This window comes from Nomascus leucogenys, chromosome 13, assembly GCF_006542625.1.
Source record: "Nomascus leucogenys isolate Asia chromosome 13, Asia_NLE_v1, whole genome shotgun sequence".
Classification (NCBI taxonomy): Eukaryota; Metazoa; Chordata; class Mammalia; order Primates; family Hylobatidae; genus Nomascus; species Nomascus leucogenys.
Window position 1 is genome coordinate 98089807 of NC_044393.1, and position 71204 is coordinate 98161010.

General features: G+C 46.4%; 2 protein-coding genes and 1 non-coding gene across 7 annotated transcripts in view; all 3 read right to left on the reverse strand.

The window, feature by feature from the left end:
* Positions 1-7139: 7139 nt before the first annotated feature.
* TRNAC-GCA lies at positions 7140-7211 on the reverse strand. The gene has a single exon. It is a non-coding gene; the product is annotated as a tRNA-Cys (tRNA).
* A 16136-nt stretch (positions 7212-23347) lies between these two features.
* On the reverse strand, positions 23348-54417 carry ZNF777 (zinc finger protein 777). 2 transcript variants are annotated; one of them, XM_003270890.4, is made up of 6 exons: positions 53560-54417; positions 47953-48813; positions 46856-46982; positions 43721-43834; positions 28915-29166; positions 23348-24914 (listed from the first exon to the last, which is right to left on the reverse strand). In XM_003270890.4, exons 2-6 carry the CDS (start codon positions 48796-48798, stop codon positions 23758-23760), a joined length of 2496 nt encoding a protein of 831 aa, XP_003270938.1. In that variant the 5' UTR covers positions 48799-48813; positions 53560-54417; the 3' UTR covers positions 23348-23757. The 2 variants fall into 2 exon arrangements, with proteins under 2 accessions (XP_003270938.1, XP_030682276.1); XM_030826416.1 differs by lacking the exon at positions 53560-54417 and adding an exon at positions 52787-53062.
* Positions 54418-65520: 11103 nt separating this feature from the next.
* ZNF746 (zinc finger protein 746) overlaps positions 65521-71204 on the reverse strand; it is a 25000-nt gene continuing 19316 nt past the window's right edge. For 2 of the 4 annotated variants that reach the window (XM_012512337.2, XM_030826292.1), the window contains exons 5-7: positions 70218-70409; positions 69586-69711; positions 65521-68188 (exon numbers count right to left, since the gene is read on the reverse strand). In XM_012512337.2, coding sequence (XP_012367791.2) covers positions 67095-68188; positions 69586-69711; positions 70218-70409 — 1412 coding nt within the window. In that variant the 3' untranslated portion in view covers positions 65521-67094. Of the gene's footprint in view, positions 68192-69585; positions 69712-70217; positions 70410-71204 lie in introns of all 4 variants that reach the window. The other 2 variants (XM_003270888.4, XM_012512336.2) reach the window with 1 other exon arrangement.

Below are 71204 nucleotides of genomic sequence, written 5' to 3' on the forward strand. Positions count from 1 at the left end.
CATATGCATCTTGGTTTTTTTCTACCTAATTTAATTTTATAGTCTCCAGATGCCTTTAGTGGTGTCATAGGGGTAAGTTTTCCAGTTGAAATTTGTAGTAACATTAATGAGAGGGGGAACATTACCACAAAACCCAATAGGGGAAAGGGAAGGAAACTTGGGAATAGAGGGCATCCAGATTTGAACCGGGTCCCTGCCTCCAAATCTGGTAAATATTTTTTTTAGAAATTTTTTATTTCTATAGGTTATTGGGGAACAGGTGGTGTTTGGCTACCTAAGTAGGTTCTTTAGTGGTGATTTGTGAGATTTTGGTGCACCCATCACCCGAGCAGTATACACTGTACCCAATTAGTGACCTTTTATCCCTCAGCCCCTTCCCACCCTTTCCCCCTGAGTCCCCAAAGTCCACTGTGTCATTCTTACGCCTTTGCATCCTCATAGCTTAGCTCCCACTTATGAATAAGAACATACGATGTTTGGTTTTCCATTCCTGAGTTACTTCACTTAGAATAATAGTCTCCAGTCTCAACTGGGTTGCTGTGAATGCCATTAATTCATTCCTTTTTATGGCTGAGTAGTATTCCATTGTATATGTATACCACAGTTTCCTTATCCACTCATTGATTCATGGGCATTTAGGTTGGTTCTACATGTTTGGAATTGCCAATTTTGCTGCTATAAACATGCATGTGCAAGTATCTTTTTCGTATAATGACTTCTTTTCCTCTGGGCAGATACCCAGTGGTGGGATTGCTGGGTCAAATGATAGTTCTATTTTTTATTATTCAAGGAATCTCCACACTGTTTTCCATAGTGGTTGTATTGGTTTACATTCCCTCCAGCAGTGTAGAAGTGTTCCCTTTTCACTGCATCAATAGCAACATCTATTATTTTTGATTTTTTTGATGATGGCCATTCTTGCAGGAGTAAGGTGGTATTGCATTGTGGTTTTGATTTGCATTTCCCTGATCATTAGTGATGTTGAGCATTTTTTCATATGTTTGGTGCCCATTTGTGTATCATCTTTTGCGAATTATCTATTCATGACCTTAGCCCAATTTTTGATGGGATTGTTTATTTTTTTCTTGCTAATTTGTTTGAGTTCCTTGTAGATTCTGGATATTAGTAATCTTTGTATAGATTACAAAGATTTTCTCCCACTTTATGGGTTGTCTGTTTACTCTGCTGACTGTTTGTTTTGCCATGCAAAAGCTCTTTAGTTTAATTAAGTCCAGGCTATTTATCTTTGTTTTTATTGCATTTGCTTTTGGGAAAGTCAGAACATTTAAACTGAGGTTATCTAAATGTGTGAATTAGTTAGCTTTTGTATGAGTAACGATTTCACATGGCTCAGAATTTAAAATGTACAAGATGGCATATAGAGAAAAATTAAGACTCTATTCCATCCTTGTCACCTGGCCAGCATGTAACCTCTTTACTGGTTTCTTGTACACTTTTAAAAGAGAAACATTTCTCTTAGAGCCCCAGAGTTAATTTTAGTTTATTTCTTAGTTTAGTTTAGTTCTTAGATCTGTATACACATATGTACACAAAACTACATATAAATGCCCTGTACTGACAGTTTTATATGGCTATAAAGACAAAATAATTTTAGAAATCAGGCCACAGGTGGTGGCTCAGGCCTGTAATCCCAGCACTTTGGGAGGCCGAGGCTGGTGGATCACCAGGGGTCAGGAGTTTGAGACCAGCCTGGCCAACATGGTGAAACCTCGTCTCTACTAAAATTACAAAAATTAGCTGGGCATGGTCACGTGTGCCTGTAGTCCCAGCCACTCGGGAGGCTGAGGCAGGAGAATCACTTGAACCCAGGAGGCGGAGGTTGCAGTGAGCCAAGATCACACCACTGCACTCCAGCCAGGGCGACAGAGCAAGACTCTTGTCTCTCAAAAAAAAAAAAAATTTTTTTTTAGAAATCATTACAAATGAAATCATAAATCAAATAACACTCAAATTGTTAGCCATTCAGAGGAAACTAACTTGCTAGAACTAATAGGCTCTGTGTAATGTGTTTGTGAGGCTGTCCCTCACAAGCCTGGGAAGAGCCGCTGGTCCCCAGCACGTCTGGGAAACCGCCTCTGTGAACACAACTCTTACTTCCCTCTCTTGTGGACTTAGTTCAGCTTCTGTTCTTTTGCCATCACAGGTATTAAAGCACCACATGGTGACAAGTGAATCACAAACACACACGTACAGGCACACCCAAGCACACAGTGCCTAGAAACAGCTTTTGGTTATAAAGTGTCCACCCAAACAAGCCCTAGAATGCCCATATTAAAAATGTGAAGATTGTGATTAAAATTTGAATAGAAAAATTCTTAGGAGAGTTCAGAGACTGCTGGAAAACACGGATCTAGCTGCCTCCTCCATGCCACCCACCTGGAAAGAGACTCAGAGGCCTGCCTGTGTCTCAACAGACGATTGGGCTGTTGACAATGGTCAGGACTATGACTCCAAGCTGGGCGCAGTTGCTCAGGCCTGTAATCCCAGCACTTTGGGAGGTGGTGGCAGGAGGACTGCTTGAACCCAGTAGTTGAGACCAGCCCAGTCAACAAAGCAAGACCCTGTATCTACAAAACATACAAATCACCTGGGTATTTTTTTGTTTTGTTTTGTGGCAATTGTGAATGGGATTGCCTTTCTGATTTGGTTCTCAGTTTGGTTATTGTTGGTATATAGGAATGCTAGCAATTTTTGTACATTGATTTTGTAGCCCGCAAGTTTGCTGAAGTTGTTTATCAGCTGACGAAGATTTTGGGCCAAGAATATGGGGTTTTCTAGATATAGAATCATGTCGTCTGCAAACAGAGACAGTTTGACTTCCTCTCTTCCTATTTGGTTGGATGTCCTTTACCTCTTTCTCTTGCCTGATTGCTCTGGCTAGGACTTCTCATACTATGTTGAATACAAGTGGTGAGAGAGGAAATCCTTGTCTTGTGCTGGTTTTCAAGGGGCATTTTCCAGCTTTTACCCATTCAGTATGATATTGGCTGTGGGTTTGTCATAAATGGCTCTTATTATTTTGAGGTACATTCCTTCAGTACCTAGTTTATTGAGAGTTTTTAACAAGAAAGGATGTTGAATTTTTTTCACAAGTCATTCCTGCGTCTATTGAGATAATCATGTGTTTTTTGTCTTTAGTTCTGTTTATGTGATGAATCACATTCATTGATTTTTGTATGTTGAACCATCCTTGTATCCCAGGGATGAAGCCTACTTAATCACAGTGGATTAGCTTTTTGATGTGCTGCTGGATTCTGTTTGCAAGTATTTTGTTGAGGATTTTTGCACTGATGTTCATCAAGAATACTGGTCTGAAGTTTTCTTTTTTTGTTGTGTCTCTGCCAGGTTTTGGTATCAATATGATGCTGGCCTCATAGAATGAGCTGGGGAGAAGCCCCTCCACCTCAATTTTCTGTAATATTTTCTGTAGGAATGATACTAGCTCTTCTTTGTACATCTGGTAGAATTCAGCTACAAATCCATCAGGTCCTGGGCTTTTTTTGGTTGGTAGGCTATTATTACTGATTCAATTTTGGAGCTCCTTATTGTTCTGTTCAGGGAATTAATTTCTTTCTGGCTCAGTCTTAGGAGAGTGTAAATGTCCAGGAATTTTTCTAACTCTTATAGCTAACCAGGAAGGTGAAACATTTCTACAATGAGAATTACAAAACACTGATCAAAGAGATCAGATAATACAGAAACAAATGGAAAAACATCTCATGCTCATCGATAGGAAGAATCAATATCATTAATATGGCTATACTGCCCAAAGCAATTTATAGATTCAATGCTATTCCTATTAAACTACCAATGACATTCTTCAGAAAACTAGAAAAAATACTTTAAAATTTATATGGAACCAAAAAAGGGACTGAATTGCCAAGGCAACCCTAAGCAAAAAGAACAAAGCTATAGGAATCACATTACCCAACTTCAAACTATACTATAAGGCTACAGTGAAAAAAACAGCATGGTACTGTTACTAAAACAGGCACATAGATCAATGGAACAGAATAGAGAGCCCAGAAATAAGGCTGCACATCTATGACCATGTGATCTTTGACAAAGCTGACAAAAACAAGGGGGAAAAGACTCTCTATTAAATAAATGGTGCTGGGATAATTGGCTAGCCATATGCAGAAGATTGAAGCTGGATCCCTTCCTTACACCATATACAAAAATCAACTCAAAATGGATTAAGGACTTAAATGTAAAAAAAAAAAAAAGACTTAAATGTAAAACTGAAAATTATAAAAACCCTGAAAGACAACCTAGGAAATACCATCTTGGACATAGGAATGGGCAAAGATTTCATGAGAAAGACACCAAAAGCCATCACAACAAAAGCAAAAATTGGCAAGTGGGATCTAATTAAACTTAACAGCTTCTGCACAGCAAACCATCAACAGAGTAAACAGACAACCCACAGAACGGGATAAAATATTTGCAAACTATGCATCCAACAAAGATCTATAAGGAACTTAAACAAATTTACAAGACAAAAACAAACAACCCCATTAAAAAGTGGGCAAAGGATGGTTGGGTGCAGTGGCTCACGCCCATAATCCCAGCACTTTGGGAGGCGGGCAGATCACGAGGTCATGAGATCCAGATCATCCTGGCTAACATGGTGAAACCCCGTCTCTACTAAAAATACAAAAAAAAATTAGCCGGGCGTGGTGGCGTGTGCCTGTAGTCCCAGCTGCTGGGGAGGCTAAGGCAGCAGAATGGCATGAACCCAGAAGGCGGAGCTTTCAGTGAGCCGAGATCACGCCACTGCACTCCAGCCTGGGTGACAGAGCAAGACGCCGTCTCAAAAAAAAAAAAAAAAAAAAAAAAAGTGGGCAAAGGACATGAACAGACATGAACACATGAACAGACAAGTCTCAAAAGAAGACATACATGCGGCCAACAAGCATGGGCAAAAAAGCTGAATATTACTGATCATTAGAGGAATGCAAATCAAAACCACAATGAAATACCATCTCACACCAGTCAGAATGGCTATTACTAAAAAGTCAAAAAATAACACATGCTGGCGAGGTTGCGGAGAAAAGGAACCCTTAAATACTGTTGGTGGGAGTGTAAATTAGTTCAACCATTGTGGAAAGCAGTATGGTGATTCCTCAAAGAGCTAAAAACAGAACTACCATTTGATCCCATTACCGGGAATATAGCTAGAGCAACGTAAAGCATTCTACCATAAAGACACATGCACACAAATGTTTATTGCAGCACTGCTCACAATAGCAAAGACATGGAAACAACCTAAATGCCCATCAATGACAGAGTGGATAAAGAAAATGTGGGACATATGCACCATGGAATATTATGCAGTCATAAAAAAGAATGAGATCATGTCTTTTGCAGGAACATGGATGGAGCTGGAGGCCTTCATCCTTAGCAAGGTAATGCAGGAATGGAAAACCAAATCCGCATGTTCTCACTTATAAGTAGGAGCTAAATGATAAGAACTTATGAAGACAAAGAAGGAAACAACAGACACCGTGGTCTACCTGAGGAGGGAGGGTGGGAGGAGGGAGAGGAGCAGAAAAGATCACTATTGAATACGGAGCTTAATACCTGGGTGGTGTGATAATATGTACAACAAACTCCTGTGAAATGTGTTTATGTATGTAACAAACCTTCACATGTACCCCCAACCCTAAAATAAAAAAAAAATTAAAACGATCCTTGAAATTGAAAAAGAAAAAGAAATCGCCTGTAGTTTTAGGTACTCTGGAGACTGAGGTGGGAGGACTGCTTGAACCCAGGTGGTCGAGGCTGCAGCGAGCCATGATGGTGCTGTTGCACTCCTGCCTGGGCAACAGAGGAAGACCCTGTCTCAAAAAAAAAAAAAAAAAAAAAAAAGACTATGACTCCAAGGTTTTGATTTCTGCTCCAGAATCTCAATCTCACACCTCAGGAGGAGCATGGACTACCCTACTTTGACTTTCTCCTCCTTCCAGTGCACCCTTCCCACCAGCCAATGGAAATGTTTCCTTTCTGAGGAAAACATTATCCTGGGGAATAATGAGTCGGTAAGCTGGTGATTAATGAAGTTGAGAAACTACAAAGCCATCATTAAAAAGGTGAACATAAGTCTGTTATTGAGGACAATCCCCTTTCAGGTCTGTAGTCCTGGCATCTAATTAATGGAACCAAAGCTTTTGGAAGTTCATTTTATAAAAGATGAAACAGTTGCCATTATTGTGAATGCCGGTGTACTCGGTTTAAAAGTGCAATATTGAAGGTAGAACTCTTTGTGCAGCAACAATACAAGGGTGCGATTTGGGGAGCATAGCACTGTGATAAAAGCAATCTTCTTTGACAAGGAAGTCTTTAGTAAATCCCAAGAAGATTCAGCAGGATGTCGTTGGAACCGGATGTGGTGTACACACAACTCACAAGTCCATCCAAACAGGCTGGGATAGTCTACCAATTCAGATAAAGTGTGAGGTTTTTTTTTTTTTTTTAGGTGATATATATGCAAATAAACTAAATTATTTTTTGTAACAGAGCTGATTTAGTATAATAAAATATTTAGTTATGGTAGTATGCACTTTCTGCAAGTGTTTTTGAAAATAGCTATTGAGTAGAATCGCTATTCAATATTTGGTCTACCAAAATACTAAAAGAAATCATACTCAGAATTATACTCCTCTCCAAATCATCCTTACTTGAACAATACATGTGGATGGGAACCTGACTGTGGCTCCAGGGGCGCAGGTGTGAGAGATGCGAGGCACTACTGAAGTCCGGAAACCCGCGGGCTTTTCTACACCTTTCCAGGAGCAGCTGCTGGAGATCCTGCCTCTCCAAGAGCACCTGGCTAACCCCCACTTGGGTCAGAAGAAATGTGTGATGGGAAACCAGCCTTCTCTGGGAGTGTGAGGGTAAAGACGGTCCTGTATTTCAGTTCCAGTGGGGCTGCAGGGTCTTTCGCTATCAGTGTGCTGTGTATACAGGTCTTGCTAGAGCCTGGAAGCCTCTAAAAGTCATGGCGGGCAGGGAGAAAGGGGAACGCGGACTTACACGCCAAGATCTTTGGAAGGCAGGATAGGATGCTCTGTATGCAGGTCTTGTTAGAGCCAAGAAACCTCTAAAAGCCACTGTGCAGGGGGCACCCGGATTTGAACCGGGGACCTCTTGATCTGCAGTCAAATGCTCTACCGCTGAGCTATACCCCCATCACGCAAGAAGAAAGCGTCACTCACATCTTCGTAGTCAGCCGCACGCAAGCCGCGTACAGCACTGCAGGGTCCGCGCTTTGGGCGGCGCTTTCCTCCGGCGGCCAGTTCGGGCCTTTGCGCTCTTACCGTCACACTCCAACGCACTTTCTTCCCCGAGTTTGGGAAGAAACCTGGGGTGACAGCCCCGGCTCACCGCGTTTACTCCTTCGGCCGCCCTCACCTCGAACCTTTTCTTTATCCGTCCCTTTTGGGCTGTTTCCCTTTTTGCTCTCCTCATCTTTATTCTCCACCTCTGTCCTCTTCCCAAGATCCTCTGACGTCACTCATGGCCCTCCCCCACACCCATTCTCCTCCCGGCAAACCACGAAGACCCTCTTAGGCCTTCATCTGATGCAAGCATTGTCTTTTTCAACTAACTGCTTATCTGCGATGAAAATGGAGGGCCTGGAGCAGTGAAGAAAAGGTAGACCATTTATTTCCTAAAACAAAATAGGCGACGGAGGCCAAGAAAACCAAAAAGCGACAGCAGCGGGAGAGACCCTGCCCCACTAAACATCAGCATCTGCCAGGGCACAAGAATGGACTCGGCGCAGGGACAGAACACCTGGAACGCAGACCTGGGAGCACACCATAGTCCACGCACGGGCTGAATGAAAGCGTCACTCACGTTTACAGGGCAGTCGTGTTCACAGCGACTCCGTAAGGCAGGCGCTATGACTGGTGTCCCAATTTTACAGATGAGAAAGCTGAGGCACAGAAACGTTGAATAAGCTGTCCAACGTCAAATGGTTGGTAAATGGAAATGCAGACTCAAGTAGTCTGGCAACAGAGTCCATACACTCAACCACCGTGTTTTACACATCACAAATTCACAGGGGAAAGGAAGAGTCATTTACATATATTCTACTGGGAGACTTAGTTGGCCATTTGGGAAAAATAAAGTGGCAACTAAATTTCATATTATATACCAAAATAAAGTCCAAGTGGATTAAATTATTACATATAAAATATCAAATAAAAGCATAAGACAGTATAAATTGCATCTAACTGATTTCTGAAGGACTTTCTGATACGCAATGGAACAAATCCCAACAGAAAATACCAATAGATTCGGCTACATAAGCATTAAAGTTTCAGGTATGTAAACAAAATCAAAAGGTTAATATCAAGTTGGGAAAATATTTCTATCATGTATGACAGTCAAAATATTACAAATTAATATCCTTAATAAGTAAAGAGCCCACATGTAATAGCAAAGGCCATCAAAAGACAATTCACAAAAGGAAATAGTATAATAGTAGTTGATAGAAAAGTATAAGTATTATCTCAGTAAGTCAAAATAAATCTTAGTAAAACCAAAGACATGCAAGTGAAAACAACACCATTTAACATTTTTCCTGTATTGAAATGCACAAAAATTAAAGTAGCAATCCTCATATTGGCAAGGGCATGGTAAGACCATACTATTTTAGGCCTGTAAACTGGTACAATTTTTTATTTTTATTTTTATTTTTTTGAGATGGAGTCTTGCTCTTTCGCCCAGGCTAGAGCACAGTGTCGCGGTCTTGGCTCACTGCAACCTCCACCACCTGGGTTGCAGTGAGCCGAGATCCTCAGCCTCAGCCTCCCAAAGTCGCTGGGATTACAGGTGCCCGCCACCATGCCCAGTGAATTTTTGTATTTCAGTAGAGAAAGGGTTTCATCATGTTTGCCAGGCTGGTCTCCAACTCCTGACCTCAAGCAATCCACCTGTTTTGGCCTCCCAAAGTCCTGGGATTACAGGCACTACGCCTGGCCTTGGTATAATCTTTCTCGAGAGGAAAGGCAATATAAAATAAGAGATAAGTTAAAACAATTCCCTTTGACCTAGTAGTAATTCTATTTCTATGAACCCAGCCCAGAAAAAGCCTGAAATATGAACAAATGTTGGCTCAAAGATATTTAAGTGCTCTTAAGTGTTATTTAAAATATTTAAGCAAATAGATGGCAGGGCGCAGTGGCTCACGCCTGTAATCCCAGCACTTTGGGAGGCCGAGGCGGGTAGATCACCTGAGGTGGGGAGTTCGAGACCAGCCTGACCAATATGGTGAAACCCCCGTCTCTACTAAAAATACAAACATTAGCCGGCCTGTGGTGGTGCGTGCCTGTGATCCCAGCTACTCAGGAGGCTGAGGTGGGAGAATAGCTTGAACCTGGGAGGCGGAGGTTGCAGTGAGCCAAGATTGCACCACTGCACTCTAGCCTGGGCCACAGAGGAAGACCCTGTCTCAAAAATAATAATAATAATAATAATGATTAAACAAATGGAAACAGAAATGCCTAGTATTAGAGAGATGGGTAAGAAACTATGGCATAACTACATGATAGAAAACTAGCTATTTAAAATGTTTGATATAATTCACAAGAAAATGTGAATTACATCTTAAGTCGGTGGTTCTCAATTCTGACTGTACCTTAGAATCACCTAGGGAGGTTTTAAAAGTACTAATGCAGGTAGGAGGGGGCAGATCAGTTGAATCAGAATATCTACAGTGATACCCAGACACTGATAGTTTGTACTGTCAGGGGATTCCAGTGTTCAGCCATGGTTGGGAATCACAATGTTAAATGAGAGGGGGTATTATCTCAAAGGTAAAAATAAATAGAATCAACCAAACAAAAAGCTAAAAAGAAATATTTTGAAGTGCTAGTATCTCCTAGCTCCATGGTGATGAGATTGTTAGTGACTATTTCTTCTTTATACTTTTTGGTATTTTCAGTAATTGTTTTATTTTCCTAAACCACTAAGAAATTATTTTTTAAGTTTAAGGGCCCCCAGAAGCACCTCAATTCAAATTGGAAGCTCTTAATCTATAGTTAAATGCCCTATTTAGGGCCATAGCCCCTTCTTGTGCCCTCCCTCCCATCCAGCCACTCCCAGGACTCAGTCAAACAAGCATCAGTGCGTGGAACAGGCGCAGGTTCTCTCCGTGGCCTTCTAGGAAGCCACCTACCTGTCAGCTTCCCGGATCACCCACCTGAGGGCATCTCAGTTCGGTGAGGATGCCGTTCACGTGCACTGTTTGCTCCAGGGCACACATGTGAAGATTAAAGCATGAATACGGGGGTTATGGGTGATTTTAGAACGTTTTCCTTTATATTCCTCTATATTCTTCACATTTTCTGCAATAAAATGTATCACTTTGAAAATCAGAAAAACCCATAAATATTAGAAATTTAAGCATATCTCTTCTAGTAATTACAAGGAACATCATTTCCTTTTGACATAATTAGTACATAATCACTTAGATAAGACAAAAAAAGACTCCAAGGAATGCTAATTTGGGAAATAAGTGCATTATAATTTACACATAACGTACTCATTCAAGTGCCTTTTTTTTTTTTTTTTTTTTTTTTTTTTTTTTTTTTTTAAGAACCAAGGTCTTGCCCTGTTGCTCAGGAGTGCGGTGGCAATGATCATGGCTCACTATAACCTCAAACTCCTAGGCTCAAGCGATCCTCCCATCTCAGCCTCTCAAGTAGCTAGGACTACAGGCCTGCTACACCACCACAGCATCTGGATTTGTTGTTGTTGTTGTTGGAGACAAGGTCTCACTCTGTTGACCAGGCTGGTCTTGAACTCCTGGGCTCAAGCAGTCCTTCTGCCCCAGTCTCCCAAAGTGCCAGGATTACAGGTGTGAGCCACCATGCCAGGCCTCATTTATGTTTTAATAGGAATAATTAATTCCATTTTGCACGAGGACACAGCCTCAGAAAATTTCCAGGGAACTCAGTTTCAAGACCTCTCTGTCCAAGTCCAGGGCTGTTTCCACAATACTATATTTCTTCCATCCTTTTTAGTACAGGTGGGATAACTGGAAGAACAGAGAGCTGATCACTGGGATCTGAAAGAGTTACCACCTCATTCCCAGTCCTGCCCTCTCCATGTGAGGATGGGTGAATCTGAGATAGAAATAACGGCTCACGTGCGCTGAGTGTTTATGTTGGAGGCTCATATACACTATCCTACAGAATCCTCATAGCTCTCTGAGGCAGGTACAATTGTTATATCCCAGGAAATGGTTAAGATTGCCCCCATTTTACAGCTGAAGAAACAGATTCAGGGGGACTAAGAGACTCATTCAGTCATTTAACAAATACACTACGTTCCAGGGTCTAGTCTAGGCACTGAGGACTCAGCAGTGAATGAGGCAAAGAAACACAGCCCTGGCCCCATGGAGCTATATTCCCAGAGGTGCAGGGTGACAGACAAGCAAACTAACGCATGAATGAAATAATCACAGATACTGAAAACACTACAGGAAAATAAAGCAGGGTATTCTGATGGAAGACAACAGGGATGGTCAGGAAATGATGACTGGAGCTGAAATCCGAATGATAGGAAGCCAGTGAGTAAAAATCTGGATGGATGTCGGGGCTCACACCTGCAATCCCGGCACTGTGGGAGGCTGAGGTGGGTGGATTGCTTGAGCACAGGAGTTCAAGACCAGCCTGGGCAACATAATGAAACCTCATTTGTACAAAACATTAAAAAAAAAATTAGCCACGCATGGTGGCATGCACCTATGGTCTCAGCTACTTGGGAAGCTGAGGCCAGAGGATCAGTTGAGACTGGAGAGTCGAGGCTGCAGTGAGCTGTGATCGTGCCACTGCACTGCAGTCTAGGTGACAGAATGAGACCCTGTCTCAAAAAATAAGTAGATAAAAATAACTAAAATTCTGGATGCAGAGGATCCCAGGCCTTGGGTAGAGTGACCCACTTGGAAGTGGCTTGGCAGGATGAAGCAAGAACGAGGCCAGTGTAGGGCAGCAGAGGGGGCAGAGCAGGACAGTGATTTGAGGTAGAGGTGAAGGAGGTGAGGTGGGGTCAGGCCATAGACGGCCCTGTGAGCCGGGTCAGGAGGTGGCATTTCTTTACTGTGTCATCCCAGGGAGAGTGGAGCCTGGATTTGGATCTCCCTCCCATGTGCAGGGGCCACAGCTCTGAGCCCTTCCTCGGAGACTCTGTGCTGGGCTTGGCACGGGTCTTCGTCATCTCGGGCCTGTCCCGTGGAGACAGGCTTCCCAGGTCAGTCTGTAAGCCTCCTCGGCCATGCAATTAAGGTTATTATTCATCCAGCCGACCTGGTTTCTGCCCCTGAGGAGCAGATTTAGGTGGAGGAGGCACACATGAACATCCACTGTCACTCGGTGTCACTTCAATGATAACTGTCTTAAGTTCTGTGAACCTAGAAAGGGGAAGAGGGAGAGTGGGCACCACAGTTACCCTAAGCTGGGGTATTCCAGAGGCCTTCTCTGAGGGAGTGACATTTCCACAACACCGTGCAGGAGGAACGTTAGTTGGGAGATGAGCGGCCCAGGAAGTTGGGCGGCATGGACGAAGCCTGAGGCAGTGGAGTGCCAAGAGCAGAGAGAAGGCCAGGGTGCTGGAGTCTGGGGGGACAGCCTGTGTGGACTGAGTAGGGTCTTCCCAAAGTTCATGTCCTTCCAAGAACCTCAGGAGGTGACCTTCTTTGGAAATAGGGTCAATTTTCAATGTAATAGTTAATTAAGAACAGGTCATCCTGGAGCAGGGTGGGCCCTCGGTCCAATATGACTGTTATCAGAAGAGAGGAGACACAGGGAGCAGGCCAAGTGCACGCTGGCACGCTGCATCCAATGCTGAAGCCAGGAGAGAGGCCTGGGACGGCGTCCCTCAGAGCCTCCAGTAAGAACCAAGCTGGACCACACACATTGATCTTGGACCTCTGGCCTCCAGAACTGCAAGAATCCATTTCTGTTGTTTAAAGCCAACCAGTTTGTGGCACTTTGTTACAGCAACCCAAGACAGGGCCGAAAAGGCAGGCAGGGCCTAGTAGGCCCTGAAAGATTTTGGACGTTACCCTAAGAGCCATGGGGAACCGCCCAAGCAAGAGAGGACTATGATCAAATTTGCCTTTTCAAAAGATCCCCTGGCTGCCCAGTGCTCCCACAGCATTCAAATCCGTTGAGTGAGGCCCCACAGTAGGACAGAGGCCCTGCCGCCTGCACATCACTCACACGGAGGCACACATCACTCAAATACACCAGGTGCTTGCCAGCCTTCCCGCCGGCCCACGGAGCAGGGCTTCCTTGCCTGCTCCCCACACAGAACTAGGGGAGACAGCCGACCTGCGGGAGGATCGTCTGGCCCTATGCCTCAAACGCCTTAGAAAACGCTCGTGCCCTGGACCAGGCAGTTCCACTCCAGGAGGTTACTCTTTGTATGGCATTTGTTTTCTTTATTAGGGGGCCACCGCAGCCTGGGCTAAAGAATTTAGTCTTCGGAAAAAACTAGGCAGACATTTGAAAATGTATCAAGGAAAAAAAGTGCAGGCCGGGCGCTGTGGCTCACGCCTGTAATCCCAGCACTTTGGGAGGCCGAGGCGGGCGGATCACGAGGTCAGGAGATCGATACCAGCCTGGCTAACACGGTGAAACTCCGTCTCTACTAAAAATACAAAAAATTAGCCAGGCGTGGTGGCGGGCGCCTGTAGTCCCAGCTACTCAAGAGGCTGAGGCAGGAGAACGGCGTGAACCCGGGAGGCGGAGTTTGCAGTGAGCCGAGATCCTGGCACCGCACTCCAGCGTGGGTGACAGAGCGAGACTCCGTTTCAAAAAAAAAAAAAAAAAAAAAAACCAAAACAACAACAAAAGTGCAGCCTATCATGAGAGAGCGCCTCCAGGTCCACCTCCGCATGGGACAAACAGCGAGCGGCCAGGAGCTGGGCCTCAGCCTTGGTTTCCTCATCTGCACAACGAGAAAAGTGGGTAGAATGCAGGCTGCCCGGGAAGGAGCTTGAGCAACCCTAAAGCTCGGGGTCAATTCACGGAGTCCCCTCTCCTTCTGGGACCCAAGGCCCTCCGGGTCTTCTGTGCTGTTTTGTGCCGTGGGTTGAGCCTTCGAGGTGGGGTAGGTCCCTTACTTCCTGTGCTCTCAGATTCCTGCGGCCGCACCTTTGTTCGCACCAACTGTGTTTGCATCAGCTGTGTTTGCATCAACTGTGTTTGCACGGGGATTTGCTGGGGCCTTGGGCCGGCAGGCCAGAGTGTGCAAGAAAAGCAACCTGAGTGCGGCTCCTGCTAACCAGGGCTGGCTCCGGGCTGCGGCTGGGCGGCTCCCGCACTGCGACTAAGGGCCAGCCGGCTGGCAGGCGGTACTGGGGCTCGGATGTCGGGACTAGCGGGTCCCTGGCGCTAGGCGGCCGCCACCACCGAGAAGGCCGCGCGCATTCCTAGAGTGGCCGCCAGCGGCCAGGTGAGGGCGCCGCGGCCTCCGGGGCCTTCCCGGCTCTGGCCGGCAGGGGGCAGCGCGCGGCCCCGCGCGGCCCGACGTGGCGCTGGCCCGGGAGGCAGCCAGTGAGCCGCCGGCGCGCCCTGCCGGGCACCCAGCAGCGCGCTCCCGTTCTCATCAGACGGGAGAAAAAACGCCCAGGCAGAGGAACGTCTAAAAGTCAAGTCATCAAAATTAATCGAGAAAATGTGTATATTTAAAATATGGAGACGCATACATCTTTAAAATAAAAATATAATCATTTGTGTTAAGTCCTTGCTCCATTGGCTCGCAGCTGCACTCACAGCACCGCTGAGACCGACACGGTTGTGCCCCATCCCACAGGCGCCAAATGGGGGGAGCAGGGTTTTAGGAGCTCGCGTAGGGCCTCTCGGGCGGCGGCAATGGAGCCGCGAGGCCGGCGGGGAGACCGAGGACGGGACCCGCTGAGCTCTGGGTGAGCTGGGGGGACTCGAGGGGACCTGGACTGGGCCAGAGGCCTGGCTTGCGGGAGGGCCCCTTCCCGGGTCCCCAAGGCCCCGGTGTGCCGCTGCGGTAGGGAAGCAGGAAGGCACGGCCGCGTCAGGCGACCTGAACGCGAGAAAGCCCAGGGTCGCCGCCCGCGGGCGCGGCTGGTGTTCATACCCAGCCAGGAAGGGCGGGCGGGCCTCGGGTGCCACGCGGCGTGCCCTGGGTGCCACATGGCGTGCCTGGCGCTGTCCCCGCAGTCCTGCTTGCTGCCCGTCCCTGGACTCCTTATCAGGCAGCTAGGTGACCTTGCTGCAAAGGGCAGGGCCGTGGAGCAGGATTTCTGCCGCACACCAGCCACCTGCAACGGTGGTAAGAGGATTTGGCAGTGATCCGGGTACTCTACCTAATATTGGGGCTGAAATATCAGAAGGAATGATAAAATCCATTTTAAAGTGATAGCGTTTAAAGGTGTTGGATCCGTTTTAACGAAGGAAATCATCTCTATCCCAGCTGGGCAGAGATTTGGGATTGTACCCGTGTTTCTTCCCGCACATTGTCACCTGTGGCTTGTTCATCCGTTCATTTCACGTGCACTGAGGACCTCTGAGGACCTTGCGCCAGACTCTGGAGCAAGCGCGAAATGAACAAAAGCCGGCCCTGCCCTTGGGAAAAATCAAACACACAATGGCCGCTGAGTGCACGCTCCGAGCACGCGACAAGCCCTGGAAAGCCCGGTAGAGGGGACACTTCAACCTCCCGCAGTGATGCGTGTGTGGCCAGGGGTCTTGCAAGGCTGCACCTTGCACCTGAATCTCCCGTTGCCTTCACTGTGGAAGCGTTTGCTGTAAAAATAACATGGGGGTTGGGGCGGGGGAGACGTCTTTGTAGCTTTCTCACAGGGCTTGAGACATCTGTCCTGCTATCTTCCCCGGCCTTCCAGGGATTCTCAGTGGATGTTAGCTCTCTGGATTTCACTGGCAAGGTTATAGAGACTTACCATTTTCTGATAAGAACATCTGCCAAGTAACTTATAGAGAATAGGAAAGCATGCATATCCCACAAGGAAAAAAAAAATAAACCTAAGAAACTGTTCTATCAAAGAATTAAGTAAGCATAGAGTGTGTCACTGGATAAATTAAACACACAGAGTTTGGATTGAGGCTAGGAAAAGTTGAAGCAAGAGAAAAGGAGCCCTGGTGACTTGCCCAGGGCAGAGGTTTTTGAAGTGAGCTTCCTCCTTGGAGACCCCTCAGTACAGGGGGAGTTTGGGAAGACGGGGGCAAGGTAGGTTTGGCTCCCTCTCCAGCCTCTTAAGGCACGAGTTATTTTACATATTTAGCTTCTGAAAATTGTTTTATTTAAACAAGGGATTCCAGAGGCTACAAACAAAAGCTTGAAAACACTGACAGATGAAGTGCAAAAAATTTGGCTGATCATTATAAATTTTATAAAGATTTCATGTCCTGAATCTGAAAGAGATTCTAAAATATATTACAGATTTAGTTCTACAGAGAGAAGGGATGAACTCGTCCAAGTAATTTCACAGGTGGAGACGGTTAAAAGTCCTCATACTGGGTGGTAAATAAAATTGATTTCTTCCATAGTTACGGAAAAGACTTGATATCTTCTCTTGGAGAAATAAGGGACTCATTCAATTTTAAGTTTTTATTGTTTAGAACATAGAAATTCCTTCTACAATCAAAAAAATGCTATTTTCATTTGGGGGCAAAGAATTTTAAATAAGATTCTGGAATTCTGTTATATGATTATTACATACTAACGAGAGCTCATCTTTTTGGTAAAATGAACACCCAAGCATGTTTGTATGCAATTAACGTTTGTTTCAAGACTCTGAAGAGCTGGCAACAATTTGGGCAAGGAAAATGTGTCTATTTCTCTCAATTTGTCTACTGTACGAATTAAACACACCAGAGATTGGCTTAAATTGGTCTGAATATTGACTTGCTTTTTTAGCAGCACTCTGAAACATTTGAGGTTTTTTTTCTCCCAAACTTATTTCAGAATGCATCACTAGATAAATTGGCTTGGTAAGGCATTGATTAATTCAAGATACAGTAAGGAACCACTGGGTTAAATTGGGAAAGAAATAATACAAATTTTAGTTGGACAGTCATTATTATTGTTCAGGGGGTAACTATGGGAACCAACTTAGTGTCTTTACTTTTGGACAAAATTAATGTGATTTATAGTGATGACTATCATCCAAATAGAAAAATATATACAGAAGTTTTTTTAAGAGACAGATTCTCACTATGTTGCTCAGAGTGGACTCAAACTTCTGGGCTCAAGCGATCCTCCTTCTTAGACCTCCCAAAGTGCTGGGATTACAGGTGTGAACCACCACACCCAGCAGAAATTTTTTGCATAGGCCAGACGCAGTGGTTCACACCTATAATCCCAGCACTTTGGGAGGCCTATGGAGGAGGACTGCTTGAGTCCAGGAGTTTGGGACCAGCCTAGACAACGTAGTGAGACCCCGTCTCTACTAAAAATAAGAAAATTAGGCTTGGTGGCTCACACCTGTGGTCCCAGCTACTCAGGAGGCTGAGGCGGGAGGATCACCTGAATGTGGGAGGTCCAGGCTGTAGTGAGCCATGATGTCGCCATCGTACTCCAGCCTGAGACAGAGCAAGACCCTGTCTCAAAAATAAATAAATAAATTTATCTTAAATTTTAGAATTTGCATAATTTACCTGCAGCAAATTTGATCATGGGACCATGTAGTTCTTGGCTGGTACCTTCTGTGGAAAAATGGCAAATTTCACCTTTCATACTTGTTTACTTTTCTTAATTGAGTTTAGCTTAAATCCAAGCTATTTCAATTCTTTGAGGGCATACTTTGATTATTTGTGTATCCTGTAAATGAAGAGCTGATTGCATTTAATTTTTACGAAGATTTTACGCTTATTAGACTATACTGATTTTAAGAAGAAACAGTCTGTTGTCCTGATAATCATTCTTTAAATAAAATTACTAGCAGGGATAGAAATTTTCATTGATACATTTTGTCATTAAAATTCAATTTTCCATTACCTAAATTAATAGACAGCAGTGATGCTCCTGTCTTATAATACTTGAGTTATTTTGAGATATTATTTTACAAAGAGAAGCAGTGAGTTTCATTCATGCAGTAGTGGCGGGGAGGGAACGGTGAGAACTCAGAGGTAGCATTGAGCCGGCAGGATTAGAGTCAAGGGTGTATTTTATGTTATTAGGGAGCAGGTATGTCTTCCTTATAATAATCTCCTTCATGCAACTACTCCTCTGACTGATAAACAAATGGCTTCTTAGGTCCTAACATCAGAAACAAACAGAGAAAGGTGGCCTCTTGCCATAACAGTGCTCTCCCCAAAGTCCCTAAGGTATAGAGGGCTCAGTCTAAAACCGGGGCTGGATTGCTGTTCTAACCAATGTGCCCAGGAACACCTATTCTATCCTGGTCAGGTGAACCTCAGCGCCTATCCCAATGTCGCCTGGGCTTGGCTGGCCAGGCAGCCAGGGAACTGTGCTTTCAGACAGGTCCAGACTCACATGCTGTGCCCATAGATAGTGAAAGCTGCAAATCAAAGAGAAGTAGTCATGTTTTGCCCTTTTTATTAAGGATCCATGTTGAAATTGTGAGGCAGTATATATCAGCGCTTAATAGCACACAACTGGGGTTCCCACCCACTTAGGTTTAAATTCTGGCCATGTGACCTTGGCTGCTGATTGCTGAACCTCTCTAAACTTCATCTGTTCAAGGGGACACAAATACCAATTTCACAGGTTGTTGCAAGATAATATGAAAGGAAAGCATTTATGATTTGGCACAGTGACTGCAGCATGGTAAAACTCAATGAATTGTAGTGATTTTAGTTATTATCCTTAATAAACTTATGGCTAGTTCTGACTTCTGAACAGAACTTTTCACGTAAGGTTGCAATCAATAGTACTATGTTTAATGTTTTCTTTCCTTTCTTTCTATCTTGGTCTTTTTCCCTTTTTTCCTTCCTTTCACCTTCCTTTCCTTTCTTTTTTTTAGAAAAATCATTTAACCTGGAGCTATCCTTTGTAGAAAACAAATAAAAGGGCTAAAGTCTATATTTTAACTAAAATTCCTCATTTCAAGGAAACCAACTAGAAATGGTGGATGTAAAGTTGATTTTTTTTTTACAAATTGTCATCTAGAAGTTGCCACTATGACTGGGAAGCAACAAGAGGCTTCAGCAGCAGTAATGCTTTCCAGAGCGCTGCAGGAGAGGCCCTGGCCTGACTCAACGTTGCCCTGGCAACAGTAGGGCCTGGAAGGCCTCTGTCCCTGATCCCTTAATCTGAGGAGCTGCCACCACAGTGCTTCAGGAAAGGTCTCCCACAGACACCTAGCTGGTTCAGGCTACATCCACTGAAGAGGAATGAAGAAAAGCTGGGGATGCAGTCCTTTGCCAGAGACAGCCGCCTAAAGGCCTCTCTGATGGTCCCAGCTTTCCAGATCCCCAGAGGCTTAATCAGGCTGCCAGTCTCCACCAGATGCTAAGTGCTGTGAAGGCAGCCATGGATTCCTAATCCTCTTGTGTTTCTCCACAGAGCTCAGCACAATTCTTTGCACACAAGTGGTGCTTAATAAATACTGGGGGGGCTGCGAGACAGTGAGCATCCCCTCGGCACTAGCTCTGCCTGTCCCACCTGTGATCTCGGAGGACCCAACTCCTCTCCTCTTCATTTCTCAGCTATAAAATGCTAGGGCTCAGTGCTAAGGGTTTTTTCCTGCCTTGAACGTTCTTTTTTATCCTCTTACTGTGTTCATCGTTTTGGCAAATGCACAGAGCATGTTCTGTTTAATATATTCTGTTTCCCCCAATTTTATCTTCAGTCAAAAAATCTGGAGGCAAAATGGAATAATTTAAAAGAGGTGCTGGCTTTTCTTTTTTCAGCAACCATACCGGCCCCAGGAAAAGAACTTTTTGGCCAAGCACATGGGCTTTGGAGTCAAAGAACTGAGTTCAAATCCTGGCCCTACTATTTGGTTGCTGTGTGACTTTGGGCCTACTTAACCTCCCTGAGCCTGGAGGTCTTCACCTATAAAATGGATGTAATGAAACATACATCAGAGCTATGAAGGGATGTATGTAAAGTCTTCCAAAGTAGGAAGCTCTCAATAAATCATAGTTATTCCTTCTGCTACACAGCTTTATGGGGCCAACAGCAACAGGCAACTTAGGAGTTCACAAGCCTGACTTTCTAATTAAATTAAGGGCAACCAAGAAAAGCACTGTGAAAGAGGACCAGAAAACCCAGCGAGGTGGGGTACTACCTCCTGCAAACTCTGGAGTGTGGCCAAGGGGTGAACTGAAACCCTGTCCACTCCTAGATAAGGACCATGATATAGTTGTGGTTTAATTTGTACTTTCTTACACCAAAATAATCTACATTTGCCTACTGAAATTTCTTTCTCAAAGATTCATTCTTTTAGGATGTAACACTGGCCCACTACCAACTTGAGCTTCTGTTTGAAATTAGTAAACTCTTATTGAGACCTTAGTATCTGCTAGTGTCTTTCCTATGTATTTATTGTGATTTAAGCCTCAGAACAATGGGAACTTTATTATCCCCATTTAACAGATGAGGAAATTGACGTTCTGTTAATTAACTTGTTCAAGGCCATACAACTATGAAGTTTAAAGCCACGTCTTTTTGACACCAAAGACTATCTACACTTTAGGAACCAATAGCAGAGATTAGGGCAAATGGAAAGTGAGATTCAAGATGGTGGCGAGAAGTCAGGACAAGGGGAGAGACGATCTGGGGCACAGGGTGCTGGGCGCTTAGGAAGCAGAGGCATGAGGAGGGAGTCAGAGCCAAGGACGGGGACGTAGAAGTCAGGGAAGTCATGGCAGCCCAGCTACGTGTAAGATGAACCAATCTTGACATACTATGATGTGTCCTGAAAGACTTTAAATGGTATTCCAATAGACAGAGACGTAAGGATGTACGAACCAGGCTGTTCCAGTTGATGACATAAATTGTCAGTTAAAAGAAAAAGAAATAACAATCTTTGACTATATTTGGTTTAATCCTTTTAAAAAACAAATTTCAGATGGGAGCAATGGCTCATGCCTGTAATCCCAGCACTTTGGGAGGCTGAGGTGGGAAGATGGCTTAAGGCCAGGAGTTTGAGACCAGCCTGGGCAACACAGAAAGACTCCCCCATCTCCAAAAAAATTAAAAAAAAATTAGCTGGGTGTGGTGGTGCACACCTGTAGTCCCCTAGCTACTCGAGAGGCTGAGGCAGGAGGACTGCTTGAGCCTAAGCAGTTGAGGTCAGAGTGAGCCATGATCGTGCCACCACATGCCAGCCTAGGTGACAGTGCAAGACCCTGTCTCAGAAAACAAACAAGCAAAACAAAACAACCACCCAGATTTCCTAGGAAAAGAAAGCCTCTCAAGCACCATTCTCATTTGACCCCATAATGTCCTGCTAACTTCATGTGACAAATGAAGTTCCTCTCTGAGTCTCCCACATGGATTCTGTCCCACACCACCTCCGTCTCCCTTCAAGCTGGACATTTCCAGCACTCTTTGGTCCTCCAATTCCAGAGCTAGTAAAAATTCAGGGCAGCAACAGCCCTCTACCAAATACCTCCCCAAATTCCTCCACTAACAACTCTTTGAGACTTCAAATATCCTCACGTTCAAAAGAACCATTTCCCCTGCCATCCCGTCAACCTCCACCCATGGGTTCTGTTATCTGCAACCCAGCCGTGGAACAGAGCTGGTTTTCCCACACCTGACTGTTAGATTTCTTTGCCTTCTACCAGATTCAGTCCCTGGATGGCTATCTGTATCATCTCTCTCTCCTACTCAGCAATCTTCAATGGTTTTTCCTACAAGATCCAATTCAAAGTCTGCAGCCTTGAAGTCTTAGATCCTCTCTGCACCCCTAGTCTACTCCAAACCAACATTTGGCCCTGTTTTTCCTAGACAGGCCCTTTCCCCCAGCTGAGGTTTAATCCATCACTGCTCCTGATCTTACATGCAGCCTACTCTCCACACTTTTCCTTTTATGACCACCCCCACCAAGAAAGCTTTCCTCATTTTTCTCATCTATGGAAATCCTCTCTATCCCGCAGGCCCAGCTCAGATTCCACCTCCTGGGGGAAGCTGTCCTCCTGCAGGCCCCCTCTGCCTGGCAACCGGTGAAGCTGACTGCACACTACCGGTACTACCTGCCCACGTATCTGCACCAGCCTCGCAGCTGATGCTTGAGGTCTTGGTGGAAACTGCCCATCAGTCCTTCGCACCAGCCCAGACCTCCGCTCCCTCCTCTGGCCACCATCCCTATGTCCTACCATCGACTTAGAAATTCAGTCTAAATGGAGAAGCTTCACATGTGAGATCTTGTGCTATCACTTCCCCTTTCTGTGCTTAGCTTACGAACTCTTTATACAAAGCAGAGGGAGTTGATGATCTCTGTGGTCCCCTGAAAGTCAAGAGTGTATCACCCTCTTCCTCCACATCCCCTTTTTTGACCCCCCTTCAAGTATCTTGTCATAACTTGACAGGCCTGGCTTCAGCAGTGCTCTCCTCTCAGGCCAGTCTGTCCGCTTTCAGCCCAGCTTCCCCAGTGTGCGAGGCTGAGCTGTGCACTCTGCTAGCCTCCATGAATTATCCTTTCGAATGGCCTGAATTCTCTCTGGGCCACTGCCAAACCCATCAGCAAAGTAAATCGCTCTGTGGGCAACGTAATATGCCTGCAGTTTCTCTTTTTGTAAGAGAGAGCTGGAGACAGATGGGAAATGAATGAATACCTAGAGAAACCAGGGTTCGTCAGTGCAATCAGCAAGTCCAGAGTAGCTTTGGTGCAATATTCAAATAAAAAATGTTCTGACTGGTGCCTTTTAGGGCTTCCGCAGACTGGCACCAGGGGCCTCTGCACCTCTTCCCTAGGCTTCCCTCCCGCCACCCTACTCCTCAGCCAGCTGCATTTCAAGCTACGCAGGAACGCCTGGGCACTGAAGGCAGCGCCCAGCTTTTGCTACAGGACCTTCTTTCCAGCTCATTCCAAACCTGACCGTCACTCTCCCTGACCATGCTAGTCAACTGGGACCTATTCCGTCCTGAGCTCCCAGCATCCTCATGGACTCCAGGGCAGACGCGATGGTCTGGGGCTCCCGCGGTCCCTTAGACGTCACTCCTGCCTCTCCTTCTCCATTTCAGAACCGGCGGGATCAGCAACTCCTTCACCAACCAAACGGAGAAGGAACACAAAAAAGGGTCCCAACAGAACCTGTCAACTGACACTAGCATATGTCCCTTGGGCCTTCTCAACCCCTCCCCTTCAAACCAAACAAAAACGGCAAACAGGAAACGCTCGTCTTTTAAAAATTACTCTATTATTATCAAATAGAACCACAGTATCCAAAAGGTAATTATAAAGTTCTATCCCCAACTAGATGGGCCCTACACCGCCCCTCTGAGTGGCCGGCGGCCAAATCACGCCCCCCGTGCTGATTGGTTTCATCCATTTTATTGTCAAGGAAATTAACAGCCCGAAAGGGTTCCCCAGGTCCGCGCCCTCCCCCCTGGGGCCCCCGGGGAAACGCGGCAGCAAGGGACCTGGTCTCACTGCCCCCATGTCCTTGGGAGGAGGGACGAGAGGAGAGGGGAGCTCACGGCAAAGGGGCTGGGGGGCGCCCCGCCCCCGCCCGCTGGGCTCGGGCCTGGCGGTGTCCGAGGGGGGCTCGGCCCGCGCACCTGGCCGGGCGGCAGCGGCGGGGCGCGCGCTCACTCGCCCGTGTGGGTCCGCAGGTGGTACTTGAGCGACTGCTTGTAGCGGAAGCACTTGGCGCAGTGCGTGCAGGGGTAGGGCCGCTCGCCCGTGTGCGCGCGCTGGTGCTCCAGCAGGTGGTGCTTCTGCGTGAAGCGCTTGCCGCACTCGGCGCAGTGGTAGGGCCGCTCGCCTGTGTGGATGCGCCGGTGCTCCAGGAGGTGGTGCTTGCGGATGAAGCTCTTGCCGCACTCGGGGCAGGCGTGCGGCCGCTCGCGCGAGTGCACGCGGCAGTGGTTGGTGAGCTTGGACTTCTCGCTGAAGCTCTTCTCGCACTCGGGGCACTTGAAGGGCCGCTCGCCCGTGTGAGTCCGCTGGTGGCGCAGCAGGTGCGAGGGGCGGCTGAAGCTCTTGCCGCACAGGCTGCAGATGAAGGAGACCTCATGCTTGCCCGCGTGCACGCGCTGATGGATCACCAGGCTGATGTGCAGGCGGAAGCTCTTCTTGCACTCGGGGCACGTGTAGGGCCGCTCGCCCGTGTGCGTGATCTGGTGTTTGGTCAGGCTGGACTTGTGGCTGAAGCTGCTGTCGCACTCGGGGCACTTGTAGGGCTTGGGGCCACCGCCGCCGCTACCCGAGCTGGGTGACTTGGGACGCGGCTTGAGAGCGTGCTTGGGGTTGAACGTGGGCCCGCGTTCGGGTGAGACGCAGCCTCCGCGCACGCGGTGGATGCGCTGGTGCAGCGTGAGCTGTTGCTTGTGCCGGAAGCTGATCTCGCACTCGGCGCACTCGTAGGGCCCCTCCTTGATGTGGTTGCGCTGGTGGATGATGAGGTTGATCTTCAGGCGGAAGCTCTTGCCGCACTCCATGCAGGTGAAGGGCCGCTCGCCGCGCCGGTTCCGCTGCTGCTGGCTCGAAGCTCCACGGTTCTCGCTCAGGTGCCGCTCACCGTGCACGGAGGGCGCCAGCCTTTTCACTGCGGGGTTTCCTAGCTGCAGGGGCGGGGGGCTCTCCTCGCCCTCGGGGGACATCTCCCCAGGCAGCGGGGTCTGGTACATACTGGCCTCATATCTCCCGGACAGCTGCCCAAGGGATTGCAAGTGCTGCGGCAGCTCATCCTCCTCCTCCTCTTCTTCCTCCTCATCTTGTTCCTCTGTCTTGATCACGATCCCCTCTGCTCAAGGGACAGAGAGAGAAAGTCGTTAGCTGCTGCCTGGCGCCCCTAACCTACCTGGATGGAGGTACAGCATTGCTTCACCCTCACCAAAACATTGCATTATTGGCCCAAATTCCTTCTTTTGGGAAAATTCCCCTCATTGCGGCCCCTGGTCCGCTCCCCTCCCCAAACGGGGTAGACGCGTAACCCAGACTGGCCTTGCTGTTTGGTTCAGGAATGAGTCCAGACTTAAAAGGGGCTAAAAAGAGTCCTCTTTGAATTTTATACGGAGGACCGCGGGGGAAATCGCTTCCTGTTGGTTATGATGCGAAACTGCTGGTACAGCCGGACCCAGCAGGAAAGAAGGAAACCAGTACACACAGCCGGTGTGGGAACACCTGGATCCACCCATGCCTGATGCTGGAATGCTCACGATTCCCTATATATGAGCGATACACACCCCTTTTTCCATTAGGCTACTTAAAGGTTGGGTTTCTACCAGCTGTACCAAAGTGTCTCCACTCCTAAGGTTCTCAGTCTTTGCCCCTCTGAGGACATCTCTCCCTGAACTCTACTCAGACCGGCCCACTTCTTTCCTAATCCACTTGGAGATTTCTCCTCTTGGTGCCCTTCCTCGCCTTCCTCCAGACATTTCCCTCTCCTCTCCACGTCTGCCTTGATGATCAAAACCTACAGCACTCCACCCCTCCTTGGAGCCCACAGTACTCGCTGGTGCCCACCCCAGGAATCAGGAACCCAGCCTTTTGCAGCCTCTCATGGGTGGAAGATGCACCGGCACAGTCAGACTCGACCACCCTTGAATCTGGATCAGGTGCAGGCAGTGCATGCCCCACCCAGGGATGCCCCCTCAACTCTCTAGCCTGGTCCTTTATGATAATGTAAGTTTTAGAGAAAAAAAGTGGCTCCCGACTCCTGCTTGAGTTTTCTCAAGTGCCTTGTACTTATTTGGCACTAACTGGCGAGTTCTATTTTTAGTCACCAGCTTTGTGTGACATAAGAAAGTCACTTCTTATGTCACTTCTCTGGACCCATCTGTGACAGAAGTGACACTTAAGTCACTTCTCTGGACCCATCTGTGACAGAAGACACAAAAACTCTGTGTTTGAAGAATAATTAAAAACAAACCAACGAGACCTTTTCAGAGCACTCATACCTGTCCTCTCTTTTCATGAGCACAATATCTTCTTATAGGGCAGTCAAGCAAGAATTCTCCCCATTTTACAGATGGGTTCTCCAAGCCCAGAGATATCAAGTGATGTTTCCAAAGAGAAAACGAAGTCCTAGGCCTTTCCAGAGCTTGCAGGTTGGGACCCACCTGGTCTACCTCCTCAAGTAACATGGACCGAAGCTAGCAATGTTTGTGACCCAGCCAACGTCTTGTAAGGTTGCTAGTGACTCCCTGTCCTTAGAACTTCCTTGGCCCCCTCTACAGCCAGTGAACTACAGTGGTAAAATTAGGACACAGGTGTGCTGAGTCAAGGCTGCCTCAGCAGTGTTAGGACTCTCAGCAAGAAGCAACCCAGAACATCCTTGGAGCATGATGCCTAAAAGATCAAGGAGCAGGCAGCTGCACAATGTGGTAACTAGTTGCCCTGGTGTTTATCCCGAAAATACTGAGTATGTCTGAAAGGCAAAGGGGAAAATAGATCCTAAGAAGCGCTAAACTCTCCTTGAGCATCAAAGGTGCTTATTTCTTTTTTCTTTTATTTTTTGAGAGAGACTGAGTCTGGCTCTATCGCTCAGGCTGGAGTGCAGTGGCACGATCTCGGTTCACTGCAACCTCTGCCTCCTGGGTTCAAGCGATTCTTGTGCCTCAGCCTCCCGAGTAGCTGGGATTACAGGCACCTGCTACCGTGCCCAGCTAATTTTTGTACTTTTAGTAGAGATGGGGTTTCACCACATTGGACAGGCTAGTCTCGAACTCCTGACCTCAAGTGATCCGCCTGCCGTGGCCTCCCAAAGTGCTGGGATTACAGGCATGAGCCACCGCGCCTGGCCAAAGGTGCTTTTTTCTTAATGGAATGATAAACACCAAACATTTGGCCCTAAAACTCAAGACTCAAAACTCCACAAACTACTGTTTAGTAGTTTTCTAAAGTTCTACTGCAATTAATGGGGACTGCTCAAAAGGCAATCGAGTTTATACAATGATGGTCCTAATTTAGCATATACTCAGAATTTACCTTATGTCTTTTCACTATTCTTTCATGAAAGACAGCATGGTATGTCAAAAATACTTCTGAAATACCATGGAGTTACTTAAAAATAAGGTGGTAGATCCATATATGTACATATTTTTGAGACAGTGTCTTGCTCTGTCACCCAGGCTGGAGTGCAGTGATACAATCATGGTTCACTGCAACCTCAGCCTCTCAGCTTCAACCAATCCTCCCACCTGAGCCTCCCGAGGAGCTGAGACTACAGGCATGCGCCACCATTCTCGGCTAATTTTTAAATTTTTTGTAGAGATGGGGTCTTCCTATGTTGCCTGGGCTGGCCATAAACTCCTGGGCTCAAGCAATCCCCCTGCTTTTGCTTCCTAAAGTGCTGGGATTACAGGTGTGAGTCACTGCCCTGGGCCTAGGTCCATATCTTTTGACCAACGAGATGGTCATTAATAAAATACCATGGGGCATTTTATTAAGTGCAAAAAGGCAAATTGTAGAGGAATTATCTACAGATAATTTTTAAACATTTTACATCAATATAATACTTTCAAAAACAGAAATGGATGTGGATCTATTTCTAAATATAAAAATACTATACAAACATGTAATGGTGAATGACTCACACATAAACGAAACATCCAGACAAAAACAAAAGTCCACGTGGGTTCTACCAATTTTTCAAGGAACACACTCAATTCCTATTTTTTTTTCAGAATACAGAACCACAGGCCGGGCGCGGTGGCTCACGCTTGTAATCCCAGCACTTTGGGAGGCCGAGGCAGGCGGATCACGAGATCAGGAGATCGAGACCACGGTGAAACCCCGTCTCTACTAAAAATACAAAAAATTAGCCGGGCGTGGTGGCGGGCGCCTGTAGTCCCAGCTACTCGGAGAGGCTGAGGCAGGAGAATGGCGTGAACCCGGGAGGCAGAGCTTGCAGTGAGCAGAGATCGCGCCACTGCACTCCAGCCTGGGTGACAGCGCGAGACTCTGTCTCCAAAAAAAAAAAAAAAAAAAAAAAAACACAGAACCACAGCAAAAGCTGCCCATTGCATCTGATACGTCTAGTATAATACTGTTTCCAAAATTAGATGAGAATAATTCAAGAAAACGTTCATTTCATTTATGAATACAGTTGTCTAACTTGAGTAAAATATTTATTACCTAAGTCCAATAGTGAATTCAAAAAATACATCATGATGATCAAGTAGGGCTTTTCCTGGGCCTGCCAGGATGGCTCAGCATCAGAAAATCCATCACAAAAGATGTCCTGGGATCAGGCCACCATGAGCCCCAGTGCCTTACTGTTCTTGAACTCAGAATGAGCAAGGGTGAGCAGCATGGTGATAAAGTTTTATAATTAAAACAAAAATGAAGACTAGGTTCGACCACAGAATGCCAGTACTATCATTATTTGAAAACCATGCTCTCCAGGGCTGAAATCTTCAAGGTAGTTGAGGCTTCTAGGGTGATATGAGATGACCAAGGACACGTTGGGAGAGTTCTAGCTTTGCCACTCTCTGTGTGGCCTTGCCCCATCTATTTAACCTCTGCCTGTAAAATGAGGGGTGGGATAGGTGAGCTCTGAGATCCCTTTGCTTGAACCAGTCTTTAGATGTAACCACTTCTTTCCTAGGTCGGAGACGGATTCTTACAAGTCCCGCATCATGGAGCCTATACTAGAGGCCGTGCTTGGTAATTCTTTCCCACCTGTTGCCCCATCAGTGTCCAGCTACCTCTCTGAAGGAACCACAGCTTTCCCAGGGGGCAGGGGCCCTCCGGGAGGCCTCATGGCAACACTTCCCCGGCCGTCCCCGCCCAGCACTCACCCGTGCAGTTCCTCTGCTGCACCAGCATCTGCTTCAGTTCGCTGAACTCACTGGAGCCTTCCGTGGACTCCTCCAGCGTGTTCTCTGGCTCCTGCATGTCCAGGTCTGGCTGTTCCCCACAGGGGTCACCCAGCTCTGAGTCCTGAAAGCCATGCTCTTCCACCTGTCCCATCAGGGGCTCAGGTGTCTCCAAACTTTCTGAGCCCTCGTCGTTGGTCTGTACCTCGATCTTAATCACGATCCCATCATGTGCTGAGAGAGGGTGGGCAGGGGTGAGGAGGAGAAAAGAACCCAGAACGTTCATGCCAACTGCCCAGGTTTCTGCAGCCCTACAATTTACATCTCAATAAGTCTTATCTTAGAGACCCTGAAGAAATGTAATATTGAGTTGGAAATGAGTAGACACAGAATTTTCTGGACACCTTATAGCTTTGAATACCAATACAAACTGTAGTCAAGTTAAAATAGATGCAAAGTTTGTCTTCCATGAGCTCCATAATTAAAAAAAAATTCAGCATTGTCAGGGTTTATTTTTACTCTCATTTTTTCAATAGAGAAAGGTCTCACTCTGTCACCCAGGCTCAAGTGCAGTGGTGTGATCATAGCTCACTGCAGCCTTGCACTCCTGGGCTTACGGGATCCTCCCATCTCAGCCTCCCAAAGTGCTGGGATGACAGGCATGAATGAGTCACTGCGCCCAGCCAGGGTTTATTTTAAAGAGATGCTCATTCCCTTTCTCAGTCAGACCAGCCAACTGGTACTGTTAACACAGTTTCTCTCTCATCTGCTCACTCACAATCGGGCTGATGAAGAAAAGGCCACCTCCTGACCACTCCCATCCTTCGGCCCCATACCCTGAGGTGTCCAAAAAACAGACTCACGTTCCCAAGCACGTATGCATGTACACCACGGGCATTTGGGTTTGTTTTTAGTTAAATAGCATCCTATTACACACTGCCCTGAAATTTGTTTTTAAACTTGCCTATAGGTCTGTAGATTAATTTCAAATGTATCATTACATACATAGGTGTCATTTTACATAAATGGGATTATAACACATTTTTGGTTTTCAGTGCAGTATTTTTTTCCATCTAATCTGCCTTCCCCTTCCCTCACTTCCCATTTCACCGCTATGACTTCCCAGGTAACTCCTATAATTTACCAGGACTTTTCTCTGTGCTTATGTTGTTATTCTAAACAACACATACACAGTTATATGGTTTTTTTTTTTTTGTCACTATTGGCCTCTTCTGTGTTCCTCTACTCAAATATCTTGTAGAAATCCCTTCAAACCAATTTCTTTTTTTTTTTTTTTTTCAGATGGAGTCTCTGTCGCCCAGACTGGAGTGCGATAGCGTGGTCTTGGTTCACTGCAAGCTCCACCTCCTGGCTTCAAGCAATTCTCCTGCCTCAGCCTCCCGAGTAGCTGGGATTACAGGCACCTGCCACCACGCCCGGCTATTTTTTGCATTTTTAGTAGAGACAGAGTTTCACCATGTTGGTCAGGCTGGTCTGGAACTCCTGACCTCATGATCTGCCCGCCTCAGCCTCCCAAAGTGCTGGGATTACAGGCGTGAGTCTCCTCACCTGCCTTTTTTTTTTTTTCTTGAGACAGAGTCTCCCTCTATTGCCCAGGCTGACGTGCAGTGGCATGATATCAGCTCACTGTAACCTCTACCTCCCAGGTTCAAGTGATTCTTGTGCCTCAGCCTCCCAGGTAGCTGGGATTACAGGCATGCGCTACCACACCCAGCTAATTTTTTTTTTTTTTTTTTTTTTTTGAGACGGAGTCTTGCTCTGTCGCTCAGGCTGGAGTGCAGTGGCGCAATCGCGGCTCACTGCAAGCTCCACCTTCGGGGTTCACACCATTCTCCTGCCTCAGCCTCCCGAGTAGCTGGGATTACAGGCACACGCCACCACGCCTGGCTAATTTTTTGTATTTTTTAGGAGAGATGGGGTTTCACCGTGTTAGCCAGGCTGGTCTTGATCTCCTGACCTCATGATCTGCCCGCCTCGGCCTCCCAAAGTGCTGGGATTACAGGGGTGAAATTTTTGTATTTTTAGTAGCGATGGGGTTTCACTATGTTGGCCAGGCTGGTCTCGAACTCCTGGGCTCAAGTGATCTGCCCACCTCAGCCTCCCAAAGTGCTGGAATTACAGGCATAAGCCACCACACCTGGCTTCAAATCAATTTCTACAGTGCTAATATTGTTAAAAATGCTGTATATATTCCATGGTCAGGATAATACCGTAGCTTATTCATTCTTTCCCTAATAGAAGAACATTCACTTTTTGTTCCCAGAGTTTTGCTATGGTGAACAAATGTTTACTGCAGTAATGACAGAATATGTCATGTACAAACATATTCATTCATTCATTGAATGTTTATTAGCAGACACTTACTGAGCACCAACTACATGTCATGTGGTCTAACGGCTTTTGATATATCCAGTGAAAAAAACATAGACCTTACATAAGGTGGTAGACACAAATAAATTACATTGTATGTTAGAAGGTGACAAGTGCTGTGAGAAAAAGAGAAAAGAAACCAGGAGATAAATGAACCAAGCAGCCTCGGTCCTGCCCTCCTGAGGCTCCTCATGCTCCTCTGCCAAATCCATTCATTCCCTTACTAAGAAATCAGACAAACTCATGGGGCTGAAAATGGGTGCTAGATGACCTAAGCTAGATTCCTTCGGATGCGCGGCACTCCTTTAATGTCTCTCTGATTCACCAACTCAACTGGTTTGGAAGTGGATGGAATATAAAGCAGCTCTAATGTTCTCTCATTTACCCACCCCCCGCCACAGCCTTAAATGAAGACCTTTGATTCCCTCAGGACTGTGGGACTCTCCCACTCTCTCCAAAGATGTCTGTGTCCTATTCTCTATTAAAAGGAAAAGAAAAAGTCATCCATACCTCCATCCCCTACTTCCTACACTGGCTCAAAGTCACCATCTTTACCTCCCTTTTCTCTCCAATCTCAGGGAAAGTAATGTCTCTCTTCCCTCCTCCTGTCACTGAACTCCTCTGCTTGTTTCCTTAGCCCTGCCCATTTCTTTCTCCCTGGAGTTTTGCTCCATTAGTTGTGTGCCTTTTCTCCTCTGTCTTCAATCCTTGTCTCTGCGCTAAATCATTATGATCCCTCCACAAACATGACCACGACTCTGGCATCAGGAAAACTTCTTCCCTGACTTCACAAACTACTTAAAATATTTTGCTTGCTTACGCCTTAAAATAATTTTTAAAACTAGGTACTCCTTTGCACCTTTTTAAATAAATATATAAAATGCATCAGTAACTGCAAAAGATGTAATTTCTGGAGTACTGTAAATATTGATACTTTGAAATAAACTCTTCCATCACCCTTTAATGTCGCCAATGGAATCTAAGAACCCCAGCAATTTTAAACCCACCATTATTCACTTAAAAATACATGAACAAATTCTTCTTTGATAGCTAGCATTTTTATATCATTCCTTTTCACCCTGAACTTCTATTTCTATTCCCACTTTGCCCACAGAATTTTATCCTAATAGAACATATTTGTATGCTTAGAAGACTTTTACTGATCACTTCATCTACCACTCTGCCACAAAAATGTGTATGTAAGTTGAAAGTTTAATTTTGCTTTCATTTCTAATAACCACAGGTCTCTAAGTGTGCATTTTTTTTCCTGGCTTAAGTTATCCTTAGTGATTATCACTATAGAATGATAATTATCCAAGATAGAAAATAAAGAAACTTTGGGAAATGTATCTCTTATAAGGATGAATAGAAATTTTTTCCAATTAGTTTACTTATCTAGAAATCAATATTCTTATTGTAGAATATACAGTTCAGAATCAATTTTAGTCTTTTTCATTTTTATAAATGAAACCTCATTTACATTGGGAAACCTCATTTACATAAATATGTAGATGGGCTGGAAGAAGCTTTGTTATGGAACTGTCACTCAATTCTGAACTTCTGAATTATATGCCACGAAGATCACATGGTCAACATTATCATCAAAAACTGTTTCTAATGACCTATCAGCTCACAATATGATTAGGTTCTCTTTCAATTTTGTTAAAGGTGAAATACTGCAAACAACCTAAGCTGCAAGAGAACTTGCCATCCAGGCCCCAGAGTGACGCGCTGCAGGACATGTATCTCAAAATTCTGAATGTTCTCTCTGTTTGGTGACCTGGGGGCTTTATGCCTCTGAGAAATGCTTTATAGTAAGATGGAGATGGGCAGGAAGTGACTGTTTTGTTTTGTTTTTTAAGAGATGAGGCCTTGCTCTGTTGCCTAGGCTGGAGTGCAGTGGTGAGATCATGCCTCACTGCAGCCTCAATCTCCTGGCTCAAACTACCTGCCACCTCAGCCTCTAGAGTAGCTGGGACTACAGGCATCTGCTACCATGCCCAGCTAATTTTTAAAGTTTTTGTAGAGATGAGGTCTCCCTATGTTGCCCAGGTTGGTCTCAAACACCTGGACTCAAGTGATCTTCCCACCTCAGCTTCCCACAGAGCTATGATTACAGGTATCAGCCACCATGCCCAGCAGACTGTTTTTTTTTTTTTTTTTTTTTTTTTTTTTTTTTTTTTTTTTTTAAACTAATGGGAGATGTAGATGAGAAGCCACATTTCAGGGACCACGTGCATTGTGTGCTTTTGGCTGATCAGTTGGACAAGAAGAGATGGACTAAGAACTGGAAATTGTGCCCTCAAAGCCACCTGTATTATGTCCCTCTTGGGGAGTACCCTTGTCCCCTCAAGAGCATGGGTACCTCACCTTGAAGATTAGTGCCTTCAACACCTGCCCCTACTTCAAGACCCAACTCGAGTGTCCACCACTCCATCAAGCCTCTTCAGTGCTCTCAGCTGGACGTAGCTGTGCTCCTCCCTGCGCTCCAGGCATTCACCTGCTCCTCTTTGTGGCACGTACTCTTTCTCCCCCAAAACAGGCAGTATGTACACACTTTCATCTCCCCTCCACTTGCTAGATAGCAGGGAACGCCAGTGTTTCCCACCAAAAACGTCTCCCCACCCCGAACAACTTTTCAAAGAGTATTGACAACCAAGCTGCATTTATTTATAAGCAGGAATTTGTTCTCCCATTTAAAAAATTAATTGAAGACACATACATTGTGGGAATATAGTTTATCAAAAAGGTAACATTTCAATCCAGTGGGGAAAAGTTTAAAAGGAATGGAGACAACTGGCTTCCTGACTAGAAAGGGAAAAAAGCTACTTCACATATTTCACATCAGATTCCTGATGAACAAAAAAATTTATGTATAAATAAGAAATTCATACCTAAGTTTTACAACTTTAAGCTGAGGAACAGGCTATTTGTAACCCTATGGGACTTCAGATATTCCTTCTGGAGGATGTTTGGTTATTTGTGCCAAACATATTAAACATGCCCAACTCTTATCAACTATAAATTTTGCTATAAATTGTTTTGAAAGGATTCTTGTAGCTTGCTGTTGCCATCATTTGGCTATAAGAAACTTATTTAATCTGTGATTGGTTTTTAATCTTTGTAATAATTCGTGTTCATAAGAACTCATGTGAGGTGGGGAAAATCCTATAAATTGTTTTCAAATGTATTAAACATTTGTGAAGACTGAATTTATTAGTTACTGAAACTGATATAATGCTATAGTTTTAGACATTTAGTTAAAATAAGCATTTAATTACTTAGACTTAGCAATTTTCTTTTTGTTTTCTAGGGCAAAAAAAAATTTTATTTTGCGTTTCAAATATTTTTATAGGTTTTTTTGAGATGCTCACAGACCTAAGATCTGTGATCACAGTGTTTACTAAATAAAATAGCTTGAGTAAATATTTCTACATTTGATATGAAACCCAGATTGGGAGGCTGAGGCGGGTGATGTCAGGACAAACTCCTGACGTCAGGAGTTCGAGACCAGCCTGGCCATCATGGTGAAACCTCGTCTCTACTAAAAAATACAAAAATTAGCTGGGCGTGGTGGCAGGGGCCTGTGATCCCAGCTACTCGGGAGGCTGAGGCAGGAGAATCGCTTGAACCCGGGAGGCGGAGGTTGCAGTGAGCCGAGACTGCACCACTGCACTCCAGCTTGGGCGACAAAGTGAGACTCTGTCTCAAAAAAAAAAAAAAAAAAAAAAAAAAGACGGGATAAATTTGAATACATAAAAGTTAAAAACTGCTATCACACACACACACAAAATATAAAAGTAAACCACAGGCCAGGCATGGTGGCTCATGCCAGTAATCCTAGCACTTTGGAAGGCCAAGGTAGGTGGATCACTGGAGGTCAGGAGTTTGAAACCAGCCTGGCCAAAATGGTGAAACTCTGTCTCTACTAAAAATACAAAAAAATTAGCTGTGCATGGTGGTGGGCGCCTGTAACCCCAGCTACTCGGGAGGCTGAGGCAGGAGAATAGCCTGAACTCGGGAGGTGGAGGTTGCAGTGAGCTGAGATAGCGCCACTGCACTCCAGCCTGGGCAACAGAGTGAGACTCTGTCTAAAAAAAAAAAAAAAAACAGTAAACCACAAACTGGGAAAAGTATTCACATACATACTGTCAGACAAGAGCTAATAACCTTAATATTTTAAAAGCTTTTTACAAATCAATAATAAAAAGACGAGTAATCCAAAAGAACAACAACAAAGATTATTCACAGAGTAGTAAGACATACCAGTAATCAATAAAGGTATGAAAATATGCTCAACATCACCCTTATAGAAAGTCAAATAAAAACATCCAAATACTGTGTTTTTTCTACTTATTACTTTGGCAAATGAGAAAAAGATAAATAATACCTATTACTGGTAAGAGTGTGTAGAAACAAACATTCTCATGCTTAGAAGGGTGAAGGCACGTAAAACTGGCACAAGTGATTTGAAGGGATTTGCCAGGATCTATTAAATTTTTAAGTGGGTGTATCCTTTGACCCAGAAAATCCATTTCTAAATAAATTCCAGACAAGTGCATGAAGATCTATTCATAATAATCTTTACTGAAGCACTGAAACTTGTGAACACCCTAAATGCACATCAATGGGAGAGTATTTAAATAAATTATTAAATCAATACACAGAATACTACTGTCAGCTATGAAAAAGAACACGACAAATTTACATATTCTGACATGTAAAAATGTCAATGATATAGTATTGAAAAAAGAAACTTGCCAATACTTCTATATTGTCTGAATTTTTTACAATGATAATGTGTATATGTATTACTTATATAATTAAGGCTATGTGTATGTAATCACATGCACATAAAATTGGAACGAATAAACTGCTGACTCTTGAGAGAAAACTATGGGGGACTTTCACTCTCTCTGCACTTTGTGAAATTAAAAACCAGTATTGCCACATTAACTCTCTCTACCAGCTCAAAGTAAATAAATATTGGTTGACACTGACTTTCCAATCTTCGCATGGCTATACTTTGTTAGGTTTTTTTAATTAAAAAAATATTTTTTAAGTTATACATGCACATAGGCTAGTTGAACATAGTTGAACAGTTCTTCAAAACTTCTTTTTTTTGAGACAGGGCTGCATCTTCCACCCCTTGGGTTCAAGTGATTCTCCTGCCTTAGCCTCCTGAGTAGCTGGGATTACAGGCATGGGCCACCACGCCCAGCTATATATACATATTTTTTGTACTTTTAGTAGAGATGGGGTTTTACCATGTTGGCCAGGCTAGTCTCAAACTCCTGACCTCAAGTGATCCACCTGCCTTGGCCTCCCAAACTGTTGGGATTAGAGGCGTGAGCCACCACACCCAACCCAAAACTTATTTTTTAAAAAGTTCTTTTCCACTCCTGTGCCCCCATTTCCTGCTCCCCGAGGCAATCACTTCAATGATTCCAGCTGACTCTTTGGTCATTTACCTCCATAACTCTAAGTAACACGCTTATATTGCTACTCTTTGAGTTTTCAGTTTTAAGCATCATCCATCGACTTCCAAGGGATGAAGGTCAGAATCATCTCCTCCGAACTGATCCTGCCAATACAGTTTTGTTGTAATTTTCGTTGGATCAATATTGGGTGTTTACCTCGCTAGATTATATCAATGTTATTTATAACTAAACTCTGTAGTACTCAGTGAGTGCTTCCTAAGCCTGTAAACCTTCTTGCTTTCCCTAGATCTGACACTTTTTTCTTTTGCCCAGCTTATGACTAATTATCATGAACTCAGCCCCAAACTCCCCCAACCTTACCTTGCTGTGTAACTCTCCTCTCCAAACATTCAAATATATTGGGTATGTATCCATTTCATCTACTTGGAGACAAATTTCTGAGACCTGTGGAGGTGCCCCGCTCGACTGGCTGCCTCTAGGTGCACTGCTGACCTCTCGGAATGCCCCTGTGCCGGGCGCCTGGAGTGCCTCCACCTCTCTCTCAAGTTGGGGTTTGTAATGCCTCCTCCTTGGTTTACTTCCTCATTTTGGCAAAGCGCCTGCCCCAGTTTGATAAAGGATTTGTGGAGACTTGAATATCTCAAAAATATCTCAAAATGTCTCAGTTTCACTCATATTTAATCGAAACAGTCTGGCTAGATATTGAATTATAAGTTGGAAAATATTTTCCTTTGGAATTTGAAAGGCACTCTCTGCTGTCTTCTAGCTCCCAATGTGGTTACAAATGTCTGAGGCCATTCTAATTCTTGTTTCTTCACATGACTCTGTTTCTCTTCCCTGGAAGCTCGCAGGATTTCCTTTGTTCTCAGTTGCTCTGAAATTCCGTGCTGAAAGTGTAGGTCTATTTTCTTCCAGTGCTCTGGGCAGCTGGCTCTTTCAATCTAGAAAATTATGGCTTTAATTGGCGGGACTTATTCTTGAATTATTTTGTTGATAATTCCCACCTGTTTCTGCTACTCTGTTTTTCTGGATATTCCTATTATCTGGATGTTGGCTTCCATCCTTCAGTTTTCTTATTCTTTCCCTATTCCCTTCCATCCTTTATTTTTATTTTTTTCCCTATTTTCTTTTCTTTTAGCTTTATTTTCTGGGATGTGTGCTTATCTTCCAACACTGCTCCTGAGTCTCTAATTTGTACTATTACATTTTTTATTTCCAGGAGTTCCTTTCTATTCTTTTTTTAAAAAAACAAGCATTACACTTTTGTGTCATGAACGCATTCACTTATTTGATTTTAAGGATTTTACATGTAAGTATTCATATATACATTTTTTCCTCTCTGCATGGTCTCTGTTCCTCTAAATGTATTTTTTCTGATTTCTTTACTTGTCTCTGTACACTACAGACTTTTCCCAAATGTCTTCTCATTCTTGGTTGTCCATGGAGACTTAAAAGGGGACACTCAAAGAGAACAGGGAACTGAGTGCATTTGGGTGGGGCTTGCTAACTATGGGACTCTGTTTGGCCCATAGGGTGGCTTTGGCCAAGTCATTTTACTCAGAAACCTCTTGGGCTGGTCCCAAAAGTCTCCAGATAAGGCTCTTCCAATATCCTGCCCAATGGGCTTAATTCTGGGTGTTGGCAACATTTTGGGAGTCGAGCTAGGGAAGAAGGATGGAGATCTCAATATCTGCACGTCAAGTCTCCTTCTTCCCCTGTTTTCAATATGGTGCCCCACCCTCAACTGAGCCTGGTGCCCATGTCCAGAGAGCTTCCTTTGCACCCTCTCCAGAGAATAAGCCTGTCACATATCAGGGCTAGGCAGAGGCAGATGCCTGCAGTAGGGACTAAGGGAGGCAATGGGAGCTGAGGGGAGCATTAAGCGGTCTCTTTAAAAGATGTTCAGCCAGCTGTCTGTGTTTAGCCTCACTTCGTTCCTATTTCCAGGGATCCCTAGAGTCTCTGGTACTATTAACTCTTGAGCCCCAAGCAGGTGTGAGGGTGCAAATTGGGTTTCTTCTCAGTTTTCCCCAGTACCAATTTCAGATTCAGCTCACCACATCTATCCACCTGCTTCAGGGCTGAAAAACTTCGTTGCTATTTCTCCTTTCTTTTTAAAAGTTTCTTCACTCTTGTTTTAGAAGGATTTGGGAGGCCGGGCGTGGTGGCCTGTAATCCCAGCACTTTGGGAGGCCGAGGCAGGCAGATTACCTGAGGTCGGGAGTTCGAGACCAGCCTGACCAAAATGGATAAACCCCATCTCTACTAAAATCTAAAATTAGCCAGGTGTGGTGGCACATGCCTGAAATCCCAGCTACTGGGGAGGCTGAGGCGGGAGAATCACTTGTATCCTGGAGGCGGAGGTTGCAGTGAGCCAAGATCGCGCCATTGCACTCCGGCCTGGGCAACAAGAGCGAAATTCCATCTCAAAAAAAAAAAAAAAAAAAAAAAAAAAAAAGGATTTGGGAAGGTGGGAATAAATACATGTTCAATCTGCCCTGCTCAACTCAATCTTTCATTGTGTACTGTTTTAAAACATATATTTTTACTGAATAAGAAGTAATATATGCTCACATCAGAACATTTTTAAAAACATAGAGAAATATGGCTTTGGTATGTTTCCATCCAGTTTTTTTTAATCTACTTTTGCTTACATCATTGACCTCACTATAGTTACATTTCCCACTTCCACATCCTTAATCCTCCTATCAATTGGATCATTCCCATCAACATTTCAAACAGGCTTTAGCGATCCCCATCTTAGGCAAACAAGAATCCCCTCAACTGTCCCATATTTCCACTCCCCCACAGCTACACTTCTTGAAATGACTGTCAGCACCTGCCATCTCTACTTCCTCGCCTCCCACACGCTCCTCACCCACTGACTATCAGGCTGCCACCTCCACTAAGGTACCGTTTGTCTTCCTAAGGTCACTGATGATTTTTAGCTTGCAATCCAATGGACACCTTTTAGTCTTCCTGTTCCTAAACCACACAGCAGAATACAACACTGTTGGGCATACTCTCTCTTTCTGGAAACATTCTTCTCTAGAAATACCCAAGAAGGCACTATCCTAATTTTCCTGCTAACTTTCTGGCCACTCTTTCTGTTTCCTTTGATTCCTCTGGCTCCTCCTTCTTTTTCCAAATCCTACAACAGTGGTTTTCAACCCTGGCTACAGATGAAAATCACCTTGGAAGCTAAAAAATACTAACATCTGGGCCCCATCATGAACGACATATTCCAAATCCCCGAATCTGCCCCAAAAGCCAGGGTTCTGCAGGGCATGGCTTGTGTTCTCCTCTCTTCCCCCTCTACAGACTGAGCAACCTAATCTATCTCTGCTGCCGACACCCAAATGTCCAAATGTGCCAAGGCCAGATGTCTCTAGCTCAGACCTCTGTTCTCAACTCCAGACTCCTTTATTCAGCTGCTTTCTCAACACCTGCTCTTTGATGTCTCACAGGGATCTCAAACCTAATGTGTTCAAAACGGAATTCTCAGTGTTTCTCCAAATCTGAACCTTACATTACCCTCCCTCTACTCTTACTTAAGCCAGAGGCCTGGGGGCCATCCTTAGCACCTCCCCAGCCTTCCTATTCAACACCCACCAATCCCTAAGTCCTTCCTAGTCCATTGCCAGAATATATCTTGACAACAGCCACTTCTCTCTCAGGGCGATGCCAAGGTTTCCTACCTGGAAGACAGAAAGAACCTCCAAGTAGTCTCCTAGTTTCCAGACCAACCCCCTCCAGTGAGTTCTCTACGGAGCAACCAGAACCCTACTTCAGGTTTCCACTAGAAATTCCACGTCCTCAAAGAGGCCTTTCTGACTTCCCAAACTCAAGGGCACCTTCCCTGTCGTGTGTCTCGCAGTCCTGGATGCTCTGCGTCTCAGCTTTGTCACAGCTGGTGCCCGTGCTTTCATCTGTGGGGGGTGTTTTGGTTGTTAATGTCAGTCGCTCCACAGGAGTTAAGTCTGAGGGCAAGGGCCTCAGGGTTAATATAGTTCTTGACACAGTACCTGCTACCAAAGAGATGTGATGAACTAAATAAATATACGAGTGAAACTTATGGTTTCAAAACTCTTCATAAATGTGATTTTAGTGTGTAATAGTCTATCATATTGTGATTTGTATTTGTACATCTTAATCTATATTTTGGATTCTTTTTCATGCTAGACTCCCAGGAAGTCAATTATTAGGTCAAATGTAAGAACATTTAAAATATTTAAAATATACTTAAAAATAAGCCAGTGGTTCATGCCTTTAATCCCAACACTTTGGGAGGCTGAGGCAGGTGGATCACTTGAGATTAGGAGTTCATGAGCGGCCTGACCAACATGGTGAAACCTCGTCTCTACTAAAAAAAAGTACAAAAATTAGCTGGGCGTGGTGGCGCACACCTCTAATCCCAGCTACTCAGGAGGCTGAGGCAAGAGAATTGCTTGAACCAGGAGGTGGGAGGTTGCAGTGAGCAGAGATCACGCCACTGCACTCCAACCTGGGCAACAAAGTGAGGCTCCATCTCAAAAACAAAACAAAACTATATATATATATAGAGAGAGGGGGAGAGAGTAAAGAATACATATCTATTTTAAGACTAGAAAGCATCAAATTGCTTTCTCGAGAGACTGAAATGATGAACCCTCTGAGTGGCAATGTCTGAGCACACAGAGTTCAGCCATGCCTTCTGGTTTGCTTTACTCTTTGCTAATTTGCTAGGTGAAGATGGTGCCTGGCTTCTCCGGCCTCCATGGCCACCCTTCCAGGGCCGTGAATGAATGGGGGCCCCTGTTCTGAGCATTTGGAGGGTTGACATCTGAATCATCTTTGGATCCCTTTGCCCTTGGGAAGCCAACCACTAAATGATAGTTTATTGAATTTACTTAGCCAATTCATACAATTGTCATGTTTGGTATATTTGGAATTAGGAGAAGTCTCAATTTTCTGGACTTTTCCCCCTTTGTCTCATACTTTTGCTCTGGCCCATGGCTGGATTTGCTGCCATTCTGCAAAAGGAGAAGGCGCTTGGATGGACAGGTTACCACTGGAGTGCTACGGCTCTGATACCTGCAGTTTTGCAGAACCAGCCTGCAATGGCGAGGCTGGGGCCTTTGGTTTAGCACAGAGGTGCGAGTGTGCAGCACACTCTGTGGGGCAGCGGTACCTATGTCCTCCCCTCTCCTCCCACTGCAGACTCCCAGGGCCTGGAGATGGTGACTGGAACAAATGACACATTTCAGCCACACAAGGAGAACTCTGGGAGGCTGCTTCTTCCAGAAGAAGCTCCTGTGGATGTGCATGTGTCAGAACAAACCCAGCCCAGGGCCGAATGGATTTGGGTTATTTGCTTTTCAATTCTGGCCCCATTCTGTGGGAGGCCATCTGTGATGAGGCAGGGAAAAGCAGACAGAGAAAGGGGATCCATGCTCTTGCATCTAGCCCTTCCAAGAAAATTCTATGAGAGCAGCACCTGAACCACAAGGCCTCGCTGGGACAGCAGACTGTATTTTAGGATTTTTTCCACAAATTATCTCTCCTGACTTCTCATTCTCTGCCTCCCAACACTTCTTTCTCATTTCTTCCACCTAGAATCTCTCTATTTCTACTTGACCTTTGCTTTTGGATGTGGCCACTCAAATCTTTAAGGTACAGACTGATTTTCCTCAACCAAAAGTTCACCCTGCCATGTGCCACACTGTCACCAATCCCTCATCCTCATCAACTTTTAAATTCCTCTTTTCTGTCTGCCAGAATGAACTCAGGATTAGCCCCTCCCCTCGAGTTAAATTTTAGGCAAATCCATAGAAAGTGACACCACTGGATTTCTCTGGGACATGCCAGCACTTGTATTTTTACAGGGTTCTGTCTCTCCCGGAAGTCACCTTCCCACTCAGTACATGGGGCCAACATTACTCCATGTTCCTAGAACATCTGCTTGGAGCCACTTGATAGGTCCCCAAATCAACGACATTAGTTCCTAACAAGACCTGGCTGTTGGCCCCAAACAGAGTTCTCCAGGTGGATCATCCTCTTTCAGCAGACATGATCGCCAGTAACACTCAGCTATGTTCACACGCCACACCTGCCTACAAAGGACAAGGATCAGCTTCTGCTGACAACCATCGAGGTAAGTGATGCAAGTCCAAGGGCAGTTCCAAAGCAGGGGCTTCAGAGAGCAACCACGCACCACGAGAGCACCTGCAGTGTGAGTGTGTGAGCCACTGACCCAGCCGCTGTGAATGGGGCAACCTCCAGGCACACCAACAGTGGCTGGTGTTTACTGAGCCACTGCTATGTGCCAATCACTGTGCCAGGCCCTACGGTTAGATATTAGTGCCAGTTCTATTTTATAGATGAGGAAACTGAGACTCTAAAAAGATCAAGCAACTGAAATCCCACCACCAGCAAGCAGAAAAACTGTACTCAGATACAGGCAGCCTCACACCAGAGTGTGCACGTGAGCCACACGGCCTGTGGTCAGTCTCGCTGGGCGCATATCTGCTGACTCCACCTACATGCTGTCCTGCTGAAGCTGTGCATGTAGGATGTTCCTGGTAAAGTCCATGCCTGCCCCTTATCCCTCCACTGACCACCTGCAGGACTGGATGTGGCCCTTCTCTCGGAAGTTCCAGGAATTTTAAGCACTAATGACTGCTTGACAAGGGACTGCCTTTCTTTGAGTTTCTTGCTTTATTTCCTACAGAGAGTGAGGTGACGCTTGGTCATGTCAAAAAATTCCTGAGACAGTGAACCCAACGGCATTCCCATTAATCAACAAGTTGGGCCACTGGTGATCATGGCACTCCAAAGCAGGTCCTGGCACCTGCGGGCCTCCTTCCTGCTAACATATCCTGGCAGGGCCTACCTTGGATTGTGCTGCCTCATGCTGGGGCTTCCTGGGTACTGAAAGATCTAGAATGCAGAGCTGCAGATCACCCTTAGCCACTCACCAGCACTGGGATCTGTCGGCGTTTCGCCCTCCTCAGAGTCTTCCTGCTCCTGCATGGTGGGCCGCTCCCCGCGCTCCATCTGTGACATGAGGTCTGGTTTGGAAATTGCATAGTCTGGGCAGAAGAAAGGGAAAAAAATATGCTCTGGGATGAGGTTGCACTGGATGTTGTTAAGGTATCATCTGTGGGCGCGTGACTCCAGGAGCAGCTCCTCGATTGGAGACCACAGTGGAAAACCGCCAAGCCTCCCCCCCTTTTCCCAAGAGCCCACTGTGGGGGTGTGTGTGTGTGTGCGTGTGTGTGTGGCGGCGGGGGGTAGAGGGATCATGTTGCTCAGACGTGGTCAAAACCTGCCCAGGTTTTCATGACAAAGGCAGAAGATATTTGAAATTTTGTAAGGTAAAAAACTAATCCTGGCTGGGTGCAGTGGCTCACACCTGCAATGCCAGCACATTGGGAGGCTGAGGCAGATGCATCACCTGAGGTCAGGAGTTCGGGACCAGCCTGGTCAACACGGTGAAACCCCGTCTCTACTAAAAATACACAAAATTAGCCAGGTGTGGTAGCGGACACCTATAATCCCAGCTACTCGGGAGGCTGAGGCAGGAGAATCACTTGAACCTGGGAGGCAGAGGTTGCAGTGAGCCGAGATCGCACACTGCACTCCAGCCTGGGCAACAAGAGTGAAACTCCATCTCAAAAAAAGAAAAAAACAAAAAACTAATCCTGATAAAAATCTAAAAGCCATAAAATATCAATAGATTTTCTTACATAAAATGGGTTTGCAGTTCTTTGGAAATAAAGTTAAAAGATGAAGAAACTTGGAGGAAATATTATACATATATATACATGTTTGACATATGGCAAAGGGTTAATATCCATAGTTATACCTAAAGAACTTCTATAACTAGTAAAATTGCAAAGCTATAAATAGGTAATTCATAGAAGAAATATGAATGGCCAATAAATATATAAAAAGATGCACAAGTTCGCCGGGCACGGTGGCTCACGCCTGTAATCCCAGCACTTTGGGAGGCCGAGGAGGACGGATCACAAGGTCAGGAGATTGAGACCATCTTGGCTAACACGGTGAAACCCTGTCTCTACTAAAAATACAAAAAATTAGCTGGGCGCGATGGTGGGCACCTGTAGTCCCAGCTACTCAGGAGGCTGAGGCAGAATAGTGTGAACCCGGGAGGCGGAGCTTGTCGTGAGCTGAGATCGCGCCACTGCACTCTAGCCTGGGCGACAGAGCGAGACTCCGTCTCAAAAAAAAAAAAAAAAGATGCACAAGTTCACTAATCATCAAAGAATACATATTTAAATAAATGAGGTAGGCTAGGCGTGTGGCTCACGCCTATAATCCCAGCACTTCGGAGGCTGAGGCAGCTGGATCACGAGATCAGGAGATCTAGACCATCCTGGCTGACACGGTGAAACCCCGTCTCTACTAAAAATACAAAAAAAAATTAGCCAGGAGCAGTGGAAGGTGCCTGTAGTCCCAGCTACTCGGGAGGCTGAGGTAGGAGAATGGTGTGAACCCAGGAGGCGCAGCTTGCAGTGAGCCCAGATCGTGCCATTGCACTCCAGCCTGGGCAACAGAGCGAGACTCCGTCTCAAAAAAAAAAAAAAAAGGTAAATAAATAAATAAATACATAAATAAGGTATCATTTTTCACCTATAAAAAAGGCTAATATTTAAAATAGAAGAACATCAGCTCAGGCCAGGGTATGAAGTGGCATTTTCACACACCCTTGCAGAAATATCAACTGGCTCAGCCTTCTGGAAGGCACCAGGCAGTAGCCATAAAACTGTAAATGTGCATCCTGTTTACTTGGCAATCCCACTTCTTAGTATCTGTCCTACTGTAACACACAGAAGTGCACAAATACACAGAGATGTTTATCATAACACTTTGTAACAGTGAGAAAAACAGAATCAACCTACTGTTCAGCAACAGCAGAAAGGTCAAAAGCCCTAACAGTTCACGTGGAACACTGCACTGTCTTTCCAAGGAGGCCTACGTGTGCTGACATGGAACACTTTCTATACCCCTACATTAGGTAAAATAAGCGAACAGGCCCCTCTGTGCAAACCCCAAACTGGATGTGCATCAGTGCATGTATCATGCTTATAACTGCACATGCAAAAAAAGATGAGAGAGAACACAGGCCAAAGTGTTCATGGTGGTTACCTCTGGGGAGTGGTACTGGTGAATGGGTGGTGGTTGCTCTTAATTATATAAATCATTTAAATTGTTGAATTTTCACAATTAAAAAACACAATTAAAAAAAGAAAAAAGAATTTTAAAAGGAAGGGAATGTATCCTATGGAAAGGTATGTATAAAATTATCAGTTCTAGCTGGAATCAAAGTTTCTATGTGACAACACATTTAAATGTTTAAGATAACTTTTTTTGTATATGCCCAAAAAGTTCTCCATATCAGAGAAACAGATATATACACACACACACACACACACACACACACACACACACACACGTAAGTAAAGTACATTTTTCCAGGTTTTCATCCTTAAATATTCTTAATTAAAATCACAAGAATCTACAGACTTCAGGGTAAGACAGATCTCCATGAAATGAGCATTTAACCTCCCTGATCACAGCCTCAGTGTTCAGGCACCTGAATCATCAAACAGGAGTGTGAACGCCTGTCTTAGCCTCCCCAACATCTTGGCTGTGCGGGTCCAAGGAGGTGATTCTTGTACAGCACCTCAAATGTGGCTGGTACACAGTAGACACTCAGCACACTTTTCTTTCATTCTTTTTTCCTTCCTTAATAATAGTTTGCTGGACAAACTAATTTATTTAAAAAGGGGTCCCCATGGGGAAAAATATGATGATGGAGAGACCACTGATGTCTAGGTCTTTCTCTTCCTCCTTGCCCCAGCAGCTTCTCCGAGAGTGGGGTCTCAATTTACAAGCCATTCTGGCCTGGGCCACACTGATGTGTGTGGGTATATGAGGGCATTTGCTTTAATCTGTTGTGATCTCTAAAATTCTGTTCTCCTTGCTTGCAACTATTGGCTCTGCTGGGGTTCAGAACTCTCTAAGTTTATGAATGCACCTTGAGCTGGTGTCCAGGCAGCCCCCAGTGAGCGAAGGCTTCTCCTTACCCATGGAAACCAGGGACTCGTAGTTGCCCCTCATCACGTTCTTGTAGAGCTCCTTCTGCCACTCAGACAGGTTTCCCCACTCCTGCTCCGAGAAGTGGACAGCAACATCATCAAATGTGACAGGGACCTGAAACCACACAACAACTCGGCTCAGACCTGCTGGAAGGCAGTGACAGGCCCACGGCTGGCCAATCCCAAGGCCCAAACTCCTGGCTCTGGGCCTTCACCTAGGACTTTTCTAGAAGTATGGCCACTGTCCTGGCCCCAGAGAGTGAGGGGCCTGTCTTGTCGGATCCTTTTCCTCCCCTTCAGGATATAATTCTTGCAGCTCTAAAGCATGGTCTGTGGATCAGCAGCAATGGTGCTACCAGGAAACTTGTTAGAAATTCGGACTCTCAGACCCCACCTTAGACCTACTAAATAGCTTCTGCATTCAGTAAGATCCCGGGGAGATCCACGTGCACAGTTAAATTTGCGATATGCCGGGCTAGAGAACAGAGTCTGTTTTTCCCTACATATGGCTGTGAAAGGGGGCAGCAGCACTGAAGGGGCAGCAGCACTGAAGAAGAGAAAGCAAGCCAGTCCACACTCAAGCTCTTTCAGAACCTTCTGGAAAATAATATGGAAACCTAACTTCTCTAGCTTTTGAAAGGAAACCTCTTGAAATCCGTTTTCCTGGCACTAACATGGCTTATAAGTGAACTCATAAAAATGTGGAGCAGGACAGATCCTTGTGATGTTTAACCCAAGCTCCTTCCTCTGCTGCAATTGTGAAGCTAACGCACCCTCAGTGACTGATGGTAAAGGCTCTCCACGGCTCTCATCGGCCTTCGCTTTGCCTTCGTAGTCTCTCACACCATGGACGGCTCTGCTGAACACCCTTCCAAACTGACAACCGCCGATCCCAGGGGCATTTCTGTACTAGCCTATACTCTCATCAACAGGAGAAATAATTTGATTTTGGCACGTCCTAGCAATTGGGATCACTATATTTTTTCCTTTCTCAACCACCCCTTTCTTTCATATTACACTACATTCCTAAACCACACTACAATTCAGATCACTTCCTTGGGAAGCCCCAGTTGGGATGTGCTTACCTTGGGAACTTCTCCATTGCTGCCGGGGGGTAGCCGCAGGATCCAGAAATTTCTGTTTTTCAGCAGGTTCTCCATGTTCTCCAGCCGCCTCTGCAGTAGCCCATACTCCTGCAGCAGGGTCCCCAGCACGACCCACTTGCTCTCCAGATGGTTCGCGAACTCCACGGCTGTCTTCTCGCAGTCAGCTATCTTCTTTTCATTTGTCCCCGTCCTGCCTTCCAGGGTCAGTAGCCTCATGGCCTGGGCCTCTAGCTTCCTCTCCACTGCTTGGACGGCAGCCCACACAGCCAAGCGGGTGATCTCTGCCGTGGGGAGCGGCTGTTCCTTCTGGACTGCAGAAGAGATCTGGAAGGGGGCATCCTTTTGGGAGACTGGGCTCTGGAGCAGGGGGTCCATGTCAGTCTCGGGAACTGTTGGGGAAAGGGTCAGGGGGTCTTTCTCAGGAGCTTCAGGGGAGTGAACAGGGGCTTCTTGGTGGTGGGGGGAGTGAGAGAGAAGGGAGACTTCTTGTTCAGCAGCAGCTGGGGGTGGATACTGGGTCCCTTCCTGGGAAGCCAGGGGGCCCTGGAGAGGAGTCTCTTGCTCAGAAGCGGCAGAACACAGGAGTGAGGGTCGCTTCTGGAGCACATGTGGCATCCGGCCAGAAGTCTCTTGCTTGGGAGCACTGGAAGTTTGGGGCAGGGAGCCTTGACGGGGAATGGTGGGAGACAAAGAAGGAATTTCTTTGGGAGGAAGAACGCGGGACTGGAACAGAGTTTCTCGGGGGAGTCCAGCAGGGACCTGACGTAAGGTTTCTTCTTGTGGAACACTGGGAAACGACAGAGGTGATGAGCGTTGGTTCTCCATGTCCAGCTGCTGAACCTGTGTTCATGGAAGAAAGGAGAAGAGGATTGAAGGCCACAGTCTCATAAATCCCAAAGACAAGTATACACATAAAAAGTGCTTCCGTTTGGTAGCAATAACATGTGCCCCTCATATGTGAATCTCTTCTAGAGACCACAACACCAATTTAGACATCAATTATAACACTATTATGAACCGCAGACGAAAGATGATTATGCCACCTTTTGTTTCTTACAGAGCCATCTCCTTTTTCACAACATACACTGCACGGGTACCTTACGAACAGCAGTGTGGGAGAGGGGAAGGGTTCTCGACTCCTGTTAGAACATGTGGCTTTTGGCCCTGTCTACACCTATTGCCACCTGTGTCACTCTGGATCGGTCATTTGACCTCTCTGTTCTTAGTGTCCTGTGTCCTCATCCATAAAACAAGGATAATAATATCTGACACACACACTACCTCCCTGAGTTGTTGGAGCACTGAACATAAAACTTTGAGAAACAAAAGAGCAGAATTTTGTAAAAGCCAAGCACTTACTATCCCACACCTCCCAGCAGGGGTGGGGGGCTCACCAGCAGGGGCCAGAACTGTTAATGTTCTTAACTGGAAGGTGGACTTGGCATCCAGCCACCACCACTTCTACCAGCATTAGGCCTTTGTGGTGCTCTGGGTTCCTGCCCTCGCTCGGTCCAAAAGTGAGGACACGACATTATCTGAAGTTTCCCAGGCTCCTACTCTTTGATAACAGTTGCAATGCAGACTCATCTCAATGAGTCAGTATGGTATATGTTTGACTTGGAAACATCTTCTATGTGCCCAGCCCCTGCTGTAGAGGCTGAACAGGCTTCTGGGTATTCTGGCCTGGCTTCTGCTATAAGCAGAGTGAGACATCGAGGCAGGTGAAGGCAGGCAATTCAACCACTCTTAGGAGTGGGCAGCAGTCCACTGCAGTAGGTGTACTCGGGTGGTCTGGGTTCCACCCTGGGGTTTCCAACATGGGGAATGAGGAAGCAGTTGAAGCCTGGAAGGATGGGGAAGTAGAGCAGAAGTCAGCTGGACTGGTGACTTGTATCCAGATTTGGGGAGACTAGATCACCATAAAGACTTGGAGTCCTTCTGGGATCTCAATGACCCATGCTCTCCTTGTTCCCCACCCTGCCATACTCACATTGAGAGAATTCTTGAATCACTGGGGAGGCGAAGCCACGATCTTCTGTGAGTAACTAGTTATGTATTTACCTACGTAGATCATCAGTATCTTTACTGGAACCTAACACAATTTCTCCTGTAACAATTTCTGTCCACTCCTTCATCATCTTCCTTCAGTCAATCTGCTCAGTCACTATGCTCTATATCCAAGTGGTCTTTAATTAAAATTTCAATTTTCTTCCATTGAAAATTAGCATAGCCCCAGTGTTCAGTCTGACATATAGTATGTGTTCGATAAATGCCTGCTGAAGGGTAAATTGTTGAGTTACAAAAAAATTATTAGAATAATGACATTCCTTTAGTCACCTATCAGAGACTTATCTAAAGCTATTCCATATCTTCTACAGCTTTTTTTCTTTTATTGGTTCATTTATACGTGACTTAACTGTGACAGCATCACACTTTTAAGCCATGGATCGAATATTCAAGATCCTATTCACAAAAGGTTTTTGAGATAGTATCGTCTAATAGTCTCTGCCTCGAACCAGACATGAGCGCTAATCAGCTGAGAATGGCTAACAATTATCCAGCATTTATTATGTGCCATGAGCTGTGTTAAGCATTTTAAAGGATTATCTCATTTAATCCTCACAAAATCTATGAAACAGGTACTACTAGAGTTACTATCCATACTTAGTACAGGAAGACACTGGGGACAGGAGAGGCTAAGCAACTTGCCCCAGGTCACCCAGTGGTCTGGTTCCACAGCCTGCAGGCTACCTTGAGGCCTTAACTGTCAACTGAGGCAGCTGGCCAGGCAGGTGTGTGCTTTGAATCCTTTTTACCTCTAAAATCCCGAGGCCTGGATATTGTTTATACACAAAGACCTGTGGCAGGTTTGATAGGGTTGGGAGAGGTGGGGAGGAAGGCCTTGCCTTTAGAGATATTATAATTTAAGTTGGGGTCAGGGACCTCTTTGAAAACCTAATGAAAGTTTTGGGTTCTTGTCCTCAAAAAAGACACAAGGGCACATACACGGAATTTTGTAAACATCTTCAAGGAACTCACAGACCCCTAAACCTGCAGGCTCATCAACAGCTAAGCCACCTTTCAACTCTTCACTCCCTGTGAAGGAAGCGCTGGGGGCCCTCGAGGCTAGGTGCCTGGCTCTCAGGGAAAGTGACTGCCTAACGCAACACAATAGGCACATTACAGCCCTTGCCTCAGAGGGAGATTAGGGTATCTGCCTAGCACTAGAAAGAAGAAGGGGAAAAAATCCCTGGGGAGCAAGTTAGTCTCTCTGAGTAATGCAGAGGTTTAACTGAAACAATAAAAAACAAACAAACAAACAAACAAAAAACCCCCAGTATAGTAAACAGAGCCAGCAGACCAAGGCATCTTTACCAGCTAGACAAATCAGAGCTCAAAGGAAAATACTATTTCTTTGCTATTATTAGACTGTCTCTCTCCATTTCCGGATTTGGAGGACTGTAGAGGGGCCACAGGAGCGTGTTCCCTCCTTCGCCTCCCAAATAAAAGCCTTTTGCTATAATTTCATCCATCCCGGTAAACCTGCGGCTTATCTTACCCTAAGCAGAAAGAAATGACCAAAGAGAGGGAGGAAGCTGTAAATATATCTAAAACGAATAAGCTCAAATTCTCAAATTGCTGGTAGGGGGTTGGAGGGAGAATTCTTCTGAACCATATTTATAGGATTTAACCGTCCCTCCTTCCGCCACGGATCAGGAGTGGACGGAGTCTCCAGGATTCATGCCACATTAGCAGAAGCATCCATAACCACAGTATCTGACTTATTAAGAAAGTCGTGGCATTTTTTTGAATGACCCACTATGGTTCACCCAGCATTATATACCATTCAAGGGCCCCGAAGGCCTGAGCCCAGAGTAAGGCATGTAAAAATCTTCGTTTGATTTTATTTTCTCAAGAGTTTTTTTTTTTTAATTAAAGAATTGGGAGGCTTTTTAGAAAGCTATATATCCTGCCTCCTTCCTGTGTACACAATAGGAAACTGAGGCTCAAAGGCACTGACTCCCATGCAGTAATCCTCTCACTAGCACGGCCAGGGCGTCTCAAAGAGCAGGTCTGCGGGAGGATCTGAGGGATGATTTTTTAAGAGTGTCTCCCTGAAGAGGAACATCAGCCCCCAACCCCTGAGAAGCTTACTCCCCAGACACCATCTGTCAGGGCACCCAAAGTTTAGCCTGCGACCTTCCAGACGCAGAGGCCGGAGGCAGAGGCTGGAGCTCAGAGGGTCACCTGCTCCCACCGCGGAGATGCCCAGCTGGGCGCTGCCCGGCCTCCCCCGCCGCCCCCGACGGGCCGTGTCTGCTGCCAAGGCGGCCCAGGCCCCTCACCCAGGGGCGGCCGCAGCCAGAGCCACCCCCTCCCCGTCCAGGCCCGCAGCCCGCTGGGCAGGCCTTTCTGGGGCTACCGCACCGTGCCACGGATGCCTTGCTACGTGACCTTGGGGCCGGCAGGGCGGGTCGCCGCCAGGTGTCTGTGCCTCAGTGTCTCCGTTCTGCGAAATGGGAGAGCCGCGTCAGCGCCGCGCCCGGGCCAGGGAAGGCTCCGCGGGGCCGAGCTCTGCGGAAAACGTGCCGGCGGCTACCCCGACGGACGCAGCGCGGGCCCCGCAGGGAGCGAGCGCGCCTCCGGGCGCCCCACCTCGGGGCCGCGTGTGTGCCGGGCCGGGCGTGAGCGCAGCCTCGCACGGACGGCGGCGGGGCCCGTAGCCCTCCCCCACCGCCCGGGTCAAGACGCGCGGGCCCCTCCAGGGCGCCCCCACCCCCCGCGCCAACGTCGCAGCGTTTCTGCCCCTTACCGAGATCCCAGGCCGGGCCGCCGAGCCCGGGACACTCAGGCCGTCCCCGGGGCCCCGAGGCCGCGCGTCCGTGCGCGCGCGGGCCGCCCTCACAGGAGCCGGGGCCGCCTCGGCCATGGCCCTGCGCTGTCCGGCCCGGGCCCCCGGAGTCGCCGCCGCCGCTGCTGTGCGCGGCCCCGCGCAGGCCTGGCCGCCCGGCGCTCTCCGCAGGCGGCGCCGGCCCAGCCCTGTCTTCCCCGCCGGGGCTCGCGCGCGGCCGTCGGGCCCCGGCCTGCTCCGGGCGCGCGGGGCGAGCGGGCGCGGGGCCGCGGAGCCCGAGTGGCGGCGTCGGAGCGGGGCGCGCGGCTGTGCGGGCGGCCCGGCCGGCTGCGTCCCGGCGGCGAGCTGGGCCCCGGCCCTCAACGGCGGCCCCCGGCCCGCGCGCCGCCCCTTTGCGGCCGCGGCTGGGACCCCGGCTCCGGCCCCGGCCCCGGCTGCGAGCTGCGCTGCCGTCCCGGCGCCTCTTCAGCAGGGGAGCTGCACAGCAGCTGCCATGTTGCTACAAACTGCATCCTGGGAGGCATGTCCCTCTCAGGCCGTTTAAAGAGAAACACTCTGAGGCTCGTCGGAGGCTGCCGGAACCCAGACAGCTCCATCTACAGCCGGTAGGAGCGAACAGTGTCGAGCGAGCCGCCCGGCGGCGACGGACACGCCCTGAGCCCGGGCCAGCCCGTCGTGGAGCCCGGGCCGAACCGCCGGGGCCTCCCACCCTCCAGGACCCTCCGGCCTCTCACCTGGGGTCCTCGCCTGCCCAGGCACCCTCGGGCGAGGCCGGGAGGCGCGCGGGCGGAGGCGAAGTCGGAGCGCGCAGCCCAGGCGACGTGCTGGGGTCTGGAGGCGGCTTGATTGGCTCCGACAGCCTTCCTCCCGCCGATCCCCTGTGCCTCTCACACCCAGAACCCGGGGTCGTTCCCTTTCAAAACCTGCGCTCACAAAGGGATCTAAGAAACCCGTCACACCAGAGAAAGCCCGGAGTTCATGTGACCAGCTCAGTGCAGCCCGGGTTCCAGGGACGCGGGCTGTGCTTCCAAGGGGAGCCAGGGGGTTGGGTGCTTTTGTGAAATGCCCGAGTGTTGTTTTCGACATGAAAGGACCGAATTCCTAGAATCAGACCCTGCTGGGGCTGGAAGTGGCCAGACGGGTCATTTAGGAGGAAACTGAGGCCGAGTGGGCAGCGAATTGTTTACCCTAAGTCACAGTATGAATGAATGTTCTTTGTAACCATGAGAAGTCCCAAAAGAAATTCAGGAGCTTAGAGCTGAGGACTCCCCTTCCTGGACAGGTCCACTTAAACATGTATTAATTGAATACCTACGAGGTGGCGAGAACTGGGGATGAACTGAAAAGGAAAAAAAAAGAAGAAACTATAGGCAGGCGTCCTGGTTACTAGCGCCCAATGGAACTAACTTAAGTGGGGGGAGACGAGGGGAGCAGAGGACATTGTGTTTACCTAATGGAACCCCAGGAATGGAGCTGGTCTTGGAAGGCAACAGGACTCAGTATGCTGGCAGCTCAGATAATGGAAAGTTATGGCCAGGCGCGGTGGCTCATGCCTGTAATCCCAGCACTTTGGGAGCCCGAGGTGGGCAAATCACGAGGTCAAGAGATCGAGACCAACCTGGCCAACGTGATGAAACCCCGTCTCTACTAAAAATACCAAAATTAGCTGGACGTGGTGGCGCGGCCCTGTAGTCCCAGCTACTCGGGAGGCTGAGGCAGGAGAATCACTTGAACCCGGGAGGCAGAGGTTGCAGTGAGCCGAGATCACCCCACTGCACTCCAGCCTAGGGGACAGATCAAGACTCCATCTCAAAAAAAAAAAAAAAATGGAAAGTTACAGATAGAGGTAAGGCCAGAGCTATGCATCCTGTCCCCTCCCTTCCCGGAGGCTAGAGTTCTCACACAGGACTTTATGCATTTCCTAACATGCGTGCATTCGTAAACAATGCACACTACTGGTTTTGGTATTTTTACATTTTATGTGAATGATATTCCAGTCCCTATCCTGTTGCAACTTGCTTTTTTCCATGGGTCATTTTGTTTTTGAGATACAGACATGTTTAAACAAGAATATCTGGTTCATTCATTTTACCCACAATATAGTATTTCATTGAATACATAAACTACAGTTTACGTTCCATTCCCTCTAGAGGAATGAGAACAAACCTGCTGCCAGCGATATCTGCATGCATGTCTCATTGTGCACTGCTAAAGTGCGTCTCTAGAGACGCTTAGACATGGGACTCTGGATGGCAAGAGTACCTTCATCTTTCCTGGTCTTCCCGAACTGCTCACTGAAGGGATGGTGCCCAGTTACACACCCACCATCGTGTAATTTTCTCTTTCCCCATCCTGGCTCATACTTACTGATACTGGACTCAGAACGTTTGCCGACATGATGAGTGTGAAATGGTAGCTCATTATTTTAATTTGTATTTGTATTTCCCTGATTAATGAGGTTGGGCATCTTTTCATGTTTACTAGACATTTGGTTTCTTCCTCTGTGAATTTCCTCTTCATATCACTTGCTAATGTTTCTGTTGTGAGATCTTTTTCTTATTGGCTTATAGGTATTTCATTAAAAATCTATTCTGGATCTTAATCATATCACCAAACATTTAATGTAATTACTAATAGGATTGCATTTAAATCTATCATCTATTTTCTGTGTTCCAGGTGTTCAGTGATACTTCTCTCTCTCTCTCTCTCTCTCTGCCTGCTTTGGGGTTGAGGTTTGTTTTTTTTTTAATTCTATTTTTATATTGGTATTCTATTTTTTAGTAATTTCTATTTTTCACCTTTCTCTTTCTAGTTACATATAATTTTAAATGGTTGTCCTCAGTTTTACAATATACATCTTTAATTTTTTAACAGTCTACATAAATTATGCCACTTCACATATGGTGCGATAACCTTACAACAGGTTATCCCTACCATCTTTTATACTGTTGTTGGCATACATTTTATGTTTATGTATATAATCTCCACAATACCTTGTTAGATGGGCAGATGGCAAATATCTTCTCCCAGCCTGTCTTTTAACATGTTTCATGGTAAATGTTGCACAAACATTAAAATTATTTAAATTAAAGTATTATTTATATGCAGTGTAATGCACAGATTTCAAGTTTATGGCTTGTCTAGCTTTGACAAATGCAAAGACTTACGTACTCCATACCTGCCATCAAGATATAAAACATTTCAGTCAGGCATGGTGGCTCATGCCTGTAATCCCAGCACTTTGGGAGGCCGAGGTGGGCGGATCACCTGAGGTCAGGAGTTCGAGACCAGCCTGGCCAACATGGTGAAACTCCATCTCTACTAAAAATACAAAAATTAGCTGGGCATGGTGGCGGGCGCCTGTAGTCCCAGCTACTCTGGAGGCTGAGGCAGGAGAATCGCTTGAACCTGGGGGGTGGAGGTTGCAGTGAGCCGAGATCATGCCACTGCACTCCAGCCTGGGCAAGAGAGCTAAAACTGTCTCAAAAAAATAAATAAATAAATAAAGATATAAAGCATTTCATTACTGGAGAAAGTTCCTTATGTTCTTTTTCAATCTTTGAGTTCTGATGAATCCATGCATCTGTGTTCTGCCATGGTAGATTACTTTTGCCTTTTCATAGAAATGGAATCATACATATACACTCTTCTGTATGTAGGTTCCTTTAGTCAGCATACTGTTTTTGAGATTCAGTCATGCTGTTGCATTTTCAGTAGTTCAGTCCTTTGTGTTTCTCAGTAGTACATATTTCATTCCATAAAATGACATGCTTAATATGAATTTACTCCTATAATTGTGTATACTCTTGGTTTATTTTCCCCAAGATTACCAACTGTATATTTGCACATTAATGCTAAATATTGTGTCATCAGCTGCAGATTTTTGTTATGAATTTATCACAATAGGAATTGTTTCAAAAACAGTATTAAATTGTTAGCAAAAAGTCTTTTGTATTTTCTTCAGTAAATGGTTCTTCTTTTTAAAAACATTTTGTATATTATTTTATTATTTCTTTCTGATTATTGCATTGTGGTTTTAAAGAGTAGCCTGAGTAAAATAGGTTATTTGGAATTTTTTGTGATTTGCTTTGCAATCTATTTTTGTAAATATTCCGTGCATACTTGAAAAGAACAAAATCTCTAATCGTTTGGATAAGACTAGTTGAATATGCTTTTGAAATTTTCTATATCCTTACTAATTTTTGTTTATCAATTACAGAGAGAAGTGTGTAGAAATCTCCCATTGTGATTTTTCCATTTTTTCTTTGTAATTCTGTCGTTTTTTGCATTATGTATTTTGAGACCATGTTGTTAGGAACATTGAACCTCATTTTTTTCATAACATTGTGATCTTATTTATCCTAGTAATGCTTTTTGCATTAAAGCCTGTTTTGTCCAGTAATATTAATGCTCCAGCTTTCTTTTGGTTAATGTTTGCTGGTATGTCTTTTTCTGTCCAGTGAGTTACTCTGAACTATTTTGTGTCCTCAAGTTTTAGGTATATCGCTTGCAAACATCATGTGACAGGATGTTAAGCATCATTTTGCCTGTGTCTGGGAATTGAGGCTAAGGCTCAATACTAAGGACAAAAGATGTGAGGAACCCTGCATTTTAACTTCATGCGGCCAAAAGGAGTTGAGACAGTCACTTACTCACAGAGCTGACCAGGAGGTACCACCTCAGGACTGGCCCACCACTGACACCCCTCCTCCCTATACACAGAAAAAGAAGACTTCAAGAGAGGGAGGTTGTTGGCTATTCCTTCCCTTTCCACCACATGAGAGTCTTGGTCTCCTTTTGTGGGAGCCCAGGACATGGCTCATGAGCCTTTTCAGTCTCCATCTTCCACTGTAGGGAAGAAGAGGAGGCCTTTTGATATGTGTCTCCTGAAGTGTGTGGATGTACTGAATCATGGAAACAGACAGTATTTCATGTCGATTTCTGAAGAAGTAACTCATCAGAGTAGGGCTTAAAGCAACATAGGGGGCAGGTGGGGCTATTCCCACTCCATCCCAGTTCCTCTCAACCCGATGGTGTGATGAGACCTCATCAGCTTCCATGCCTCCCTAGGACAGAGCACAGAGATGAATGGGAGGGGCAGGGACTCTGTGGCTGCTGTGGGCCATAGGCCACAGGATGAGATGTCTGCCCCTGAGAAAGAGTTAGGGTCAGTACTTTCCAGATCCCTCTCTTAGGAGTGATTCTCAGTGTCAGAGGGGTTGAGGGTGAAGCTGAGCACTACCCCACTTACCTGGACACCACCATACCAGCAGATGCCTGCAGTCACAGGTGGAACCAAGCTGAATGAAGGTTCTCCATCAACACATGTAAGCACATTCTCCTCTACCTCCTTTTTGACCTTATAAAGCCAAAAGTGAAGCTTTGTGAAGGCCTAGGCTGGTGTCTGTGTGAAGGAAGCAAGACAGGGTCTGAAGAGCAGACCACATGTTCTCTTCACCCCAAGCTGTTAGTGGTCTAGGTAGATCTAGCCTGAACTGGAGTTGAGGGGACCTGAGTTCTGTGTTGAGCTTCACTTAAAGTTCAAATGTGCCTCACACTAAGACTGAAATGAGACTTTTCTTATAACAGAAAATGATGAAATATAGTATTAGAATTTTGACAAGATGTCATATGGTATCAAATAGCTGGAAAGCAAGGAAGGGTTGATATAGCACAATTACAGGGTAGTCATGAAGAAAAAGGAAAACTATTTTATGGTTATGCTCCTATGAATTAATACTCCTCCTAAAACTTAAAGCATAGAGCTGGATTTTTGTTTTCTTTTATAATCTGACAACTTGTTTTTAAACTAGAAAGCTTATTTTGTTTATATTTGTAGTGAATACGATATATTTAGATTTTTTTCATCATTTTATTTTGTCATCTTTTCATCACTTCTTTATCCCTTTCCCTACCTTCTATTAGATTAATGAAACTGTCTTCAATCAAATTTTCTCCCTCTGCTAGGCAACATTCTATTTATCTAGCAGTTTTAATGAACATTTTAAACGTGTGTTTGACTCACAAAGTCTATATGTAATTGATATCTCTGCCCTTTTCTTGAAGTCACAAGGACCATAGAATGCTTTCATTTTAATCATACTCCATCCACCTTACATGTGATTGTTTTCTAGTATTTTAGTTCCATTTTTTTGTATCCCTAAAATTTGTATTGTTTTATAAAGTCAGTGCATGTTAAGATTTACCCACATTTACTGATCTTTTTTCTCACCATTGTTTCTTCTTAGATCCTTCTCCTACAGGATTTACCTACTGAGTTCAAGTTTCTTCTTCCCAAAAGATAGTCCTTAGTAGTTTTTTTTCAGTGAGGGTCTATGAATGGAATATCTCAGTTTTTATTTTCTGAAAACATCTTTATTTGGTTTTGCTGTTGTATAATAGTTGATCAGGGTATAAAATCTTCATTGACAGTTATTTTCCCTTACCACTCTGTAGATGTTAGTCCATTGTCTTCTGACTTCCATGTTTACTGTAGAGGAGTCTATTGTCAATCTAGTCGTTTTCCTTAGAAGTCAATCTGGTTATTTCCTCTGGTTGTTTTCAGGATGTCCTCTTTGTTTTTGGTGTTTGATAGTTTTATCACAATATTTTTACATGTGACTTTACCTTTTGTTGATGAAGATAGTCAAACTATAAAATATTTGAAGAGATTTTTTCTGAGCCAAATATGAGTGACCAAGAAGTAAACAAAGAAAAAAAAATGAGTGACCAATGGCCCATGACACAGCCCCAGGGGATCCAAAGTGGCTGGGCTACAGCTTGGTTTTTTATATTTTAGGGAGACACAAGACATCAACCAATACATGTAAGATATACATTGGTTTGGTCTGGAAAGGCAGGAAAACTGGAAGCAGGGCCTTCCAGGACATAGGTGGATTCAAAGATTTTCTGATTGGCAATTGGCTGAAAGAGTTATTATCTAAAGACCTGGAATCAATAGGAAGTAATGTCTAGGTTAAGATAAGGGGTTGTGAAGACCGAGGTTTTATCGTGTAGATGAAACCTCCAGCTAGCAGGCTTCAGAGCTTTTATGAGACCTAAAAAGATGCCAGACTCTTAGTTAATTGTCTCCTGGATCAGGGAAAAGACCTGGAAAGAAACAGATTTTCTATAGAATGTAGATTTTTCCCCTCAAGAGACAGCTTGGCAGGGCCATTTCAAAATATGTCAAAGCAATATGTTTTGGGATAAAATACTTCAATTTTTTCAGGGCCTGCTATTTTTCATGTGATGCCATACTAGAGTCAGGCTAGAATTGGTGTCTTATTGCTACAAAAAGTCTTTTCTGGCAGTCTTAGGATCTCCATTTTAATGTTAATGCTAGTCAGCTGTGCCTGGATTCCAAAAGAAGGAGAGTATAATGAGGCATGTCCAACCTCCACTTTCCATCATGGCCTGAACTAGTTTTTCAGGTTAGCTTTGGAATGCCCTTGGCCGAGGGAAGGGTCCATCAGTCAGCTGGGGAGCTTAGAATTTTATTTTTGGTTTACATTCTATTTACCTTATTCAGGACTTGTGCCTCTTAAATTTGAGGATTTATATCTTTCATCAAATTTTGAAAATTGTTAGCCATTCTTTTTTTAAAGAAAGTTTTTCTCCAGATTTCCTAATCATTGCTTTCTAGATGAGAGCATCTGATTAGATAGAGGCATGGTAAATATTCCTAGCCTATGCTCTTAACATGTCGTGTTTCTGTCTATAATTTTCTGTCTGTGCCCTTCATTCTGGGTACTTTTCTTGTCTATCTCTGATTTAACTAATTCTTTTCAGCTGTATCTAGTTCTGAAGTTTCACCAGTCCATTAAAACTTTTCAATGAGTATATATTTTATTTCTAGAAATTCTGTTGGTTTCTTTTTCTTTTTCAAATGTTACTTTCTTTTTTATAATATCTTGATTTTTTAAAAAATTAAAGAGTCTTGCACTCCTAGTATCTTAATTTATGTTAGTGTTTGGTGATTTCTATTTCTATGCTTTTCCCACTCTGCTTTTTCTACTTTGTGCCATCTATTAGTTTTATACATTACAAAAATACTCATGTTATATTATCTTCTGAAATATCTTTACATGAATTCAAGCTCTTGGATTTTAATCTACTGCTTGTGTTCTCACTGATGGTGGATTGTTTCCTTGTGGATTTTGCAACATGTGACTATGAGCTTACACTGAGCAGGGCTTGTGGTCTGGATTGTGGGATGGTTCCTCCTGTTTTTGAATTTACTTCAGCCAGAAACCTCAAGTGCAATCATTGGGCTAAGGCCAATTTTTATGTCAATTTATTAGCCCAGTGAATAATGTACATTTGAATCACAAACCTGTGTGAGGTACTAGCTGTGGTTTTGAATTCTCAAGGAAGATACTGCCCCCTCTGGTGCCATCACCCAGAGTCCGGCCTGAAACAGATAAACTCTCTGTCATCCGTGGCAGCCATGGAGCTATGCCAGTCACATCTCCATTCAGGAACTTACCATTCAGCTGCAAGGAGCCCTGCTAACTGACAGCTCAAGTAGTGAACCCCTTCAGGAAATGCCTTGGTTTTCATGCTTTTCTTGGGCAGCCCCAGCCCATGGCTGTGCAGGTGGGGTCCTAGGGCCTGGTTATTTCTGCCCATCACAGGACTTCTCTGAGAGGCAATATTTGCCCTAGAGCCCCTCGTCGGGTTGGCTGAAACTCAGATCCACATCCTGCTCTGTTCCTGCTTCCTTACCTCTTTCCTTTCACAGGTATTGGCCCTGCCTTGTGGCCTAAGACTTGCCTGAAAGATCCTGCTTCCTCCTCTATTTATCTTCTACAGGCAGTATTCCCCAGTAGACCTCCTGAACTCCAAGCCATGTCTCAGTGTCTGCTTCCCAGAGATACAACTAACACATCATCCTTTGGTGTTGGGATGCATTTTTTTCTGAACCATGTATTTAATGAAGATGAGGACCTCGAAAATGAGGCCTTCAAGGGGCTTCATGAGGAGGTGCCAGTTTTTACCTCTGTTGGCCCAAGGCCTACATATCCTTCTCCTCACCCCACTCCAGGTAGGCCCAGCAGCAACCCATGGGCTGACAACTTGGGTGTACAGTTTTGCCTTCATTTGGGGCAAACTGGAGTTTCCTTTTATTTCATTCTATCTTAGCTCTATATTTAAAGTTATGTTTATTAGGTCCCATCTGGAACTTCCAGATGTAATTGGGTCATACAATCCATAATATTTGCATTTTTGACTCTTTGACCAAATTTTTTATAAAACATAATTATTTAAGTGTATGTATTTCATGTCTAAACTGTGTTTTTAATGTTTTTAAATAATCAGGTACAATTGTACAACTCTAGGCTAAAAGAAACTTGACAATTACAACAAAATTAGAAACCCATTTTATAGCTGTCAGGGAATGAAGGCCTCCTTATAACTTCTAAGTTTCTTGCCTTATTTTTTAATTTAATTCTTTTTAAAAATTTTTATTTTTTGAGACGGAGTTTCACTCTTGTTGCCCAGGCAGGAGTGCAATGGTGTGATCTTGGCTCATTGTAACCTCCACCTCCTGGGTTCAAGTGATTCTCCTGCCCAGCCTCCCGAGTAGCTGGGACCACAGGTGCCTGCCACCACACCTGGCTAATTTTTTGTATTTTTAGTAGAGATGGGGTTTCACCATGTTGGCTAGGCTGGTCTCGAACTCCTGTTCTGCCTGTTTCAGCCTCCCAAAGTGCTAGGATTACAGGCATGAGCCACCGCACCCAGCCTCTTGCCCCATTTTTAAACAACTTTTACACACAAAGTGAGAAATGGTCTCATGAGATGACAGATAGAGCCTGAGCAGGGGTCTGTGGGAAAAACGGGAGGTATCAGTTCCACCTGGAGAGATCAGGGAAGGCTGGGTGATGCCTTGGGCCAAGACCTGGGGGAAAGTGGGAGTGCACCAAGTGGTCCATGAGGAGGGGAAGGAGGACACCACATGCAGTGGGAACGGCATGGTGCTCAGGGAAAGGCTGGCAGTTCGATTTGTCTAGAGGGTGAGATGCAAGTGGAGGAGCAGGAGATGAGGAGAACAAGGAAGGAGTGCCCTCATGAGAGGCTGGATGTGCTGTGCTGAAGTATGGATTTCAGCCAGTAGATGACGGGGAGCCACTGGAGTACTTTAGATTAGGGAGCCTCAGTAAGCAGACTTCCCAGTTAAAAAGGCCCCCCTGGGTCAGTATGAAGGATGGGCTGGTGCAGAGTGGGGGTAGGAGTTATATACACTTAAGGCCCAGAGACCTCTAACAAGGCTTCAATGTGGAAAAATGATCAATGAGTGTCAGAGGAAAGTCAGCATAATAGTTACAAGTGGTCAGGGCACTCTTCAAAGATCTTGCTGCTATTGAGATGGTTAAAGTGCAGCTTAACCCATCTTGTCTTCAATCTGCCTGTGAACATGACAATGATGCAGCATTGCTACTTAACAATGGAAAGAGTTGGAGGGAGGGGGCCATCTTCAGAAGCATCAGGAATAAGAGAACAAAACTGTAAAAAGATGAAGGAAAAGATGTCAAGAGGAGGTAACAGCAAATGAGCACCTTTTGATGGGCAACAGAGGGTGGCCAAGATGAAGGAATGGCTGGAATGATGAACCTCAAATGTTCTCATTTTGGCACAAGTTATTTTGGTACCAGAACATACATGATGTCCCAAGGAGTATTTGGCCTGGCCTCAGAGAAGCAATGAGGGTTGCCCTGAGTTTTGGGAGATATGGTAAGCTGAATAATGCACCCCCACACCCCCACCCAGGATGTCCACATCCCAGTCCCCAGAACCTGTGAATGTATTAACCTTATATAGCAAAAGGGACTTTGCAGAGGTGGTTAAATTTGAATCTTGAGAGGGAGAGATTATCTGAGCGAGCCCAATGTAATCCCAAGGGTCTTTAATGAAAGGAAGGCAGGACAGTGACAGTCAGAAAAAGATGTGACAATAAAAACAGAGGTCAGAGTGATTCCTGTTGGAGGAAGGGGCCACAAGCCAAGGAATGGAGGGAGACTTAAAGGTTGGAAAAGGGAAGAAAATGAATTTTTCTCTGAAGCCTCTGCCTCTGGAAGCAATTCTGCCCTCATGATACCTTGATTTTGGCTCCAGAACTCATTCTGGACTCTGATCACCACAACTGTAAGATAAACGTGTGGTGGTTTCAGCCACTACGTTCGTTATCATTTGTTACAGCAGCAGCAGCAGCAGCAGGAAACTACTAGAGGAAGGGAACCCTGTGCTTGGCCAAGCATGATGCTTTGGGACAGTAGTAGTGCAAGGGTTCCCAGGAAGTCCGTGGGGAGTGGTGGCCCCCTCATTCACTGGTACTCATCTGATCTCCCTCACAACTGACCGGGCACCTCCTTTGGATGTATGAAGCAGAACTCAACTCCCTTGCCCAAACCTGCTCCTCCCTGTGTTCTGTCTTGGTGAGTGGCACCCAAACCAGAGACCAAGGAGTCCTTCACTTAGGAAACCACATGCCAGGATTCTGGCTATGATACTCAAGATTTCTGCACGTGGTGTGTGAATGAGAGGGAGTGTGAGAGCACACAAGATCACTGGGGAGGGTATGGGGTGAAGAGGTGCCCCAAGCTGGACAGACACCAGAGGCTACCCCAGCCAGCTTCCATGTGCTGGAGACCCATCCAGGGGGCAGGTGGACCAGAAGCACAGCAGAGAGGTCAGGGCTGGCGAGGAGGGCAGCGCGTTCCCATCCCCAGCTATCCTCACAGCAGCCAGGGCAGATCTTATCCCATGCCCGCTGTGGCAAAAATTAAGGTGGATTTGACATTTTCATTTTCTTAAAAAGGCTATGACCAAAAGAAGACTGAAAACACGAGATAAAAGGGTAATGATTATTAACTCTGGCTGATGGGAATATGGGTGCTAGCCTGGCTCAACTGCTATTGGCTAGACTTTGCTCTAAGATCTGGATTACAACTACAGGCATCATGGTCCTTTCTTCACCTCCTGCCCAGTCAAGAAAAGATGCAAGAAGAGGCCGGGTGTGGTGGCTAACACCTGTAATCCCAGCACTTTGGGAGGAAGATCATGGGGAAAACCCATGATCACCTGAGATCATGAGTTTGAGACCATCCTGGCCAACATAGTGAAACCCTGTCTCTACTAAAAATACAAAAATTAGCCAGGTGTGATAGTGGGCACCTGTAATCCCAGCTACTTGGGAGGCTGAGGCAGGAGAATCACTTGAACCCAGGAGGTGGAGGTTGCAGTGAGCCGGGATTGCACCACTACACTCCAGCCTGGACAACAGAGTGAGACTCTGTCTCAAAACAAAACCAAACCCCAAAAAGATGCAAGAAGAAAGCATCCAACATCCATTTATCTTGGATACTCTGCAATTTTTCTCCCAGATTTTCCTATCTTCATGTATGTCATCTCAAATCATATACAACGTAATGACATAAACCATGTTTATATCCTGTTGGAAAGTGATTTGATGTGTTTTGATTCTCTCTCTAAATGTCACTTTTTCTTCACAGAGTCAAATTTCTCTGGAATCTTCCATTCCTAGTTCTCAAGGTCAGTTACCTGTCTGGGTCCAAGGTGACCAAGCCCAGAAGGAGGGCACTAAGAAAGCTGACCGGACAGTCCCTTGGAGGGCATGTTTGGGGGCATCAGTGACAAAGACACATGCCTAGGAATGGAACCCAACAAACTGCCTTGGTGCTGGTTAGGTTTTATTTTAACAGGATGTTTTCTCTTATTTTTCAAAATATCAGTTATATCAATATTAGAAGTGTAAACAAGTACAAAATATACAGTACATAGAAACAATTTTCTTAACTAGTCTATCGCCTAATAAAAGTATGCATGAGGGGGCTGAATGAATGGGCACTGCCAGGTCCCTCCCTCTGCAGGGGAAACAAAAGGACCGGTGGCTGCTTCAACAAAACAGGAATGGATATTTGTGTGGTAGGAACAGCACTGTGGTCGAATCAAGAAATCTGGGCCCACCTTTATGATGTTAGATGCAGGAATGAACAAGCCACTTGGCCCCCATACCCAGCCTCGCGAGCTGTGCCCTCTGGGAGTGCACACATTAAGGAGGCTGGGGCACAGGGAAGGCGGCTGCTACAAGCAGAAGTTCCTTTGAGGCCTCGTGACTGGACTCTTGTCGGTGTGGGACAAATATTTTAAGAGGGAAAACCTGGAAATCTCTGCTCCCCCACAATGATGTTCCAGTAGAATGAGGCGTCTTGCCTGTTGCTCTTCCCCACTCATGGCACACCACGTGTACCCACAGTGAGAGGCTGAGGTGTGTCCCCTCTGAGCAGTTTGCACCTCTAAAAAGAAATCCCTGTCCTGCTGCTTCCCAAGGTCACAGTAATGATCAAATGAGATGCATTTTGAAAATGAGAAACTACCACACAAAGTGAACAGGAGAAAGAAGCATCTCACGGAGTGAGAGGCAGCCCCAGGTTGGGGTGGGCGGCCAGGCTTTGCTCCTGGCTCTGCTGAGAGCTAGACGTTTGTGGTGCAGCTCCCCAGTTTCAGCTTCTCCATCTCTCCAGACCCAACGCTGTCATTTCAGACAACTCGTCCTTATGAGGCCAGGGAGTCACACACTAGGGGACACCACCAAGTGCCCTTGGGATGGGTACCGCAGATGGCCCAAAATAGAGAAAAGTTGAGGCCAGCACTTTTGGGGGGCCTTTTCAGGAGAGGCAAGCTGGGAAATGCAACTGCTACTCCCGGAGGGGTCCTTCCTGCTGCGCTGAGGTGTGCTCCAAGGGACCCAATGGCCCTCACTGCCCAGGGGCTTGGCGCGCTAGGCCCACTCAGCCCACCTGGGCAGAGCAGGGGCACACACGGGACCCCATCCCCAGGAATCAGTGGGCCAGGGGTCCCCAACTGGCCAACCTTCCAACACACTATCAGACTCAGTGAGATAGTGACGGAAATGCACGCCCTGAAAACCAAAAGTACCTACAAAATTTAAATGGCCCTATTACTATTTTCCAGCTTTTTCCTCAAGAATTAAAAAAAAAAAAAGTTTGCAATTAAATTACTTAAAATTCTACAGCGCTCCCATTTCACAGAGAATTCTACTTGGTTTAGAGGTGGCAGCTGTCCTGGTGGATAGTTTCTCCTTCTCCAGTGATCATCAGTTCAGCAACTTGGACATTTTGGTTCTCCCCGTTCCGCGTCTGCCTGAAGCTTCCACGCCGCCCTGCTGCCTGCACACGGGACTTTTTACACGTGCGGCCGGCAGGGGCTATGGGGCTGGAGGCGCTCACATGTCCCCGCCATCGGTGGGTCCCAGGACGCTGAGGCCACAAGTCCAGTCAGTCACAAGATCTGTGGAGGCCAAAGGTCCTTTGGAGGCAGGGCTCTTGAAGGGGTCAGGAGGTGCAGGCGGCGTCGGGAGTGGCTGGCCTCGGGCCGGGGTCTTGGCGCCCGCCGCATGGTTGCGCTGGTGCTTGCGGAGGTGGTCCTTGCGGATGAAGCTCTTGCCGCAGACGGTGCAGGTGAAGGGCCGCACGCCCGTGTGCGTTCGGTAGTGGTCAATGAGCTTGGAGCGTTCGGTGAAGCGCTTCTCACACTCGGTGCAGGGGAAGGGCCGCTCGCCCGTGTGCAGCATGCGATGGCGGATGAGGTGCGCGGGGCGCGTGAAGCAACGACCGCACTCCCCACACCGAAGGGCGCTGCCATCCCGTGCGCTGCCCCCACCGCTGGCGCCACCGCCGCTGCTGCTGCTGCCGCCACCGCCTGTGCCCGGGCCCGACCCGTCGGGCGCCCCGCAGCTGCGCTGGTGTGCGCTCAGGCTTACTTGCAGCTGGAAGCTCTTCCCACACGTGGCGCAGGTGAAGGGCCGGCCCCCGGGGGGCGCCGCGGGGTGCTTCTTCAGCCCTGGCTTGTGGCCAAAGCCTTTGGTCCGGCCAGGGTATTTACAGGGTTCGTTGAAGGGCCTTGGGGCCTGGCTGGGGTCCAAGACAGCCTCTCCGTTGTCCGGGGTGGAGTAGGGAAGCCCCTCGGGCCCCGTCCTCGGGTTCAGGCCCACTGGCGGTTTACACCGGAAATTCCAGCCCCACCGGATCCCTCCGAAGAGCCAGTCCCCAGGAGGGGTCTCCTCCTGGGCCACAGCAGGACTGAGCTCACCCATGTCCCTCTCAGGCCGGGCGGGCTCTCGCAGCCCCAGCACAGGGTCCTGGCTGGGGAAGGAGCTGCCCTGGCTTTCCCAGGCTCCTTCCTGGGCAGGACTAGGGAAAAACCGTGTGGCTTGCCCTGGTCCAAACAGGGTCCCGTGAGCCTCTAGGTCAGTAGGATGTACGGGTGTGGCCACCACCTCCTCTTCCTGGACTTCTGTTTTTATTACAATTTTTACATCTGCTGAGAAAGACAGAAAGACAGATACTGACCTGTCCCTTACCTGCTGAGTGAGCCACGATCTGCCACCATCACCTGCTCAGCAGCTGCATGGCCAAACTCCACCCAGGCCCTCGTGGCTGAGCCCAGAAGGCAGCTCAGCAGAGCAGCCTGGTGGTTGTGAGGCTGCCTCTCCCCGGAGGACACCAGTGTTCTGGCACCTTCACCACAGGACAAGCCACCATCATATCTGCTCCCCAGGTTCCATTTTTCAGTTTGGCTGTTAAGGCTAAGCATGAATTGATCCTCAGAAAGGAATTCAGACTGCTGCAGGCACTGTGCCCCACTGCAGTGCAGCGAATGGGGGTTCAGACAGCTCGGCCACATACCAGCTGTGGGCTGCAGGCAGTTCCTAACCCACGGCTCGTCTGTGAATGCCCACTTCACTGGTGTGAGGATTAAACCAGACAACATGTCTGAAAGCACCTTAGTGAGCTATTTGACATGCAGCAGCATTCAATAAATGGACCCACTAGCTAATGATACAAATATCAGTGAGTAGGAATGTGTTTGGCCAGGTGCGGTGGCTCACACCTGTAATCCCAGTACTTTGGGAGGCCAAGGCGGGCAGATCATGAGGTCAGGAGATTGAGACCATCCTGGCTAACATGGTGAAATGCCGTCTCTACTAAAAATATGAAAAATTAGCTGGGCGTGGTGGCGGGCACCTGTAGTCCCAGCTACTCGGGAGGCTGAGCAGGAGAATGGCGTGAACCCGGCAAGCGGAGCTTGCAGTGAGCCGAAATCGTGCCACCGCACTCCGCCTCAAAAAAAAAAAAAGAATGTGTTTGATTTTATATAAGCATACTTCAACTTCACATTCTGAGGTTTCACATCAGGGATCTTGGCTATTAGCACATTTTTTGGGTACTAAAATATGACGTTATTAAAGTAACAGGTGACTGGTCTTCAAAACAGAAGTAAACAGAAAGCTAATAGATAAATTTGGTGGTGGTTCTTCTGAAATCGGCCTTCAGACACCTGTCTTTGGTAGTACCAATATCTAAGAAGTGGTTTCAGTTCGATTTTGTTTTCTTCCACGCCAGAGAGAAGCCACAGTTGCTTAAGCTGGGGAGGAGGTATATCCTTCAAGAGATCGGCTTATTAGAATAGACCACTTAACACCATATGAAAAAGCAACAGACTGAAACATGGATGTCCTCAAGAAGGGCTGCTGACACCTATGATTTGGGAAGGAGATAAAGAACAGAATGTGCAAAGGGTCATAAGAGTGCAGACACCCTAATGTCTGTTGGCTGGAAGGTCAGAGCAGTTCACCAGTGAAAATGGGACGCCTGGACCCAGGTACTCCCCACAGGCAAGCATGGCCCTTCCCTTCCTCCTCTCGCCACCCGTACCTTCCGTGGAGGCTGCTGCGTTGAGCTTCAGGGTCCCGTCCGAGCATGCTGAAGAGGGATGGTGGGGAGGGAGATCCGCCTGCCAGGAGGTGGGCGGGATGGTGGTGGAAAAGTTGGAATGGACACCTGCGGTAAGGGGAGAGCAGAGCCAGTGGGTTAGGGGACGGATGGGGAGGACAGAAGACTGTTGGGGAGGAGAGCAGGCTAAACTCTGAGGTCCCCCCACTGGGGGCTTTTCTGAGTGAGCACGAGGACCCAGCCTCTCTGAACCCAGTGTCTTTTGTCCCCCTTTCTGAGGCACTGAGAAGCTCAGGCATCATCCCACGGGCCCCTCTCGAATAGAGGCAGCCAGTGACTTCCATGCCCAATGCTGAGGCAGGAGGAGCGGCCGCACGGTGATATAGGGGCCACTGGAATAGGACCAGAGAGACACCCAGGGACAGCATCAGCCACCCGAGACAGGCTCGAGACAAGTCCTTTAGTACAGTCCTACCTCAAGATGGGAAAATTTCTGAAGTTGTCAGGCCAGAAGTGTTGAGGGCCCACAGTTCCCCCATGCTGCCACGAGCCCTCCCCTGTCCCTCCCATGATCCCTGCAACTTGTTCCTTATGTCCCTGTCTCAGCCACTTACCAGAGGTGGCATCCGTGGAGATGTCTCCTGCTCCGGAATCCAGCTGGCTGAGGCCCCAGGGCTCCTCTCCGATATCTGGCTGCCCAGCTGCCCACGCCTCCACGCCTAGGGCCTGCTGCTCCTGGAGCTGGAGCTCACCCTCCTGCTTGATCTGCATCAAGAGGTCTGGGGCAGGAACTGGGGGCCCCGAGCCTAGGAAAGGGAGTGAGTGTGAGGATACAGCATCACGGCCCCTCAGCCCTGGGGCAGACACGCACCCAGCCGGAGAGGTAGACACAGAGGCCTTACAAGGGTCCAACAGCAAAAGAGCCTGGTGGGAAGGGAGGCAGCAGCAAACAGGATGGGAGCCTGGAGCAGAGCCTGAGGTCACATTGTATTGGGAATGCGGTAGCGTAGGAAAGGGTGAGGTGGGGGAGGGGAAGAATACACAAGTACATTCTCAGGGCTAGGCTGCTGGTCCAGGGGGAGACTGAGTTGCCCTGGGGATGGCCTGCCCTCACTTGAAACACAAGAAATGCTGGACAAAAGTGAACCCCAAGTCCCCCCAAAACCTTCCCCCCCTCATATATTTAAGTGAGTACAAAAGAAAAGATCCCAGAGGCAAGAATGACAGAGAACACACAAAGTCAATCAAGAGTTACAGTGGAAGGCAAGTGACCTAGAGTTGTTGGAGTAGGATACAGGCCTTAGGGGCTGGGCTTTCATGTCCATGTGAGGTTGGGAGTGTGGCCGAGCCGCCTGCCTGAAGCCATGAGCCACAGGCTCTGGCCTGTCTGTGAGATGGGGACTAGGAAAACTCCATCTGCCTGCAGGAGCCACCAGGAAGCAGCCTACTTGTCCAGGGCTATGTGTGGGAAAGAAACCCATAAAAACTTGGAATCCCATGTCCACACAGAATTCACACTACCCACACGGGCAGACACCATAAACTGAGAAATTCACAGAAAAATTGGCTGAGAGCCATGGCAACTCAGGAGGCCCCAGCAT

Bases quoted from the DNA above. Each gene is read 5' to 3' on its own strand.
- ZNF777 (XM_030826416.1), bottom strand. From the start codon at position 52,903: ATGGCCGAGGCGGCCCCGGCTCCTGTGAGGGCGGCCCGCGCGCGCACG. The intron at 48,814-52,786 runs GTAAGGGGCAGA...CCATGAACACAG, and splicing joins CGGCCCGGCCTGGGATCTCG to GTTCAGCAGCTGGACATGGA. The intron at 29,167-43,720 runs GTGAGTGGCTAA...ACCCTCTCTCAG, and splicing joins GCCGACAGATCCCAGTGCTG to CACATGATGGGATCGTGATT.